This window comes from Vombatus ursinus, unplaced genomic scaffold (assembly GCF_900497805.2).
Source record: "Vombatus ursinus unplaced genomic scaffold, bare-nosed wombat genome assembly UNPS02012970.1, whole genome shotgun sequence".
In the NCBI taxonomy this organism is placed as follows: domain Eukaryota; kingdom Metazoa; phylum Chordata; class Mammalia; order Diprotodontia; family Vombatidae; genus Vombatus; species Vombatus ursinus.
The window spans coordinates 1,549-73,637 of record NW_020952748.1 but is presented as its reverse complement, the minus strand read 5'-3'; the positions used below and the strand labels follow the sequence as shown (position 1 = coordinate 73,637).

General features: G+C 40.8%; 1 protein-coding gene across 1 annotated transcript; it reads right to left on the bottom strand.

The window, feature by feature from the left end:
- Positions 1-26,810: 26,810 nt before the first annotated feature.
- LOC114040343 (peptidyl-prolyl cis-trans isomerase-like 1) lies at positions 26,811-47,289 on the bottom strand. Its single transcript, XM_027858419.1, has 4 exons — positions 47,114-47,289; positions 36,524-36,678; positions 27,983-28,051; positions 26,811-27,395 (listed from the first exon to the last, which is right to left on the bottom strand). The coding sequence occupies exons 1-4, from the start codon at positions 47,167-47,169 to the stop codon at positions 27,175-27,177; spliced, it is 501 nt and encodes a 166-aa protein (XP_027714220.1). The 5' UTR covers positions 47,170-47,289; the 3' UTR covers positions 26,811-27,174.
- Between the last annotated feature and the right edge of the window lie 24,800 nt (positions 47,290-72,089).

Here is a 72,089-nt window from a genome sequence, read left to right as displayed (position 1 = left end):
CGTTCCAACCTGCATAAGTAGAGGGAGTTTCCTCATTGGGGATTTCCGTATGCTAATGAAATCACTGATCTATTAAAAAAAAAAAAAAGTCCCAGGCAGTGGGTTGGGGAGTGAAGAAAGTGAGGAAGGCTAATTTACCGACAAATCGGCTCTCGTTCTAAAGGAACTCATGTTGTAATGGACAGTAAGCTCCATGTTCCATACTGGTATGTTAGTGGTAGGTGTGACAGGGGTCTATTCCTTCTCTTTTCTACCAATCAATCAATAAACATTTAATAAACACCTATTATGTGCCAGGCACTGTGCCAAGTGCTGGGGATGAAAAGCAGGAGCTGACCCAAAGGGATAGTAAGCAGGGAAAAATTGTGCACTAATTTACTCAGTGGAAAAGACAGATGTGCCATGCTTGAGCCTGGTAAGACCCAATTGGGTGTGGCTAAAGAGGACCATTGAGGCATAGAATATATTGGGTATCAGGGATACAACAATGGAAAATGTACAAAGAAAGTATGGAATTCATCCCCTTTGTTTTGTTGATGAGGAAACTGAGGTCTAGATGAAGAAAAATGACTTGCTCAAGGTCATCTAGATTATTGAAGATTGAGTTAGGACTAGGTTCTAGTCTTGAGAAAAACATCGTGGTGCAGTGGGTGGAGAGCTGCACTTGGAGTCAGGAAGACCTGGGCTTAAATCCAGCCTCTGATGTTTCTTAGCTCTGTGACCCTGAGCAAGAAACTTCACCTCATCTGAGTCTCAGTTTTCTCATCTGTAAAATGAGAGAGTTGGACCATGTGGCCTTTAAGGTCCCTTTCAGCTCCGAATCTATGACCCCATGCATCTTGACTCCAATTCCAGTGCTGCATCTCTAGATAAGCTGCGGATTCCTTTGGCCAGCACCAGTGGGATGGTCAATAAAAGTAGCGTCAGCCATCAGGCTCTATCCCTTCTATCTACAACATCTCTTGTGTCTCACCCTTCCTCCTCCTCACTACTCCGGCTGCCGCCACCCTAGTTCAGGGGTGTGTAGGGTGCTTGGGGAGGATGAGCACCTCTGGCACGAGGGCTGCAGAGCCCTTTTCGGGGCTGCTCACCCACCTTTGGTGTCCACCTATTACCCAACTGTCACCTGTGGTTCCAAGATGCTGTAGCATGCGCAGCAGCCACGCCCTGGTAAAATGGTCTTGGCAGACGGGCTACACCAGGTTGAGGGTAACTGACGGGCCTCAAACCCGTCAGGGGTTGTCAAGGAAATGTCTACCCCAAGCAAGTGAAGACTCCTCCACAATGGAATGGTCAGATGAGAACAATTTGTTCCAGCTGCCATGAAGGCTGGTGGAACAGGTGCTGTGGAGCACTTAGAGCTTGGTCAGGCATCAAAGATGTCAAGATCATCCACTGTATCCCGGGCCATCACCAGTTATTTTGTCCTATCGCTAGACTTCGATGACTCTGGAAGAGAGAAACTGATGACTTTGTGCAACTCTGCCTCACTTCAATCCAATTCACTTGCAAGTTAAGACATCATCCATCAGGGGGCAGCTAGGTGGCACGGTGGATAGAGCACCGGCCCTGAAGTCAGGAGGACCTGAGTTCAAATCTAGCCTCAGACCGAACACTTGACACTTACTAGCTGTGTGACCCTGGGCAAGTCACTTAACCCCAATTGCCTTAAAAAAAAAAAAGAGAGACATCATCCATCGCATTGTGGTGTCATCGGTCCTTTTTGAAAATGAAGGACAAACAACAACAGTTCAGGCTGCCATTACCTATCTTACTGTAATGACCTTCTACCATGGTGAGCCCATCTCCAGCATCTCAAATCCATCTTACATCTGCCCTTGGTTGGGATCATGTCATTCCCCTGCTCCTAAAACCCTTCAGAAGCTACCTTTTGCTTACTGAATAGAAGACAAACCCTTCAGCTAGATATTTGAAGCTTTCCAAAATCTAACCCCAACTTTCTTTTCCAGTTTTATGTCATTCTCCTTCCCTTCATTCTCACTCCATGTTTCCATCAGAATGGAACCCTAACCATTTCCCAAAATTTGGAGAAGGCTATTTGGTGGTTGTTGCTTTTATTGTATTAGCATTTTTCTTCTTTTTATTCATTTTTTATTTTGGTTGGTTTTAATTTTCTTATGTAGTTTGTTTATTTCTTTAGTGTTTTTATTTGGTTTTTGGAAACTGGCTTTGTTCAGATGTCTCACTCTGGCATCTTGAGTGGAAGACTATTACTTACCCTCTCCGTCCCGAGTAACTGTACCTGGTATGTATCCCATGCCTAGAATGGACCCCTCTTTTGTTTCACACTGCTAAAATAATTCCCTTCCTTCAAGGACCAGCTCAACTGACAACTCCAATGGGATACTCTGGAAAGTATGCTAGATTTTTAAGTCTAGAGAACTTGGATGCAAAACCGGGCTCTTTCATTTTTTCCCTGTGTGCCTTTAGGCAAGTGATTTAACCTCCATTTCCCCATCTATAAAATGAAGAAGTAGGACTAGTGGTCTCTCAGTTCCCTTCTAGGTCTTTACAGATTCATGTTCCTAGGATTCTCTTCCATGAAGCCTTCCCTGATTCCTCCAGCCAAAAGTAATTCCTCCTTCCTTGAATCCCTCTGTTTGACCTCTTCCATGCAATGGAAATGGGACCAAAGGTGGTGACCTCTTCTGTTACTATCTTCAGGCTTTGATTATACTCACAGACTTTCTGGCTGTTCCACTAACAAGACATTCCATCTCTCTGCCCTGGGCATTTTCTCTGGCTATCTCCCTTGCCTGGAATATTCTCTACCTACAGACTTCCCTGGCTTCTTTCAAGTCCCATCTAAAAATCCCACCTTCCACAATCCCCTTCCCAAACCCTCTTAATCCTAGTTGCTTCCCTCCTTTAATTATTTCTTATTTATCCTGTAAATAGCTTGCTTTGCACATCTTTGTTTGTTTGTTTTCTCCTTCATGAGACTATAATCTCTTTGAGCGAAGGACTATCTTTTGCCACTTTTTGTATCCCCAGCACTTAGCACAATTCTAGGCATATAGGGACAGCTGGGGGCACAGTGGATAGAGTGCTGGGCCGGAAGTCAGGAAGATTCCTCTTTCTGAGTTCAAATCCAGCTTCATACACTTACTGGTTCTGTGGCCCTGGGCAAGTTACTCCCCTCTTTGCCTCAGTTTCTTCCTCTGTAAAATGAGCTGGAGAAGGAAATGGCACAGCATTCCAATATCTTTGCCAAGAAAACCCCCTAAAAATGGGGTCATGATGAGTCCTACCTGGCTGAAACAACTGAACAACAAGAGCACATAGTAGGTGTTTAATAAATGTCTATTGATTAATTGATTGATTGATATGTATTCTATTTATCTGTGTTACCTTTCATTCTCCCACTCCCAGTCCACTGTAAGCTCTTTGAGGCCAAGGACTGGGTCATTCTTTTCCTATTTGTATCCCTAGCACTGTACCTTGCATATACGTATATTGCATACCCACATATATGTATGTATGCATGCATGTAAATATAAACACGCTGTATGATTTCATCAGTGTAGGGAGCTCCAGTGAAGAGCCCCCTCTGTCTAGGGAACAACACCTATCCAGTTACATATATAGTCTGAGAGATGTGCCTGGGAGCTTACGTGACTTTCTGGGATCACACAGCCAGCACATGTCAGAGTCTAGACTTGAACTCAGGTCTTCCTGACCTGGAGGCCAACTCTCTATCCATGGTACTTTGCATATAGTAGCTGGGTAATAAGTGTCTGATGAGTTTAGTTTATTCTACAAACTGATGAAACCTGCTCTCTCCTGATAACACCCCTGCCCACCCTCTGCAGGTTCTTAGCCCCCCTCCAAAACAGGGTCCATGAACACAATGTCCCTGCAGCAGCTTCTGGGAGAGCCCATCTCAGAGCCACAGAATTCTGGAGCCCAGAGAACAGTATTCAGCAATAGGGAGGTCAGGCGTTCGCCCTCTCCCCCCCAAGACAGATGGTTGCCTAACTATTTTCAAAGATCCTCAGGGATGCAAAGCATAGTCTGTACCACACAATTTAGCACTTAATTATATCCTGTCTTGTATTGTCTGCTATCGTTTTCACTTGTGTTCATCTTGTCTCCCCAACGAGATTAGAATCATAGAGCACCAAAGCTGGAGGGAAAGGGGGAGATGGATCATTTAGCCCAGCATTCACATTTTGCAGATGAGGAAACCAAGGCCCAGAGACTTGTTTCAAGTGGTTGGTGGGAGAGCCAGGACTAGAATCCAGGTCTCTTGGCTGCCGGTACAATGCTCCTTTTGCTATACCAAACTGACTTGAAAATGAACTTCTTGGGGCAGCTAGGTGACGCAGCAGATAGAGCTCTGGCTTTGGAGTCAGGAGGACCTGAGTTCAAATCTGGTCTCAGACCAGATATTTGACACTTACTAGCTGTGTGACCCTGGGCAAGTCACTTAACCCCAATTGCCTCATCAAAATAAAAAAAAAAAGAAGAAGAAGAAAGAAAATGAACTTCTTAAGGGCCAGGGACCTTTCTCTTTTTTCCCACAGTGCTGACCACTAGTAAGGGTACATCTATACTTTCATGGATCTATGGATCTCATCGATGTGGATGGTCCCTTCACTGCTGCAGATCACAACCCATCCACACTCGGGTTTTCATCACACTGAGAGATCTTGTGGCATAGCCACAAGGGTTGTGGAATTGGAATCAGGAAGACAGGGTTGGAAACTTTCATTGGGCGATTTACTAGTCATGTGATCCTGGGCAAATCACTGAATCTCCCTAGGCCTCAGTTTCTTCATCCATAAAATGGAGATTAAAAACAGCCCCTACCTCAATAGGTTGTTCAGAAGATGAAATGAGATAGTACATCAAGCATTTTGCAAAGTAATAATACAATAATAACAATAACAATACCTAGCATTTATATAGCATCTAGTATGTGTCAGGCACAGTGCTAAGCACTTAACATATGTTATATCATTTGATTATCACAAAAATCCTTGGAGATAGGTGCTATTATTATCCCCATTTTACAGTTGAGGAAACTGAGGCAAACAGGTTAAATGACTTTCCCAAGGTCACACAGCTAGTAAGTATTTGAGGTCACATTTGAAGTCAGGTCTTCCTGACTCCTCACCCAGTGCTCTCTCCATTCTTTGCACGTCCATAAAATGGTTATTATTAGTATTTTTATCCTCCGTGACTCTTGTCCAGCTCCTTTCATAAATCTTTCATTGGAGGCCCATCCCCTCTGACATTAAGGACATGTGCAACAACTGATTGATTAAGATTCTACCTCTTTTTATTGGTAGTTCTTGCATTCAGTTACTTTGGATCAGGAAATTTACCCTCAGTTACAAGGGAACCATCTATTTCAATTTAAACCCATTCTTTCTTTTTTTTTTTCTTTTTGGCTAGGCAATGGGGTTAAGTGACTTGCCCAGGGTCACACAGCTAGTAAGTGTTATGTGTCTGAGGCCAGATTTGAACTCAGGTCCTCCTGAGTCCAGGGCTGGTGCTCTATCCACTGTGCCACCTAGCTACCCCAAGTCCATTCTTTCTTGTTTTGGCCACTGGTACAATGGTATAAGCTCTGGGTTTGGAGTCAAGAGGAACTTAGTTCAAAATCTAGCTCTGTCACTTAACACTCTGTGTGACCTTGGACAAGTCACTGCCTTCTCTGTGCTAAGATCAGGGGTGGGGAACCTTTGGCCTCAAGGCCACATGTGGCCCTCTAGGTCCTCAAGTGCATCCAAAGGATTCAGTCAAAGGGCCGTACTTGAGGACCCAGAGGGCCGCATGTGGCCTCGAGGCTGCAGGTTCCCCATTCCTAGTTTAGGTGATCTCTGAGGTCTCTTCCAACTTTACAAGCCCATCCTACAAAAGCAACTCTTTTGAAGGCAGCCCATTTCCAGCTCCAGACCCGGTCTTTTTTCTGCCATGCCATATTGCCAATGTCATCCCCCTATCATTCCAACACACACACACACACACACACTTCCAGTACCAGATATTTTTATATTTACCACTTTATAGTATATTTTGAAATTTGATGGGGTAAATCACAGAATCAGAGCTGGAATAAGCCTCTGAGGCCATCTGCTCCAGCCTCCTCATTTTATAGATGAAGAAACTGAGATTCATAAAAGTAAAGAATGTCTCCATGGCGGGAATTTGATCCCAGGTCCTCTGATTCCAGGGTGCCATCCTGATGCCTATGGGTTTGTAGGTCACCTTAGCCCCTCCATTACTCCCTCCTCCCCCTGGCCCAACAAACTCTCCGCTTGGCCTTAAGCTCCACCAGCTTTGATGCCACTGGTGCCACTGGGCTTGGCAGAAGAGAACGAGGTTGGCAGGTGAGAAGCCTGGGGAATGGGCAAGAGGGATACTCTTTCCTATGTGAGGCTGTTTCACTGTATAATTCCATGCCGTCTCATTCCCTTCCACCCCTCATCTGCTGCTTCCTTCCTTGGGTGGGCTGTCAGGTACCTAGATCTCTCTTTTTCTTCCTCACCCCACTTCTTCCCTCAGGCAATGGCTTGTGCTCCCTCGGAGACTTAAAGATCTTTCTGAACTGTCTTATCACTCCCTCTACACCTACCCCCAGCTTCCCCCAGATTCTCTGTCATTCCTGCTACTCGACATCTCCCCTTCCCTGCAGTCAACGTTGTGGGAGGCCTGCAACTCCACCAAGCATGGATGATTGTTTTAAAACCAAAATTCATTTTCATGCCAAGTCACATTTGCCAGCGCGCCTCTGCCCCTACCAAGTCTCCCCTTCCCAAACCTCATGCCCTTCCCAACCCTGCAACTCGAATGTGAGTGAAATGCCACCAGCATCAGTTTCTAAATGAAAACAACTCCCTAGCACATTGCCCCTGGTGGTACTTATTCTCCTTACATCTTTATTTCTCCCTGCTGCCATGATTACCTGGGGTTTTCATTAACTCTAGGGCTGCTATGCAGTGAACAGTTCATTAGAAACACTTCTCATGCTTTCTTCTACACTCTGGCTTGGGAAAGTTGGTCATGACTTAACAGAGCACATTAATTCCCTGGTAATCTGTTCATTCTTTCCATTAAAGGATGCTGCTTGTGGGGAGGGGACAGGTTTGGAGCTGGGGGAAGAAGGGAGGGGCAGAGGTAGGGCTCTTGGAGCTTTTGCCAACAAATCTCCTGACCGCCATGGCCTGGGAGACAGAAGACAGAGCTGCTTCAGCTCATCTCCAGCTCTGAATCACAGGATGTCAGAGGTAGGAAGCAAGGGACCTTAGAGATGATCTCTAAGAAGTAGCAGCTGAAAGTGTCTAGCGGCCGGGGTTCAAATTCTGACTCTCTCACTTATTATCTGTGTGACCCAGGGAAATTTATTTAACCTCTCTAGGCCTCAGTCTCCCCATCTATAAAATGAAGAGATTGAATGGGATGGCTTCAGACATGCCTTTCCAATTTAGAGTTGTGATCCTCTAGCCCCCTCACTTTACAGATAGGGAAACTGATAACTGAATAGGAAAAAATATTTGCCCAGAGCCACATAATTATTAAGTGGTAAAGTTTGGGCTCAAACCTAGGTCTTCTCAAACCCATGCTAAAACCCTGAACTTCAGGTTCAGGGATCTTTACACTGTGATACCCTGGGGCAGAATCAATTTTTTTCCCCTCTTGTTTTCCCCCATATTTAACGTAGGGCTAATTAGTAATCCTCTTATGCCCCTACTCACAGAGATAGATTGATGAGAAAATTAAAGAATGTGACTTCAAACATTAGAACTAGCAGAGACTTTAAAGGTCTTCAATTCCATTATCCCTCATTCTTCTATAGAGGAAACTGAAGGACAGAAAGGTGAAATTACCTGCCCAGGGGAAACAGGCAGCCAGTGAGGGAAAGATGAAGCCTTAGAAAGCATTTTGCTGATGCCCAAGGCAGCATTTTCTAGGCAAGGGGAAGGGAAAGGCCAGGAAAGGAGAAGAGAGAGAGAAGAGGAGAGGAGAGGGGAGAGATAGGGGACAAGAGGGGAGGGGAGGGGAGGGGACAGAAGAGGAGAGGGGAGGAGAGGGGAAGAAAGAAGGGAAGAAAAGAAGGAAGGAAAGGAGGAAGGAAAGAAAGAAGGGAAAGGGAAGAAGGGAGGGAGGGAAAGAAAGAAGGGAGGAAGGAAGGAAAGAAGGAAGGAAGGGAGGGAAAGAAGGGAATGAGGGAGGGAAAGAAGGAAGGGAAAAAGGAAGGAAGGAGGGAGGGAGGGAAAGAAGGAAGGAAGGAAAGGAAGGGAAGGGAGAGAAGGAGGGAGGGAGGAAAGAAGGAAGGAGCAAGGAAGGGAGGGAAAGAAGGAGGGAAGAAAAGAAGGGAGGGAGGGAAGAAAAACAGCAATTTAGTCAAATCCTTCCTCAGTCAGTTTTGGGCTCAGAGTATTTTTCTTTCATTTTCTTTTAAACAGCAGCACAATTTTTTCCAAAGGTGAAATCCAAAAGGCAGGCTTTTCTTTTATAAACATTGGCTAAGAGACAAATGTAAAACCCTGCATTTTTTCTCCTTTGGGAGCTTTCCAAATCTGGTGAACACAGAATGGTCATCCTCTTCTCCTCTCTTTCCTCCCCTCCTCCTCCTCCTCAGTTTAATAATAAGAAAGCAGAATCATTCCTTCTCCTTTCTCTCCCACAGACCTTTCCAAGGAGAACATTTTCGCAGGTATGTTAAACAGCAGCTTCTAATAGAGCCCTGGCAAGATCCTCCTAGGAAAGCAGGCTCTTTCTCTGAGATCTACTAGGTGGTGAAGCTAAAACATCTATGACCCACTGATGAGTAGGCTCTCTCTCTCCCTTCTACCAGGACTCAGCAACCAGCAGGTCGAGAAGGAAGCTGCCTTGGTCCTCTTTTGGGCAATGAATGGTTCTGAGCCAGAAAGTTGAGCATGATGGAGGGCACTGAGCAAAGGTTACCTCTCTGCCTTTCTCCTTACCTTCAGCTTCACCGCTATCAATCAATGAGTCAAGAAGCATTCATTCATTCATTCATTAGGTACTTGCTGCATGGCCAGGTGAGGGCAGCTAGGTGGCGCAGTGGATAGAGCGCCAGGCCTAGCGTCAGGAAGACCAGAGTTCAAATCTGTCCTCAGACACTTACTAGCTGTGTGACCCTGGGCAAGTCACTTAACCACGTTTGCCTCAGTTTCCTTATCTGTAAAATGAGCTGGAGAAGGAAATGGCAAAGTGCTCCAGCATCTCTGCTAAGAAAACCCCAAATGAGGGCATGAAGAGTTGGATATGACTGAACAACAAGGCACACACAGTGCACTGGGCATACAAAGAAAAAGCAAAAACAGCTCCTGTCCTCAAGGAGCTAACATTCTAATGAGGAAGATGACATACACATAATTCAAGATACTACGATGGAGCGGCTATTTGCCCAAATGTCAAAAGAGAATTATAGAATGATGGAACTAAAAGGATGAGAGATGTGATCATGGAGATTATAAGATCATGGACCTAGAGCTCGAAAGGGCCTTAAACACCTAAACTCCTAGACCAATCCCAGACAGCTGGGTGGCACAGTCAATAGAGCACTGGGCCTAGAGTCCGGGAGACCTGAGTTCAAATCTGGCCTGGGAATTCCCTTGTTTGCTTCAGTTTCCTCATCTGTAAAATGAGCTGGAGAAGGAAATGGTAAACCACTCTCATATCTCTGCCAAGAAAACCCCAGATGGGGTCACGAAAAGTCAAATATGACTGAAAACAAATGAACAAAAACAAGAAACCAACCCCACCATTTTATAGATGAGGAAACCCAGACTGGGCCCAAGGCCATACAGGTAGTAAGGGATTCACAGGATCATAGATCATAGAGCTAGAGTTGAAATGAAACCAAAAGCCCAACCCCCTCATTTTACAGTTTTATAGTTGAGGAAACTGAGTCCCAAAGAGGGACTTGCCCAAGGTCAGGATTCAAACACCAAGTTCAGCATTCTTCCCACTGTCTCCCAAACCCTCATGCTCTCGTTCTACGTCCCAGTCATCTAATTCAATGCTTCCCCTTTTTTTGTTGTTGTTCAGTCACTTTTCAGTCACATCCAACTCTTTGTGACCCTATTTGGGGTTTTCCTTGGCAGAGATACGGGAGTGGTTTGCCATTTCCTTCTCCGGCTCATTTTACAAATGAGGAAACTGAGGCAAGCAGGGTAAAGTGACTTGCTCAAGGACATGCAGCTAATAAGTATCTGAGGCCAAATTTGAACTCGGGTCTTCCTGACTCCAGGACCAGTGTTCTATCCACTGTGCCACCTAGCTGTATGGGATTAGTTTAAGGCCCCTTCCAGCTCTAGATTTATGATCCTATAATCTCTATGATCATATTTATGAACCCTTTAACTCCATCATTCTATAATTCTAATATTGGGCAAATAGCATCTCCATCCTAGTATCTTGAATTTAGGTGACTTGCCTAGTTAGGAAGCGTTTGAGGCCAGATTTGAACTCAGGTCTTCCTGACTCCATGCCTGGCACTCATTCCACTGCACCACGAAGCTGCTGATCCCCCCTGCCTCCACCTTTTTTTTTTTTTTTACAGAAGAGGAAATCAAAGCCCAGGAAGGAAAAGTGACTTGTCTACTCAAGTGTAGTAAGTAGGAGAGTGCTACTCAAACTGAGGTCTCAACTCTAAATTCAGTACTAGGATGCCTCTCACTGCTAGGTGGGAATGATCAGTCCACATATGAAGAGGCCCTGGATACTTTGATGCTGTGATAACTATGAGCCCCTACACACCTCAGAGATGACATGGGTGGAGAATCCAGATTGGAGAAGCAAGATCTTTCCAGGGCAAGGGAAAAGAAGGCAGCTGCCTCGGGTATGCTATTTCCAGGGTGTTCGGTTCCACTTGGCCAAAGTATAGGACACCTTAAGCCAGGGGTGGGGACCCTGTGACCTCGAAGTCACATATGGCCTTCTAGGTCCTTGGGTGAGGCCTTTTCACAGAGTCCCTTGTTTTACCCAACAAATCCTTTTATTAAGAAGATTTGTTCTGTGAAGTTTGGATTCAAAGGGCCACACTTGAGGACCTAGAGGGCCACATGTGGCCTTGAGGCTGCAGTTTTCCCATTCTTGACTTAAGCTATCCCTTACTTTGCAACCTGTTTCCTTTCTTAAGAGAAAATGTCCTCTTAGCATGGTTTCATAAGCATCAATGAAATGCAGATAAAGAACTGGAAGGTAAGTTAGACGGTAAGTGTCTATCATTGGATGGTAAGCTCCTTGAGGACAGGAACTGTCTTTAGCTTCTTTTTGTATCCCCAGCACTTAGCATAGTGCCTATAAGAGCTTAATAAATGTTTATTGATAGATTGATTGATTTTATATCAAAAGACATCTTATAGTACTACCCCTGACACAGATTGTTTGATTTTGAATAAATAAATCCCTCTACTTTTCCAGGTCTCAGTTTCCCCAATCTATAAAATGATAACAATCTCTGAAGTGTAAAGGCCCAGTTCTGACACTGGATGATCCTATGGTTTCTGGATGGTTATTGTACAAAGTCACTAAGCTTTGAGCTAATGCTATGCACTGAATAGGGGTAGCTAGGTGGCTCAGTGGATAGAGCGCTGGGCCTGGAGTCAGGAAGATCTGAGTTCAAATCAGGGGCCTCAGAAATTTATAAGCTATGTGACTCTGGGTAGGTCACTTAACCCTGTTTGCCTCAGTTTCCTCACATGTAAAATGAGCTGGAGAAGGAAATGGCAAACCACTCCAGTGTCCTTGCCAAGAAAACCCCAAATGGAGTCATGAAGCATCAGACATGACTGAAAAGTACTATGCATCTAATAGGTATTCAGTGAATATTTATTAAATGAGCTAATCCTACTAGATTGTAAATTCGTATATCAAATGACAATAGTATTTGTTTAAAAAAAGAAAAGGAAAGAAAAGAAAAGCACTTAGCACAGTGCCTGAAAATTAGTAGGCACTATGTAAATGCTTATTCTCCTATAAGGAGAAACATAACCATAACTAGCAAAATTGTCCCTTGGGGCAAAAAACAGTTGGACGGGTAAGCCAGAAGCAGGTGGGGCCTCAAAGAACATCAAAATAATAGGTGTAAGTCATCTTGGGAGAGGCAGCAATCTGACCTCCACTGCCCCAGGGATTGGGGGAAAAGGCAGATTTAGATAGAGGAGCAGTGATGGGACCATTGTGGGGTTGGATGTGCCGGGGGTCCTATACCTCACAGGCCAGTGAAGGACCATGATGTGAAGAACAGGGCTGTAGATGATCCAGAGACTAATTGCGCTCTCACTCCATGCAAGCCCCTGAGGTGAAGCTCCATTCATCCCGTGCTAGTCAGTTGTAGCTCTGAGCAAAGGATCATATCTTATTGATCTTAGTACTCCAGGAGGGCCTGGCACATTGTGTTGCAGAGAATTAAGACTTTCAAAATGTTTGTTGACTGTATGAAATCGATTCTAAACCACACCATGTGCAGCCACGGCTCATTTCCAGATAGGGCTATACAATTACTTTCTTGTGAGGGAGGGAGTGTAAAAATCATTATCCCCATTTGAAAGATGAGGAAACTGAAACTGAGACAAACATCCTCAGTCACATTCAAGGGTAAGTCACAGAGCCAGGATTTGAACCAACCCAGAATTCCTGAATCCTTTCTATCACTCCACAGTATAAAACCTCTCAGCCCCGTGGGTTTGGGTCCCTATACTGATGTACAACATATAAACAACGGTCTTATCCTCAGGGACCAGCCAAACTCAGGGCTTCAGAATGAGCAGATCTCAATGCAGAGTAAAAAAAAAAAAAAAAAAAAAAAAAAAATGTGTTTTCTATGTTTGTCCATGGGGTTTTCTTGGCAAAGATACTGGAATGGTTTGCCACTTCCTTTTCCAGCTCATTTTCCAGATGAGGAAACTGAGGCAAAGAGGGTAAAGGTTTAACTTGCCTAGGATGACATCATATAGCTAGTAAGTGTCTAAGGTCAAATTTGAACTCAGATCTTCCTGACTCTGGCCAGGCCTGGTGCTCTATTGGCTGCACCACCTAGCTGTCCACTAAGCTGGATACCTGGTTCCTAGTCACTGAACAGCTGTTGTCTTTCTAAATCCATAAGGGCTGGTAGGCACTATTTAGTAAATCCTGTTGGGCAGTGGAAGACTTCTAGACCTCGGTGCACAAATCTTTCCAAAGAACAGGAGAATCTCAGGTGTGTCCTTGTAGTGGCCCCTAGTGGGAAGATTCCACATAGCATGCCAACTGGAAATGAACCGGCAAATAAAGAAAGCTTCTCTGAAAGTGCCCAGATTCATAGAAGCATAACACTGGAAGGGACCTTAGAGATCATTTTCTCCAGTCCATACCTAAGCAGGATTTTCTGCTTCCTACAACGCCCCCACGAAAGTTTAAGACCTCTACTCAAAGAGCTTGAGAGATGGGGAATCTCTCTTCCTTGTTAGGCTGCCCAGTCCATTTTTGAAGAGCTCAAAGGGATCCACCAGTCAGTCAAAAGACATTTATTAAGTGCTCGCTATGGGCCAGGCACTGTGCCAAACCCTGGGATTACAAAAAGGGGCAAAAGACAGCTCCTGTCCTTGGGGAGCTCACAATCTAATGGGAGAGACAACAAGGTTCAGCCAAGATACGTACAAGGTGGAGATAACCAGTAGAGGGAAGGTCCTAGCATTCAGGGGGATCAGGAAAGGCGGCCTGCAGAACGTGGGGTTTTAGCTGGGATTTAACAGGGAAGCCAAGTGGTGCAGATGAGGAACAATAGAGTTCTAAGCATGAGGGACGAATGAAAACATGGAGTGTCTTGTGCTAGGAATAGCAAGGAGTGGAGTAAGGTCAGGGCTGTGCTGGAACCAACTCTAATTTTTTTTTTTTTTCTGGCAAGGCAATGGGGTTAAGTGACTTGCCCAGAGCCACACAGCTAGTGAATGTCATATGTCTGATGCCAAATTTGAACTCAGGTCCTCCTGACTCCAGCACCAGTGCTCTATCCACAGAGCCACCTAGCTGCCCTTCTAATTTTCAATATGAGCATTTGTACCCCAAATATCAGCAATTGCTATACATCAGGGCTAGATATTTTTGTTTTATTGTCTAGGCTTAAGAGAGTCTAATGTAGATTAAACTTAAAGGTGTGTGCATACATCTCCTTCCCCTCACCACCACCCACAGCCCCATTGTTAAATATATACCAGCACACCTCTATAAGCATTTTGCTCTGTAAATACTTATTGTCGTTGTTTGTCTTTTGTTTTCGAAGAGGACAGTGACATCAGGAAGGTGACGCCATGATGTGCAAGTGAATTGGATTTAAGTGAACGAGGGCTGTGCAAGGTCACCAGCTTCACTTTCTCCTCCAGAGCCATCTGGGTCCAGTGGCCAGATATAGATCAGGATGACTGGAGATGTCATCTGTAAACACTGCTTGAGCTCAGTAGGAGTGCAATAGAAAGTACAGGAAATGAAGTTATCGCCAGACTGGTGACTGTAGGCTAACAATAATAATAATAACTGGTATTTATATAGCACTTTAAGGTTTGCAAAGTATTTTATATCCATTATTTTATTTTAGCCTCACAATGCCTCTGAGTAAGGTGTAAGAAGACTGGAAAGATGAGTGCAGAGGTAGAGGTTATGAAGGTTTTTGAATGGAGTGCATGGGGTGTTCAGGGAGGACTGGCACCTCTGGTGTGAGGGCTGGCTGAGCCCTTTTCAGGGCTGCTCATCCACCTGGCACCCAGCTCTCACCTGTGGCTCCAAGAAGCTGTACCATGTGCAGCAGCAGCAGCCACGCCCTGGTAAAACCATCTTGGCAGACTGAGGGTAACTGATGGGCCTCAAACCCATCAGTGAGTGATGGGGAAGGGGGTTGGAGTCTTTCCCAAGCGTGTGAAGACTTCCCCCAGAGGAATGGGCAGATAAGAACAATTTGTTCCACTTTGAAGATGGCTGAAGCAGGCACTGTGGAGCCCTTAGAGACTGGTCAGACATAGAAAACACCAAGGTCATTCACTGCATCCCAGGCCATCCCTAGCTGTCCTGATTTTTATCTTGCCGCTGGACTTTGATGACTCTGAAAGACAGAATAAGGCCGATAACTTTGTGCAACTGCCTCACTTAAATCCAATTCACACACAAGTCAAGACATCACCCATGATGTTATTGGTCCTCTTTGAAAATGAAGGATAATATGGGGCAGCCAGGTGGTGCAGTGGATAGAGCTCCAGCCCTGGAGTCAGGAGGGCCTGAGTTCAAATGTGACCTTAGACACATAACACTCACTAGCTGTGTGACTCTGAGCAAGTCACTTAACCCCAATTGCCTCACCAAAAAAAAAAAAAAAAGAAAGAAAGAGAAAAAGAAAATGAAAGACAAATAACAACAACAACAACGTAGGGCTTTCAATGCCAAGCCCTGTGATCAGTATCCAAGCCACAGCAGTTTCCACATCCCTCTTAGAAAGTGGAACAAAGTTGTTCTTTACCTTACTCAGTGCCCAGGCACTTAGTGTATGTTAAAACAATGAGTGATTGACTACATTGGTTTGGATATAGGCTTCTTTCTGTCTCCCACGCTCATCTCTACCGAAATCCAGTTTGTACAAAACTGAAAGGCAGTGTATTATTTTTATGTGAGTACCTTTTCATTCTCCTTCTTAGGAGGGAAGTCTATGTTTGGGCCAATTAAGTATCCACAAAGGTTAATTCTTAATATTGCTTGGTTCCCCAGGCAACCCCTTCGCTTCAATCCAAACACCAATTCCAACACTCCAAAAAAAAGCACAGCTGATCCAACTGGACCCAAAGGGACCTGACACTAATAGTCACTTCTGCCTCCCAGGTGCGGGTACTAGTTTGGCCCCAAGGTGCCCATCAGTCTATTCTCATCTGCCTCAGCATTCTGTATTTGACCTATCCTCTTCAAGAGGAAAGGGATGCTTTGGGAGGCAATGAGCCATGGAGATAAATCCTACTGTGTGCTCTGTATTGGGGGGGAAGTGTCTGAGTCCATTTCATACACAGTCCTATATTCCCCTCACACTGGCCACAAGAAGACATTGACTAGGGACAGCTAGGTGCAGAGTGAACAAAGCACCAGCCCTGGAGTCAGGAGGACCTGAGTTCAAACCCAGTCTCAGACCAGACACTTGACACTAGCTGTGTGACCCTGGGCAAGTCACTTAACCCCAATTGCCTTGTCAAACAAACAAAAAGAAGACATCTCCCCAGAAGAAACAAATGGTAATGAATAGGTTAACGGGAAAATGCAATTTGGAGCCTGTACTAGAAGGCATGAGATCAAGGTTAAAGTCTTACACTCTCCTGCAGGATCAAACACCACTTATGAGCTATGTGACATTAGGAAGTAAGAAGACAAGCATTTATTAAATGCCTTACTAGGTGCCTGGTGCTTTGCAAATATTGTCTCATTTGATCCTCACAACCACCTCTGGAAGGTGGGAGCTACTATTATCCCCATTTACAATTGAGGAAACTGAGGTAGATAAAGGTTAAGTGACTTGCCCAGGGTTATACTGGTACTAAGCAACTGAGGGTGAACTTGAAATCAGATCTTCCTGACTCCAGACCCAGGGCTCTACCTACTGTGCCACCTAGTATGTCTTAGGAAAGTAACTTCTCCAAACTTTAGCTGTCTGCTCTGCAGAAGATTAAAAAAACAGAAAGCATATCTTGAAACCCATGGACAGAGTGGTCCGTGGGGTCCCAAAGAGTCAAAAAAACAAAAACAAAAAAGCATATGGAGTCTGAATGCAGATGGAAGCCTACTATTTGCTCTCCTTTTCTTTTGTTGTTTTGTTTTGTTTCTTCTTTCTCGTGGTTCCTCCCATTAGTTCTAATTGTTCTTTACATCATGACTAATGGGAAATATTTTAATATGAATGAATAAGTAGAGTCTATATCAGACTGCAGGCCATCTTGGGGGGGGGGGGAGAAAATTTAAAACTCAAAATCTTATGGAAGTGAATGTTGGAAACTAAAAATAAATTTAAAAAAAAAAAGCCTATCTTGATAATGCTAGTATTTTCCCAATAATCCAATACAATCACAAATCATGGGATTTCAGAAGAATCAATTGGTGACCTCAGTCTTACTGTGAGGGTAAGAAGGCTGCAGTGTGCAGTATTACCTATTACACAGTATTATAATTGTAATACACCATATTACAATGTACAGTATCAAAAGTGTTTTAAAATACATCATCAAGGCCAAAAATGACCAGAAAAGGAAGTGGACAATTTATCATGTGTTGTTCTGGTATCCTAAGAACATTAAGAGAATCAGAAGGCAATATCCAGCATTTTAAGTGGGGCTCCACTATAGAGAATTTATGGAAAGACATGGACACCAAATGTCAATGTTGAGGAATGCAACTCAACCAGTGGATGGAGATGCCACATGAGATGAAATCATGGATCTACTTAAGCAATCCACTAGGGACCATGGGCTAGACCAGGTCATAAGAAGGTCGGTCCCTCCTAGCTTTTAAGATTTTTACAAGGAGGGGCAGCTAGGTGGGGTGGTGGATACAGCACCGGCCCTAAAGTCAGGAGGACCCGAGTTCAAATCCGGCCTCAGACCAAATACTTGACATTAGCTGTGTGACCCTGGGCAAGTCACTTAACCCCAAATACCTAAAAATAAAATAAATTTTAAAAAAGGATTCTTACAAGGAAATTGGTACAGCTTGAGAAACTCACAGTCATGCAGATGCTGTCTCCACTTCTTTGCAGGTGGCAGTCAAAACCCAAACACCAACCCAAGTGGTAAAGCCTAGCACCGAGCAAAGAGGGTCAGAAGCTCCTTCTTCTTACAGCTGCTTCAGGGTTGGGGTGGGGAAAGAAGAGATACCACATAGGCTCTGGTCCTTCAGGGCAATGAGGCTAGAAAATCAAGTCCCAGCTCCCTAAAAAACCAGTGAGAACATGAGATCCCTTTATTCCAGGGAAACAGAGTAGACCTAACTCTCAGGTCAAGAGGTTCTCACCAGAGCTGAACTCATAATCTGAGACAGGTTCTGTGTTCCTGTGCTAGAAAATGAGAGCCCTAAAGGTATTTACTATAAAAAAGACATCCACATAGGCATGGGGAGCATGAGACAGAGCACTAAGAGGAGGGGGTGCCTCCCTTACCTGATGTTTAGGTTTCTAATCCTAGCAGTTTCCCAAACCAGCCTGGGCCCCAGTTCCACTTCACCTGAGCTTCCCAAGCCTACACAAGATCAGCTTCAGTTTGAAAGTCTTGAGGGGCCATTAAATAATGATAACTGACTCACAGCATTTTTTTTAAAGTTTTTATTGATATCTTTTGTTTATATTGCCTAAATTTCCCCCCGTAGCCCCCCCATTCCCCCTTCCCAGAAACCAATCTTTTAAAGCAAGAGCTCTTAACTCAGATTTCAGGGGGATCCAAAAACTTGAAGGTCACAGGGCAGGGTAGAATTACATCTTTATTTTTACTAACCTCTAACTGTAACTTAGCATTTACTTTAATTATGAATTTTTAAAAATTATTCTGAAGACTCTACATATGCCCAAAGTGGTCCATGACACAAAGAATCTCTGCCTTATATAGCAAAGAATTTAAAGAAAAAGGAAACTAAATTCTGCAAATGGATCAATAAATTGAAAAGATCACACATTACATGCAATGTTCCATGCCTGGGAACCCTCTATCTCCACAAAGGAGTAGGGAGAGGGGAAGGAGATCTTCTCTTTTCTTTGAGGCCAAACTTGTTCTTTGTCATTCTGCAACATTCACTTTCAATTGTTTTGTGGTGTTGGTTTTCCATTTACATGGTTGCAGTCATTGTGTATCTCATTTTCTTAACTCTGCTTACTTCCACTTTACATCTGTTCATGTAAGTCTTCCCATGATTCTCTGTATTCATTTCTTACAGCAGTTTTATTGTATGTATGTATTCTACTGTATAAATGCAATATTCTATTACATTCATGTACCACAATGTTTAGCCATTCCCCAATGTGACCCATAGCACTTTAAAGCACTTTATATACCATACGAAGCTCTCAAAACCCTTATAAAATAGGGACTTCAAGGTATTTGTTTCTTTTTACAGTTAAAGAAACTGAGGCTCAGAGAAGGAATTGATTTGCCCATAGTAACAAAGCTAGTTGGTCACAATGAAAATCTGACCATCTGGAAGGATGTCCCCTCCTGGAATCAAGGTGCTACAGTATCTGGCTGTTTTGGCCCAGTCTTGTGGAGCTAGCCAAAGCATGACCTGGCAGAAAAGAGGAAGGGGGAGGGGGAATAAACATTTACATAGCACCTACTATGTGCTCGGCACTGCATTAAGCAATTTACAAATCTCATTTCATCCTCACAACCTTTCAAGGGAGGTGCTATAAAAAAAAAAAAATATATATATATATATATATACACATACATATATATACACACATACATACACACACACGTACACATATATATATGATCCCCATTTTACAGTTGAGGAGGCTAAGGCAAACAGAGGTTAAGTGACTTGTCTAGAGTCAGACAGCTAGTAAGTATCTGAGGATCTGAACTCAGGTCTTCCTGAATTCTAGGCCTTCAGGCTCAGAGCTCTATCCACTGCACCACCTTGCACTTGAATTCAACTCAGAGGACTCGAATTCTAGACTACTTTCCTCCATTCTGTATGACCTTTGGCAAGGAAATTCCCTCTCTGGATCTGTTTTCTCACCTGTAAAATGGTACATTTAGACCAGTTGATCTCTGAGGTACTTTCCAGTTCTAAAATTATGAGTCCAGGGGCAGCTAGGTGGCACTATGGATAGAGTACCAACCCTGGAGTCAGGGGGACCTGAGTTCAAATCCGGTCTCAGACCAGACACTTGATACTTACTAGCTGTGTGACCCTGGGAAAGTCACTTAACCCCAATTGCCTCATATTTTTAAAAAAAAAAAAAAAGGAAAGGAAAAAAAAGAAAATTATCAGTCCTATGAATCCATACTCCTTGTAGCAAACACAACCTCACCTACAGCTAGATATCTGTGAAATCTTATACAAGCATCAGTGCTGAGCCATGAACTCAGGCAGGAGAGGACAGAGTACAACTTAGGGGTTAGAGGCTAATTAAGACTCTTCGCACGGCACTACCAATTCATTTTCCTTTCTCACACTTCTGTTCTCTTGTGTAAAAATGAAGGCCATCCCAGCTCTAAATCTCTAGCAGTGACTTGTTGGAGGGGTTGGGGGAGGACGGGAACACTAATATACTATGGGTGGAGCCATGATCAGTCCAACTACTCTGGGAGGGAATTTTGCACCAAACCCAAAAAGTTACTAAACTGTGATGGCATTACTAGACACACATCCCTAAACAGATCAAAGAAAGGCGAGAAGGACCTCCATAAACAAAAATATTTGTAGCAGCCCTTCTTGTGGTAGTAAACAACCGGAGAAAGAGTAGATGACCATCAGTTAGAGAATGGTTGAATGGCACATGAATGTAGATAGGATAGGGCCTGAACCTGTGATTTCCTTTCTCCAGGGAGGAAATTCCCTCTACCAATGCATCTTCTCCGAAATTTGTAATCTCAGAGTTGCCTGGAGAGACCGTGGGGCTTGCTCAGGGTCACAGAGGCAATGTCACAGGTGGGATTTGAACCCAGGTCTTTCTATCCATTACTACCCTGCCTTTGGCTATGTGAATATAATGGAATATTATTGTGCTCTAACAAATGACAAAAGGTATAGTTTTCATAGAAACCTGGGGAGCCTCGTGTGAACTAATGCAGAATGAATTTGAGTAGAACCAAGAAAACAATTTATACGATAACTACGATAATGTAAAGAAAAACAATTTTGAAAGACTCAGTAACTCTCCTCAGTGCAATATCCAATCATGACTGCCAACAGAAGACTGACTGATGAAGCATGCTTCCCAACACTTGGCAAAGGAGTGATGGAGCAGAGGTGCAGAATGAGACATTTTCAGAAACCGCTAATCTGTTAATTTGTTTTGCTTGGTGCTATTTATTTGTTACAAGGGAGGATTTCTATTTTTGACTAGAAGAGCTGGAGGTGGAGGGTGATGAGGAGTTGCAGTAATAGGGATGCCAAGAAAAAAATGGAGTCAAACCTAGCTTTAAAAAAAAAATAGAGAGGGGAGAAAAGAAGGAAATTCAGAAAGAGACAGACAACAAGCAGGGCAGGTTTGGTACTATCACATTAGATTTAATATACACTTTAAAAAAAACTGTACATAACAGTTCACCGTTTCATATACCATCTTCTTTTTCTAGTCTTTGCATACTGAAATGTTTGTTGCTTGTTATATTCATAATAGAAATAAAAAATGACGAACCTATCATCTTAGATGTGTTTTTTGGGGAAAAACAATACCCCAATTGGAGGGAGCTCTGTATTTACAGTGCTTTGGAAGCAGTGGATGCTGTTGCATAAACACGTTTTCCATTTCTCTCCTTTCTCCAGAAGCCAGTGAAAGTGAGGCCAAGACCACTTTGGGAGTGCACCTGAGGTGCACGAATGTAATGGAATGTTGCTGCACCCTAAGTAATTATGAATATGAAGAATACAGAAACGCCCGGAGAGACATACAAAGTGATGAAAAGTGAAGCAGTCCAGGGGAAACAATATACACAATGTCCACAACAACGAAATGGGAAACAACAAAAACAGCAAAATACCCAAACTGAACACTAGTGGATAGAGTTCTGTACCCGGAGTCAGGAAGACCTGAGTCCAAAGCCAGCTTCAGATACGTAATAGCTATGTGACCTAGGGAAAGTCATTTAATCTCAGTTTCCTCATCTGTAAAATGGGAATGATGACAATAATGCACCCATCTCCAAGGGTTCTCATGAGCATCAGATGAAATAATAATTGTGAAAAGCTCTTAGCACAGTGCCTGGCACATAATAAATGCTACATAAATGTTAGATATTATCATTAATTATACTATTTAACATGAATTATAATAATCAAGCTTTTTCCTAAAGAAATGATAGAATATATCTCCCTCCCTTCTTTATAGAGGTGAAAGACTATGAGTAGAGAACAGGTTTTGCTAAATTGCTTCTTCCTCTTTCTTATTTTTATTTGTTATAGGAGATGGTTCCCTGGGCATGGGATAGGAGAGAGATATGTGTGGAAATAAAAATGTTAAAACAAAAGATGTAAATGAAAATTTTTTAAAAGCGAAGCTAAGAGAATGACCATCTTGGTTGCTTGGATGGTCTCCAAAGTTTGGATGAAATGATCGTTCTACCTGTGAAAACAGTTGGGCAGAACTTTCAGGTTTGCGATACATTTTGCTCATAAATGTGGGAGGGCAATAGTATGCATATGCTGCCTTACAGACAAGGAAACTAACTCAGGAAAAGGAAGTGACTTGACCAGTCATAGAGCTTGGATCAGGGCTGGGATGAAAACTAACTCCAGGCAACCTGGGTTCTAGTTACAGTTCTGCTACTAACTCTCGGTTTGCCCATTAATAAGGTAATTCTCTGGAGGCATTGAGGAGGTTAAACTAAATAATCTTTAAATTCACTTCTTGTGCTAAAAAAGTCTACTGATGTTAAGGTCATAACATAAAAATAAAGCATGCTAAGCCCTTCAGAGTTTAGATGACCAAAGACTGTTGGCTACCTAAATCTAAGACTAGAGCTCAGGGCCCAACTGTGCCTAAAAATGGTGTGACGGGGAACAGGGATCCTCAGCCTTTTCTTGATGAGGAATCTCTTTTAATTTCTGCAAAGTTTTATGATCTTCACTGGGGGCTAGATGTCAGAAGCAGCAGAGTTCATTGGGAAAGTCCTGCTTCTGACTCGAAGTCAGAAAACCTGGCGTCACAACATTAAAGATGTGAAAGGGACCTCACAGGTCAACTTGCCCAAGCTCTCTCATTTCACCGATAAGGAAACTGAGGCCCAGCGAAGCTGTGATTTGCCTAAGGCTGCACAAGTTACAAAGGCACTTACTAGCTAGCCAAGGGTCTCAAAGGCCACACAGGTTTCAGAAACACTTACGAGCTAGTCACTTCCTCTCTCCAGGCCTCAACACTCATTGCTGCTAAAATAAGGAGGTAAGACTAGGCGATTTCTAAGGTCAATTCCAGCTTTGATAATCTACGATTCTAAGCTGCTGAAGATGAGAGGGATGTGGGTAGAGCACAGATGGAATGCAGCTTTTGGATGCGAAGCCTTCCCCTCACTCCTCAGAATCATGAGAAAGAGGACATTACATGACATGGCAACAGTTGGCTTAAAGAACCCCAAAAGGCTAAGAGATCCATTGGTAGATAATAATCCACTGTTTGGGGAACCCCTGGAGGAGTGTGGAAGCAAGGCAAAACTGTAGCGAGGAAGTGCAGGTGAGCTCTGAACCCTGCCTGCCTATATGCCACAATTTACCACAGTTCCCATAACCTTTCTTTTCTTTTTTTTTTTTTGGAGGCAATCAGGGTTAAGCGACTCGACCAGGGTCACACAGCTAGTGTCTGAGGCTGGATTTGAACTCTGGTCCTCCTGACTCCAAAACTGGTACTCTATCCACTGTACCACCTAGCTGTCCCCTCCCATAACTTTTCTACCATTTCTACTGGTCCATCACACCCCAATCTATGTAGTGCGTCACCCCACCCCACCCTACCCCCTGCCCTCATACTCCGCTGGGAGAAGCCGTCTTCACAGTAACAAAGAGGTACTTTAAAAATTATACAGGTTGTCCCTCAACCTAAAATTCTAACCCTGTGCCCCAGACACCTTGAATTTCCTTGTCTCATTTAATGAGATGGCAGAAGGAAGAACAAACCAGAAGTCAAGAGACCTGAGTTATAGCCCTGACTCTACCACAGACTTCCTTAAGAAAGTCATTTCCAAACTCTGGGTCTATTTTATCAAGTGTGAAAGAAGGAAGAGGGGTAGGTAAGGGGGAGAAGGAAAAGGGTATGACTATATCTCTAAGATCACTTCAGCTCTTACACATGTTTTTAAAAGGTATTGATGTATTCTGTTTTTTGCATCAGTCATTTCTGGATATATGCTCCCCCCCCCCCCCCCCCCCACCCTGTAACAAAGAAAAACCGATTAACCGAAAAACAACCATACAGTGACTGCATCTGATGGTGTGGGCTCCCAGCTCTCAGTAAAGAGAGGGGAGGACTTCGTTATGCTTTGTTATCTATTCTCCAGGATGATTAATTTTGGTTTGGCTTTTTTTTTTAAATTACTCAGAGTTTGGCTTCCTTTTTTTAGCTCTTAACACTCTTGGGAGGGAAGGAGCACAGAATAGTGGGAAGAGCTCAGGGACGGAGCCAGAGGACCCAGTTTTATTAGTTCCTGGTACCAACACTACCTGTATGACCACGATCAAATAACATCTCCTCTCTGAGCCTATCTCCTCATCTGCTAAATGGGAAGAGGAACCCAATACCGCTCTCAGAAGGATGTTTGGGGGGTGAGGGGAGGGGGTGGCAAAGTGCTCTCTCAATCTCACTCAAAGTGCTGCAGAAATTCCCGTTCAGCCTGATCCTTACTCATCTCAAACACACCTACTCAAAGCTCTCCAGTGTGCATCCTGCTCCCACGTTTAAGCCTCCAATTGAGCCCATTCACAGCTCAGCACTTCAAGGATTTTTTTAAAATGATGTTATTTGGAAAGCAAAGCATCTACTGGGAGTAACAAAAGAAGATTAAAAGATGCAGTCTTGCCTTTGCGGAGCTTAAGGCAAGAGGGGAAAACTTTACAAGCACACCACCACTCTCATCCATACAAGGTGAAAATGTGCAGCGGCAGATTGCCTGTGAGCTAAATGAATAGCTCAGGTCCCTCAGCTGAGTCCATCTCACCCAATCTAAATTTAATACCCCCTCACAGACAAATACCAACAGATATTGCTCACATTCTCTTTCCTCAGGTCTGCCTTCTGTTCTAAATATGAGCCATTCTTGAGTGGAACAGCTCTGGAATACTTTTATTGTTGTTATCATTATTATTATTATTATTATGGAAGTTCTGTATTTCTGCTATTGCTCACCAGAGATTCATAAACCTAAAACAATGCAAAATCTCAAAGATATGAACTTTTACAGTAATTTGAGATGCTTACTACTGTTAAGATGATGAACAATAGACTGCCTTAGGATATTACAAATGAGAATGCACAGAGCAACCATCTCTATTTTTTGTGCTGTTTTCCATGTAATATAATATTAACTCCACCTCCCACTCCCAACCCCCATAAAAGAAGAAGCACATTCTAAAAGCTAAGTATAGAAAGGTTTTGGTTTAAAGTACTCAAGGTGAGGGGCAGCTAGGTGGTGCAGTGGATAGAGCACTGGCCCTGAAGTCAAGAGGACCTGAGTTCAAATCCAGCCTCCGACCAAACACTTGACACTTACTAGCTGTGTGACCCTGGGCAAGTCACTTAAACCCAATTGCCTAAAAAGGAAAAAAAAAAAGATGATGCAACTAGACCAAATCACAAAAGTGATTTGAAATGTTTCAAAAGAAAAAAATAAAGATCTTAGAAGGTGGTCACTTGGACTCATGTATGACCACTTCTACTTACTAGTTTGGGGCAGCTAGGTGGCACAGTGGATACAGCACTGGCCCTGAAGTCAGGAGGACCTGAGTTCAAATCCAGCCTCAGACCAAACACTTGACATTTACTAGTTGTGTGACCCTGGACAAGTCACTTAACCCCAAATGCCTTAAAAAAAAATAAAGTAGTCAAGGTGATGACGGCTTTCACCTCTGTACAACTGCTTTTAGAAGAGAATTTATAATTTAGAGAAATGTGGGAAGACTTATTTGAATTGTGAAGTCAGCAGAACCAAGAAAACAACATATACAATGACTATAATGATGTAAATGAAAAGAATACAGGTCAACTGAGTGTTGCATAATTATCACAACAAGGGGCAGCTAGGTGGGGCAATGGATAGAGCACCAGCCCTGCAGTCAGAAGGGCCTGAGTTCAAATACGGCCTCAGATCAATCACTTAACACTTTACTAGCTGTGTGACCCTGGGCAAGTCACTTAACCCCAATTGCCTAAAAAAAAAAAAAAAAAAGAGAGAAGAATAATTAGCATAACCAAACCTGGCCTCAAAGAGACGACAAATGCACTTCTCTTCCCTTCACAGAGATGGAGGCACTCAGTGGTGTGAAACATCAAATGTCCTGTCAGATGATTGATGGGTTGGTTAGTTTTGATGAACTGTTTTTCTTCTTGCTTTTTTACTCTTGGTTACAAGGGATTGCTCTCGGGGGTGAGGGAAAAAACATTCAGAAATGAAGGTGATATAAAAATAAACAAGAGAGGAGAATCCATAGTCTATCATTAAGTCCACTGAAGATCTCATTTCCTTGCTGGAAAATGGGGAGTTAAACACATTTTTTTTTCCTTAAATGAAATTCATTTCAAAATTAATCACATATAAACCTTCTCACCTAACAGTATCTTAGAAATCTGTTTTCTCTATTGGAAGTATTTTCCATTTGGCAAAAATTCAGTATGATTTCATTTGGAGTGTCTGAATATTAGAAACAATATTGTTTATGCCCGAGATTTCAAAATCTATATGTATGTATAGAAAGGGTTTGAACACAAATATGCATATGTGTTGATAGATATGTAATAACCATAGATTCCTCTGCACTCACGTGTACACACACACACACACACACACACACACACACAAATAAGTTTACAAATTCTGTTGCTATTAGTCACCAAAGCCAAGGAGTAGGACTCCTTGGGAAAAGATCAGGTTTAGAATGAATAAGTCTACATGTACCAATATCTCCTGATTCTATTTAATTTTTTCCCAGATGGATCAGAAGAAAAAATGCAGGAGAGAACAGTCAATTGCAAAAACAAGTATATGTACAATGTTTTGACATTTATGTCCTAGGAGAAGGAAAGAAGAATGTTAATTAAAATGCACTTTCATCTCTAATCCATCTGAGACAAGGCTTATTCTGCAGGACGAAACAAACTACAAGGCCAAGCCCAATGAGGACTCAAGAGCAAATAGATGAGAGTGTAGAGGTCACTTTGTTCTGATGTCCACAGGTCACCTAGGGACTGGCCAGCTAAGAAATCTCCACTGAAACTCAGTGGGACTGGCCAAGGATGTATCTGCCCAGACTCCACTTTTATCCAGATGGGTAAGCCTTGATAATCTTCACGTCATCAACAGGACGGTCCTGAGCATTCGTCTCCACCATACCCACTCGATTCACCATCCCTATACCCTGACACACACGGCCAAAAATGGTATGCTTCCCATCAAGCCACTGGGTTGGGGCCAAGGTGACAAAGAACTGGCTGCCATTGGTGTCTGGCCCTGCATTGGCCATTGCAAGAATTCCAGCCCCTAAAAGAGAGAAAAGGAGAAAGAAAAAGCAGCAATGAACATCAGAGCTTCACAATGCAACTATTAAAGATTCCAGAAGTCATCGTTTTAATTCTGGTCTTCATTACATCTTGCTTAGACTCTCTTCAACCTTCTTCTACCTGCAAAATCCCCAGTTTTATTGGGCTATCTTAGACTACCTCCCTTCTTTCTCTTCTGGGTCCCCAATCCAAATCCATTCTTAGATGAGTAAGTACTTCTCAGGCAAATACATTCAAATTTCCTTTCATCAGACCTTCTGTCTTCTCTCAGGATAACTGACATATTACCCAGACTCCCCTCCTCACCACCCTACTTTAGCAAATCCTCTCTTATTCAACAAGTAGTTAGAGACCAAAACACCTCAGATCAGCTCTTCACATTACTCAGCAGGTCACAAGGAGATGCCTTTTCTCACATCTGCCATTTTCCTTTTGTGGCACCAGGGCTGAGCAGCTACCAGGCACCATGCTAATCTCCCAGTCACCTAGAGTGCCATCCAAAGGAAGAGCTTTTTAAATTTTGAAATCCTCTTCCCTGCCCGTGCTCTCTGGTCAGATTATACACACCTGTGAATTTCAACTCGGGGTGAAGTTCATCTTCAAACTGTTTACCATAGATAGATGCACCACCTCTGCCTGCCCAAGAAGAGAACAAATGAATTAACTGCACAACCTCACAATAGGAAAGGGACAATCTAAGGTCAGAGGACTTTCACTAGAAAGGAAAGGAGAAGTTAATGAGCAGTCCAAGCTTCTCCTCATAACTCCCCTAGACTTATTTAAAATTAAATTTTTAATTAAAATTTAAAATTAAGTCCAGTAAGGAAAAGAACCAAATACCATTGTAACACATACAAATCAGACTGCCACGGTGGATTCACTGAATATCATTTCTTGTTATTGAACACCATTATTAATGGCCTAGATGGTGGAATAAAAGGGAGCCTCATCACAGAGGGTTCAAGCCAAAGGAAAAACAGGCACAGAAGCACGCAGCCACAAAGAAGATAAGAATTAGTGTGACCTTCGGGGTGAAGTGGTAAGAATCAAATAAAATGAGGTTCAGGAGGCAGCATGTTTTGGGAAAGAAACAAGTTCACACAAGACAGCTAACAATATCAGCTAACATGACCACTGAAAAACCCTACTACTCCCATTTAGAGGTGAGGGAAACCAAATGTAGGGTGCAAGGTTGAGAAGATAAGGAAAGGTAAACTCTGAAAGCTCACTGCAACAAATGTTTGTACAAAAACCAATTACCAACAAAGCCAACGGTAAGATTTTACCTAATATAACTCTAGCCTAACATGGCTAAAATAGAAATAAATACCCTATCAAGTCAATCAGCCAGAAACATGTGTTGTGTGCTTATTGTGTTATAGAGCCTCACTGTTGTTCGGCCACTTCAGTCACGTCCGATTCTTTGGGACCCTATTTGAGGTTTTCTTCCTTCTCCAGCTCAATTTACAGATGAGGAAACTGAGGCAAACAGGGTTAAATGACTTGATCAGGGTCACACAATATCTGATATCTGAGGCCAGATCTGAATTCACAAAGAGCGAACTCCTGAATTTGAATTCCTGACTCTCTATCTATTATAATACCTGGCACTCTATCTATTGTACCACCTAGCTGCCCATATAGCCTCACACAAGGTCCTTCAGGGAGACATAATCTGTTGGTACTGTGCTTTCCCTAAAAAAGTCTGTGAAAGATGGAAGTGGAAAGGGGAAGGATCTTCTTTCTCCCTAGTCCCAGGCCACCCACAATCCATTAAGGCTTCAAAGAACCTTCTGTGGAAACAAGTGTTTCATAGTGCTTTTCTTTCTTTATTGACATCTTTTTAAAAAATATCACCTACATTTTTCAAAATGACCTCTCCCAATCCCAAAGAGCTAAGTGACAAAGCCTGACAAAAGAGCTCAGCAAAACTAACCACACATCAACCAAACTGACAGAAGATATATGGTTCCCCCACCCATAGTCCTCCTACCTCCACAGAGAAAGGGAGTGGGTGGGAAGAAGTGCATATTCACAGCTCCGCCAAGCCAACTTCGGTCGTTATCATTTCACAGTATTCACTTTGTTTGTTTTGTATTTCTTCTCAAAGAAACATTCTAACACCTAGTGTGTTGGACTTGGAGTCAGGAAGATCTCAATTCTAGTCTTATTTCTGATACTTCTTTTTAAGAGATTTTTTTAAAATTTATTTAAATATTTATTTTTAGTTTTCAACATTCACTTCCACAAGATTTTGAGTTCCAAACTTTTCCCCCATCTCGTCCCTCCCCCACCCCAAGACGGCATGCATTCTGAATACCCCTTCCCCTGATCTGCCCTCCCTTCTATCACCACCACCCCCTTCTCTTATCCCCTTCCCCTTCTATTTTCCTATAGGGCAGGATAGATTTCTATACCCCATTGCCTGTATATCTTATTTCCCAGTTGCATGTAAAAACTATTTTTAACATTTGGTTTGGATTTTTTGCTTTTTGGTAAGGCAATTGGGGTTAAGTGACTTGCCCAGGGTCACACAACTAGTAAGTGTCAACTAACATTTGTTTTTAAAACTTTGGGTTCCAAATTTTCTCCCTTCCTCCCTCCCCACCCACCCTCATTGAAAAGGCAAGCAACTCAATACAGGTTATACATGTATAGTCATGCAAAACACTTCCATAGTAGTCATGTGGTAAAAAACTAACTATATTTCCCTTTATCCTATCCTACCCCCTGTTTATTCTATTCTCTCATTTAACCCTGTCCCTCCTCAGAAGAGTTTGCACCTAATTACTCCCTCCCCTAATCTGCCCTCCCTTCTATCATTCCCCCCCCCCCCTCTCTCTTTCCCCCCTATTTTCCTGCAGGGTAAGATAGATTTGCTCTTCTCTCTTAATCCTCCTGCCAATGCCCCTTCCACTCTTCTGACTGCTAACGGACTGACCCCCTCCCCAACCCCACCTCTGTGGGAGGGAACCCAGAATCCCCTCTTCTCTTCTTCCCAAGGACAGCCCATTCTACGTCTACTACAGCCAGCATCATCAGAGGCCCTTTCTTTGAGCTTATTTCTCTTTCCTTTCCTCCCTTTCTCCACATACTCAAGACCACAACAGTCTATTTCTAGGGTTTATTTGCATAGGAAAAGTATATATACAAATTCAGAAATAATACACCAAGTTAAAAATTTTACATAAAAGACACTCCTCCAAGTTCCAGACTAGGTATCCCTCACCAAAGTTCTCCCAGCCTGGCCCTCTTGATTTCCCTCTGAACTAGGCATGGGACCATGAACTGACTCCCTCTTCCTGTTCCCAGATTAAGACATGGCATCTTCTTTCCTAGTCCTAATGTGCCTAAGCTGAGTCCAGAGAGCCCAGCAATTTGGGTTTTTTAATCCATTCTTCCAGTCCCATTAAGAAGCCTCCTCGCGGGCTTGGATGGCAAGCTTTGGACACTCCATAGTACTCATAGTACTATGATACCGATAGATGACTAGCTATCCTTGACCATGACACCAAGGGGCAAAGAAACACAAACAGGTGTTTCAGATAGTTCACCCTCAAAGTTCAGAACAGTCACCCCTATTCTTTACACAGCTCATTCACTTTCAAAGTTTCAACTACTGTCTCTACTTCCACAACTCTGAAATTTGTATCTCTAGGCTAGTTTGAAGGTGTCAGCTTTCCCATAGCACAGCTCACCTTAAGTGGTAAGTTGGGGGGTACAGTAGCACATAACTGAAATTACCCTCACTATCTTTTTTTTCAAACCAGCTCCACAACCCCACCTCCCTATTTTCCTATATCCCACTAGCATTTTCTCAGTCCCTCAGGTTCAAGTTTCATTTAGCCTTTAAGTTTTTTTCTCTCCTATACTCCCCATACACAACTAGTCACTGGTCCTTTCTATTCTTTCTTCACAAGCAACTTGTCTCTTTGCCTCCATCCTCAGTGCTACCCCCGCAGCAAGGAGAGAGCTAGGCTCTCCTAGCTAGCTCCCCTGCCTCAAGTTTCTCCCTCTTACTGCCCATCCCCAATTCACTACACACAACACTGCCAAATTAATCTTCTAAAACACCTCTTTTATCACACCACTCCTTTGACCCAGAACCTACAATAGCCTCCCAGCTTGAATCCAAAATCCTTAGTCTGGAAGTCAAAGGCCTCTATTAACTGCTTCAACGTTATCTTACACACACACACACACACGCGCACACACACACACACACACACACACACACACACACACACACCATATGCTCCAGTCGCGCAAATGTTCCCCATGCATACCATGGTCCGTTCCGTCTCTGGGTCTTTGCTCCTGCTCTTACCCTGGCCTCCTTTTAACCCAAATTTTATTTCTTCAGTTCACAACTCATCTACTCTGTGAAGTCTCCTTCACAAGCTAAACCCCTAACATAACCTTTCCCTTACCATAAACTCCTTCAGCTCTCCTCTAAATAGAATTTATGCCATAATACTGGATATTTCTTTAGTAGGTCTCAGCTCCTCAGCTAGATTTTAAACTCCTTAAAGGCAGGAACCACTGCATCTATTTCTTTGGAATACCCTAGAGGACTGACCATAGTGTGACCATAGCTCACACTGCTATAGCATTTTAAGGTTTATAAACATCTTTCAACATAACCTTGTGAGGTTGGAAGTTTGGCCCAGAGGTGAAGTGACTTGCCTTTGGTCAAACAATAACTAGGTGTCAATGCTAGTCCAAATTTCTTGATTTCTAGTCTCATGTTCTTTCTACTACAACATGGTGCTTCAGTACTTAATTATATCCATTCAACAAACAAATTCATGGATGAACAACTTGTAAAAAGAAGACTGGATGGATGGAAGGTTTTGACAACAAAAAGGACTGACATCTTAAAAATTACCTGCATACAAGTGGCTACTGAAATCATTCAACACTCTGTGAAGGAATAAGTATAGAGAAGAGAGTAAAGGGGCAGCTAGGTAGTGCAGTGGATAGAGCTTCAGGCCTGAGTCAGGAGGACCTGATTTCAAATCTGGCCTCACATACTTACTAGCTGTGTGACCCTGAGCAAGTCACTTAACCCCAATTGGAAAAAAAAAAAAGAGAGAGAGAGAGAGTAAAGATTCCAGGACTAAGCCTTAAAGAATGTAAATGGGAAAGGGACAGAATGAAATGGAGATAAATCAATGGAACCAGAAAAGAAGCATTCAGAAAGATAGAAGACTTCCAGTTTATCCTCATTACAAATAATGCTTGCTGATAGTTTTAGATAATGATTAGTAAGATTAGGTGTGAAATAAGGAAGCCCACTGTCAACAAAATTATTCATTATTGTAATGGAAATCCTAGCCAACAGCAAAAAGAAAAAGAAACAGAAGGAATCAGAATGGGCAATGAGGTAATAAAACTATCTCTTTTTGCACATGATATGATATACTTGGAAAATCCCAAAGACTCAACTAAAAAGTCAGGTGAAACAATTAATAATTTTAGCAAAGTAGCAGGATATAAAGTAAATCCACATAAATCATCAGAATTCCCATATATCACAAACAAAACTCTGCAAGATGAGACAGTAAAAAAAAAACCATTAAAAATAACTCTAGACCAGCACTTCTTAAACTGTGGGTCTGGGGTCTCGATTCATAGTTTAAGAAGGACTGAGGGGGTCAAGAGCGAAAAAAGTTGAAGAAGCCCTAATCTAGACAGTATAAAATACCTGGGAGTATACCTTCAAAACAAATCCAGGAACTACATAAACAAAATTATAAAAAAAGTTTTTTCATACAAACAAAATCAGATTTTTGGAGAAACATTAATTGTTCACAGGTAGGTAGTGTTAAGATAATTTAAAAATGACAATTTTAATCAAACTAATTTATATATTCAATGCCATCTCAATTAAATTACCCCCAAAAATTTTTTTACTGAATTAAGAAAAAAATAGAATTCATTTGGAAAAACAAAAAGTCAAGAAAATCAAAAGAAATAATGCAGGAAAAAAAGTAAAGGAAGGAGGCTTAGCAGTATCAGATCTTAAACTATATTATAAGGCAGTAATTATCAAAAGTATCTGGTACTGGCTAAGAAATATAAAGGTATATATATATATATATATATATACACATACATATCAATAGAATAGAGTAGATATACAATTTACAGCAGCAAATAAACACAATAACCTTGTATTTGACAATTGTAAAGACTTAAGATTTTGGGATAAGAATTCATTATGTTTTGGGGCAGCAAGGTGGTACAGTAGATAAAGCTCCAGCCTTAGAGGAAGGAGGACCTGAGTACAAATTCGACCTCAGACATTTGCCCCTTACTAGCTGTGTGACCCTGGGCAAGTCACTTAACCCTGATTACCTCACCAAAAACAAAAAACAAACAAACAAACAAAAAAACCAAACAAACAAGAAGTCATTATTTGGTAAAAATTGTTGAGAAAACTATAAAGTAATATGGCAGAAACTGGACATAGACCAATATCTTATATGATTTACCAATATAAGATCAAAATAGATATATGACCTAGATATAAAGAGAGATTTTACAAGAAAATTAGAAGAACATGGAACATATTACTTATCATACTTATAGATAGGCAAACAATTTATGAACAAACAAGAGATAGAGAACAAAGTTAGGTGTAAAATGGTTAATTTCAATTATATTAAATTAAAAAGCTCCTGTACAAATAAAACAAACGTAGTCAAGATCAGAAGTAAAGCAGAAAATTAGGGGGAAATTTCATACACAGTTTATGAGATAAAGGTCTCATATCGCAAATATATAAAAAACTTTGTCAAATCTATAAGAATACAAGTTGTTCCCCAATTGACAAATGGTCAAAGGATATGAACAGGCAATTTTCCAATGAAGAAATCAAAACAACATGCAGGCATATGAAAAAATGCTCTAAATCATTATTGATTAGAGAAATGTAAATTAAAACAACCTTGAAATATCATTTTATACCTACCAGGTTGCCTAAAATGATCAAAGGGGAAAGTGACAAATGTTGGCAGGGATGTGGAAAAATTGGGACACTAATTCATTGCTGATGGAATTGTGAACTGATCCAACCATTTTGGAGAGCAATATGGAATCATACCCAAAGAGTTATTAAACTACCTATACCTTTTGACCCAGCAATATCACTACTTGGTCTGTTTCCAAAGATGATTAGGGAAAAAGTAAAAGAACCTACATGTTCTAAAATACAGTAGCCCTCTTGTGGTGGCAAAGAACTAAAAACTGCAGGGAGGCCCATCAATTGGGGAATGGCTGAACAAATTGTGGAAAATGATTATAATAGATGATAATAGCACTACTGTGCTATAAGAAATGATGAGCTCAATGATTTTAGAAAAACACAGAAAGACTTGCACGAAATAATAAACACCAAAATGAGTAAAACCAAGAGAACATTGTATACAGTAATATCAATACTGTTTTAAGAACTACTTTGAGAAAATAAGTTATTTTGACTATTATAAATATCCAAACGAACTACTATGGATATATGAAGATGCTATCTGCATCCAGAGAAATAACTGATAAATAGAAGTGAACAATTTTACATATACATATATATATATATACACACACACACACCTATTTGTGTCTAATGACACATCTAATGACATAGCATCTAATGACACATCTCTAGGGGGGGGGGGGGGGGAAGGAAAGAAAAAAGAAATTAGCATCATAATTTTATTGTATATTTGAACAGAATAGCAATTTGTATATAGTAGATTTGCAGTTTCGTGTGCAATCATCTTTTTTAATTGTACTATGTTATAAAAATGCTTTTTTTATTCCATAAATTAAAAATAAAAAAATAAAAATTTTAAAAAGAAAGACAGATTTGAAAAAGAACAGCCACGAACCTTAATGAAGGAGAGAATTTAAAGGAAGAAAGGGTAGGTCAATAAAGAGAAATTCAAAAACGTATAAAAACTGAGAAAAGATGATTGGTTTTAGCTAAAGAAAGCCACCACTGGCCTCTGAGAAAATAGTTCTGGTAGAATGGTGAGCAGACTAGTCAGGGAAGAGGTGGCAGGGTAGTACAAGCTAAGGTCACAGAGCTACAAAGGGTAAATGAAAAATGAGACAGTAAGGTATAAAAGAAAAATCTCCTACAAAAGGAAGGCAAATATATTTAAAAACCAAAGATCAAGAACAAGAAGGAGGGGAAAAGTAAAGATACTCAAGAGGGAAGGGATGAAGAGGGAACCAAGGCTTTCATGTCAAGCTGACCTGGGCTAGAAGCCATAATTCCTCACCACTGCCACCAACAAAGGGCTCCATATATTTCCAAGCCTCTCCTCCAAAAATTTCAATAGACTACACTGAACAGAACTAAGAGCAAGCCAAATAAGTTGCCACCTGGGTCAAAACAAAGGAGGGCATAATAAGGAACACTTTAACTTTCTTCTTATTAATGCACATACTTTTAGTGCCAGAAAATTCTACTACCCACAGCACTTAGGTATTTATTTTGTGACAATTCATATGTGTTATAGTGAATGCTGAAAGCTTCTAGTAGTCAGCAGCACATGAAAACTTATCTAGGGGGTCAGCTGGGTGGCACAGTGGATACAGCACCGGCGCTGCAGTCAGGAGGACTTGAGTTCAAATCCGGTCTCAGACCAAACACTTGACACTTACTAGCTACGTGAACCTGGGCAAGTCACTTAACCCCAATTGCCTTTAAAAAAAAAAAAAAGAAAGAAAGAAAGTAAGAAAGAAAGAAAACTTATCTAGGGCATACAAATGCCTGCTTGACTGTGGTCATGAAAATGTTTTTGTTTTTGGTTAGGTGGAGTATCTCATATGAGTCTGTTGTAATATTTTAAGTCTTTAGAGGACATACTACTACTTTTAGTCACAGCACTACTGGTGATTTTTCTTTCTTCTTCCCATTTGTTATGAGGACTACACCAAGAAAGTATATACAGTTCTCAAGTCAGATGAGTCAGCTATGGCTCTAGAGTAATTCTAAGGCACATATAGTATGGAGAGATCAGCCCCAGAAACAAAAAAACCTTTAAGGACCCGGAATAACAAACTGTTGCCTCCATGTAATATGATTAGTTTTGGCCATACCTGTTCCTGTAGGATCACCACCTTGGACCATGAAGTCTTTTATGATCCTATGAAATTTGGTGCCATTGTAGTAACCACGTCGAGCCAACTCTGCAAAGTTCTTACAGGTCTTGGGGGCATGTTTCCAATATAGCTCCAGCACAACGGTCCCCATGCTACAAGACGGAAGGATAGCAAGAGTTAAGATTACATTTCCAACAATTTGACGGTGGCTCAGATTCATATCTAGCATGTTGACAAAGCATGGGGAAAGTTGCTATTGGATCTCATGCTTGGCAAAAGAGTGGTTTCAATTCCCACTAACATAAAAAAAGCATACCTCACTTTGGTAAAGCAAACAGGCAAAATACCAAATAAGAGGAGATTCACAATTCTGATATATACACACAAACAAACATAAGATTTCCTCTCCAAAGATTCAGGAGAATGTGTATACATGTTTACTTTTGTGCATGTATATGGGCACATACATGTTTATGTGCACATAATTATACACACATAACGATAATCCAAGTAATTAAACTACTCAATTAACTGCATTTTCTTCCTGTACTCAATTCATAAGAGTGATGAGTAAAGGCTTTACACAGAGAGTTGGATTTGTACATTTTGAAAGATGAGCAGAATTCAGGTAAGAGGGTGGCCCAGAAGAGAAGGTTATGGATTTTCTCTCTTTTTTTATTTTTATATGAGGCAACTGGGGTTAACTGACTTGCCCAGGTTCACACAACTAGTAAGTATCAAGTGTGTGGTCTGAGATTGGATTTGAACTCAGGTCTTCCTGACTCCAGGGATGGTGCTATATCCACTGTGCCACTTAGCTGCCCCCCTCCCTTATTTTTTTAGTACTTTTTTTTTCAGGGTTATGGATTCTCAAAGGCCATACCAGTAGAGTCCAAGCTCTGGCAGGTTCAACCAAACCAAAAATTTTTCAAGTATGGTTCTAGTGGCAGACTGAAGACCCAACTCCATTACGTAGAGAGCATCACAGGTAGCCTGGCCATGAGACGATGAATTCTTTGGTCAAGGTGGCCCATTAGAAAAAGAAGAATACTGAATAGCCTTCAATCCTTTACTGCCTATCCTGTTTCTACAGGGATGACAGCAAAGTGGTAGAAAAGGGGTCAAAGGTACTAAGAACCACAGTTTCTAGACCACTGATAAACATCAATTTAACTGCTGACACTCTAAATGTAAAGTGCCTGTCCAGTAACCAAATGTACATATGACTGAACAACACAGATATCAAAGCTTGTGCCAGACACGAAAGGAGGAGAAAGAAATTGCAGATAAATGAAAGGATAGTTTAAGGGCTCCTAGGAGAGGCAAAATAAAAGGACAGAGTCGGTTGTATCATACTTCCAAAGGCAACAAGTACCTTCATTTCATAGAATATATAGTCCTCTCATCTTGCAGTGCTTATGATGAACACATGCAAAACAAGAAAAGAAAAGGGACAGAGACACCACCACCAAGGTGACTGAAATTTATGCAATGACATCTGCTGCGCAGGATGAAGGGACAGAGAAAAATGCTCAAGAGCCCAACAAGAGCTTCCAACACAAGGCAATACATATTTTAATGCTCGGTGACTTGAATGTAAAGATAGCCATAGGCATGACAACTAAAAATACGTTGGAAAACAAAGATTCGTGATTAAGAAATTAGAGAAGTCAAAGGCTTACAGACTACTCAAATGTATCAAGCCTATGTGACATGAAAAAGTGAACTGGAAATCACTAGTCTTGTACCTGCCTCACTCTCACCCTCACCACCACCACCACCACCACCACCATCACAAATTAGTATATCTCTACAGAAAAACATTATAGCAAAGGTCAAAATCAATATCAAATTATAAGAAATTTCCAAAATGAGAAGACACTCTGTGCAATCCTGAAAACTGATTGATTCAGATAAGTTGTTGATGCCTGTGAACTGAAGCTACTGATGAATGGAAGTGTGTATTTCATTGGATCACAGATTTAGAGCTAGATGGGATGTCCTGAAGTCATCTTGTTCAATTGGACTAGAGCCTAGAGAGAAAAAGAAATCAACTGCTCTATTAACATTGCCTACAAAAGTTTAAATAACGTAAAGCAATCAGCACAGTGATGAGGAAAAAAGAGCTCAGAAACCATTTCAGTCAGCAAATGCTTGGTCTTCTTGCCAAGTGGAGAGATAACGATAACCAAGGGCAACACCACTACAGATTCATTTGCAAAACCTGACAGAGGGGTACAATGTTAAATCATAAGCAGTACTGCCTCACAAAAAGTGAAGAGTGTAGAAGGGAAAATGAGTCTACAGAAAACTTGATGTGAGACTCAACTAGGTTATTTCACCCCAAGTACATTTCAAGATGAAAGTGAAGACAACAGACAAAAAACTTTCTATTACAAATGACGTAAATGATCATTAATGATTGAACCATCACATTTGGACTCATAACTTCAGTTCCAAATGCGTTATATGAGGAAGCAGAAGTCCACACAAATGCCTTTCTCCATCATCACAGGTCCCTAGAAGGTAGAGGCCTGAAACAATATTTATGGTAGCAAAATTTCACTTCCAGATCTCCTAATCCTAGTGCTTGAGTCACCATCTCCTGAGGCAAAAATCTCTCCTTTTCTTGATATCTTGCCCCATCCTTTCATCCTCATCCCTTCAATGTCTTCTGGGTCTCTCATCCACTGCTCGATTTTTAACAAACTCCACTTTCTTGTGCTTGCAGAATCCAGCTCTCCCCAGAAGACACTGAATACCTGGCCAAATTCTCCAGTGATGGCTGCTCAAAGAGCTGGCATACTCCTTGCTCCCCAATGTCACTTCCAGACCAATACCATTATTCAGGATTTTCTCATCCTTTGAGATTTACTCCATTCATCTCTATCATCTAGTCTAAATCCTCACTGTTGTGTTCTACTGACCTCCGATTCACTCTCCCTTCCTTCTAAATGAGTCCAGTCTCTAGCTCATACTCTCTCTCTCCAATCCAAACCCTGTTTTCATATTGGGAACTTCAATTCACACAATGATAACCTTTCAAAACCCACTAGTTTCCAAGTTCATTAACTTCAACATTCATACCTAAAGCCTCACTTTTCCCCAGCCACCAAAATGGAGAATCATACCTATGACTTCATCATTACCTATGACTGTGTTGCTTCCATGATTCAGAATTTCATAAATTCCCATCTCTGATGATAATCTGTCCTTCCCTCTTTCCCTCTGCCTGACTCCTCCTAAACCTATTCTTCATTCTCACCACACCCTTTGATACCTTCATCCCTGCCTGTTCTCTCAGTCTAGCATTCCCTGCTATGGCCTCATTTTCTTCTCTTCGCAGTCTTCACCCTAAAGCTGACCAGTTCAACTCTACTCCCATGCCCTTGCCTTTTCCTATTGCTAATCACACTTAGGCAATCCCCAATCCTTGCAACTTTTCCATACCCACTCTTCAGCTCCTGAATACTCCAGCATGCCAAATGAGACCACTACAAATTCAGGCTAACAAATCTCAACTGGGTCTTCACTGCTGCCCAACAAAACAAATTCTTCCTGGACTGAATCTCAATCCCAATCCACTCAGTAGCTATTCTGAAACCTTTTCATCTTTCCTCAAGCTCCCAATGTCTTTGCCAATCCTCATGTCTTTGAGTCCTATTTTACAGACCAAAAAAGAGGCCATCCACAGTTAGATTCCTCTTCTCCCTTACTGCATACCTCAAATCCCTCTATATCTTTACCTATGCTTTCCCTCCTTTAGACCTATTTCTGAGGAAGATGTAGCTCTTTTCCCTACCAACCCTACCAACACCAACCCTTCTACCTATGCCCTGAAGCCCAGAGAGCCCAAAAGACAAATCTTTTTTTATCTTCAATCTCTATCTACTGGGTTTTCCTCCCATATTTCTACAGAGATTTATATTTGATTTACATATGAAATTCTCCCTTTTACTGCCAGACTCCCTAAAAAAAAAAAACTACACCTCATGCCCCCTGTCCCCACTTCAGTTTGGTCCCCAGCGGGTAGCTCTTTTCCATTCACAGAGGTTGTTGTTTGTCCTTCATTCTGGAAAAGAACCAAGACAACAGGAAGGTGATGCCAAGACCTGTAAGACTACTCTTTCTCAGTTTCCTTTGTTGATAATCACCATTCATGTGCCATACCAAACTACCAAAAAAATTATTTTATAGAGCTAGAAAAAATAATAACAAAATTCATCTGGAAGAACAAAAGGTCCAGAATACCAAGGTAATTAATGAAAAGAAATGCAAGGGGAAGGTGGCCTAGTCGTTTCAGATCTAAAACTATATTATAAAGCAGCAAACATCAAAACTACTTGGTACTGGCTAAGAAATAGAGCAGTGGATCAGTGGAATAGGTCAGGTACGTAAGACACAATAGTCAAGGACTATAGTAATCTACTGTTTGATAAACTCAAAGACTCCAGCTCCCAGGATAAAAACTCACTATTTGACAAAAACTGCTAAGAAAACTGGAAAACAGTATGGCAGAAACTAGGCATACATAGATCAACATCTTATACTGTATACTAAGATAAGGTCAAATGGGTACATGATTTAGACATAAAGGGTAATACTATGAGCAAATTAGGAGAGCAAGGAATAGTTTACCTGTCAGATCTATGGAGAATGGAAGAATTTATGACCAAACAAGAGATAAAGAACATCATGAAATGCAAAATGGATAATTTTGATTACATTAAATTGAAAAGTTTTCTGCACAAAGCCAATGCAACCCTAGATTAGAAGGAATACGGAAAGCTTGGGAAACAATTTTTACGGTGTGTCTCTAATAAAGGCCTCATTTCTAAAATACACTGAGAAGTGAGTCAAATTTATAATACAAGTCATCCCCCAATTGATAAAGCCATCTATAGTCATATGAAAAAATGCTCTAAATCACTATTGATTAGAGAAATGCAAATTAAAACAACTCTGAGGTTATCACATCACACCTATCAGATTGGCCAACATGACAAAACAGGAAAATGGTAAATGTTGGAGAAGATGTGGGAAAACTGGAACACTAATGCATTGTTGGTGGAGTTGTACACTAATCAATTTGGAACTATGCCTAAAGGGCTATAAAACTGTGCATACCCTTTGATCCACCAATACCACTTTTAGGTCTGTATCCCAAAGAGATCATAAAAAGGAGAAAAAGACCCACATGTACAAAAATATTTATGGAACCTTTTTTTGTGGTGGCAAAGAACTGGAAATTGAGAGGATGCCCATCAATTGGGGAATGGCTGAGCAAGTTGTGGTATATGAATGTGATGGAATACTATTGTGCTATAAGAAATGATAAACAGGCTGACTTCAGAAAAACCTGGAAAGACTTGTATGGTCTGATGCTGAGTAAAGTGAGCAGAACCAAGAGAACGTTGTACACAATAACAGCCACGCTGTGTGATGACTAATATTGATAAACTTAACCCTCTCTGGCAATACAAGGATCTAAGACATCTCCAGAGGCCTTGTGATGGAAAATGCTATCCACACCCAAAGAAAGAACCATGGAAGCTGAATTGTTATTTTTTTCTCTTCTGTTGAGTTTTTTTTCTGATGGTTCCTCCTATTGGTTTTAATTTCTACTTACAACATCACTAATGTGAAAATACGTTTAATATGAATGTAAATGTATAGCCTATATCAGACTGTGCGTTGTCTTGGGGAGGGGGGTGGGAAGGAAGGGGGAGAAAAATTTTAAACTCAAAAGCATATGGAAGTGATTATTGATAAATTAAAATAAATTAATAAAAATAAAATTAAAAAAAAAAGAAATGATGAGCAGGCAGATTTCAGAAAAACTACAAAAGACTCATGATGGAAAGTGCCATCCATGTTCAGAAAAAGAATTATGGAATATGAATGCAGATGGAAGCATACTACTTGCTCTCTCTTTTTTTTTTTTTTGTTTCTTCTTTCTCATGGTTTCTCCCATTGGTTCTAATTCTTCTTTACAACATGACTAATGTGAAAATATGTTTAATATAAAAAAAAAAGAAATGATGAGCAGGCGGGTTTCAGTAAAACCTCAAAAGATTTACTTGAACTGATACTAAATGATGGACTTAGCTCTTCTCAGCAATGCAAGCATCTAAGACAGCTCCAAAAGACTAAAGATAGAAAGTGCTATCCACATCCAGAGAAAGAATTATGCAGTCTGAATGCAGACCGAAACATATTATTTTCTCTCTCTTTTCTTTGTTTTTTCTTCTTGTGGTTTTTTCCTTTGGTTCAGATTCTTCTTTACAATGTGACTAATGTGGAAATACGTTTAAAAAGAAAATCACCATTCATTTCCCAGGCTTTTAGTGTAGGTATTCAGCAGGCTCAGTCCTGGGTCTTCTTATCTCAACCCACAGCCATAGAGATTATAAGTTCCCAGAAACAAATATCATCTCTACATAGATAATACCTAAATCTACATATCAGCCTCTAATCTCATTCACTTTCAACCTATAACTAGAAGTCTCTACCAGGATGTCCAGTTGTTATTGTTATTCAGTGGTATTTCAGTGGTGTTCAATTCTTTTGTCCAACCTTCATTTAGGGTTTTCTTGGCAGAGATATTGGAGTGGTTTGCCATTTCCTTCTCCAGCTCATTTTACAGATGAGGAAACTAAGGCAAACAGGGTTAAGTGACTTGCCCAGGGTCACACAGCTAGTAAGTGTCTGAGAATGGACTTAAACTCAGGAAGATGAAAATTCCTGACTCCAGGCCCAGCACTCTATCTATTGTACCTAGCTGCCCAGGAAGTGCAACATAGCCAAATGAAACTCATCATTTTCTCGCCAAAACCTGCTCCTCTTCCAAACTTTTCTATTTTTATTGGGGGTGCTACTACCATCCCAACCACTAATTGGTAAATCTTGGAGTCATTTATATTTGACACAGACTCTGGAAGCAGAGCACCTGAGTTCAAGTCTATATCAAGTGCCTATATCACTTAACCTCTCTGTGCCTCAGTTTCCTCATTTGTAAAAGAAGATTGGACTAGATGACCACTGAGGTCTCTTCCAGCTCTAACTCTGTAGTCCTATGATCCTTTCCCTCACCCCTCATATCAATCAGTTTCTAAGTCCTGCTGATTCTGCCTCCACAACGTCTTTCACATCTATCTCTCATCTCTCTTACAACCTTCAGGCCCTCCCTTATCACCTAGCTTCCTGAGGGTATGCCCTGTTTCCAGTCTCTCCCTTCTTCAATCTATCCTACACAAACAAGGCTGCTACAAGTATCTTCCTAAAATATAAGACTGACCATGTCACTTCCCTGCTCAAAAACTCCTGGGGTTCCCTTAAAGCCATCTATAATCATATGAAAAATTGCTCTAAATCTCTATTGATTAGAGAAATGCAAATCAAAATAACTCTGAGGTACCACATCACACCTATCAGATTGGCTAACATGACAAAACAAGAAAATGATAAATGTTGGAGAAGATGTGGGAAAATTACAACACTAATGCATTACTGGTGGAGTTGTGAACTGATCCACCATTCCTGAGACCAATATAAACAAAATAGAATCTATTTACCTTGGCATTTAATATCCTTCATACTACAGATTCCAACTTACTTTCCTGAACTTATTTCAAATTATTCTTTCTCAAACATTCTAAGTGCCAACAAAACTGGCCTACCTGCTGTCTCTCAAACTTAATGCTGTATCTCCTGTTTTCAAACAAACCATCCCCTATGCCTGGAACACCCTCCCTCTTCATCTCTACCTCTCAGAATCCTTGTCAACATTCAGGACTCAACCCAGCTGCCAACTCCTTCCCCTTCCTCAATTTTCCTTGTATTTTTTTGTGTACATGTTGTATCTCCCAGTAGATGCTCCTTAAAGGCAGGAACCTCACAGTGTCTTCTACACATAAGACATAAAAAATGCGTATGGTACACCGAACTGGACATTTCACTACAGAGGAAGACAAGAATAAGCAGCTGGACTAGACCAAGCACACACAAAGAAATCTGGGCTGGAAACAATATAACTTTGGAAGCACTGAAGGAGAAATTCAAGATACTTGGACATATGAAATTAGATATCTAGGTGTTTTTAAAAGGGGGAAATATGCTGCACGATGGAAATTGCAATGTTACAAAAAAAAAAAGACACCGAAAAGGGCATCAATAACAAAAATCCATATGCCTACTTCATCATCTCTCCAAATGACATACACAAGGCTAAGAAAGTATTTTTGATTAAAAGATGAGCTGGAAACTACCAGACTTCAACAAACTATTTTCTTTTCTCTTTTAAAGACACTGGTTCTATCCAACTCACCCAATTAGTGCAGGAGCAACTAATGGGCTCAGTCCTACTCTGTTCAGCATGGTAACTTTCATCTGCTCCGTTTCCAACCTGGGCCAGTTTATCCCATCTTAGGCAATCTTGTTCACAGGAGTTCACTATATTAATGCTGAACTTAGTTTGGACACCCAACTGACTTAGCCCACTGCAGCTCACAACTCCTGAACTCAAGGGACCTACCATTCTTAGACTTCTCAATAACAGAAATTACATTTTCTACATCAGATCATACTTTCACAGCTACACAACGAATAGAAAAGTAGAGAGAAGACGAGTGTCCACAGTCTAACTGCTGATTATTTTTTTCACAAGTTTTATACAGTAGAGCAAAATGCTGCTTCTAAGACTCTCCTTCAACAAGAGGTTTCTCATACATCAACTGAGATCATGAATAGAAGTGGTATGCAATGGAAAAAGTGGTGTGTCTGGAGACAGAGAACCTGAGCACAAATCATAGTCCTGCCATACCCTACCTGTATTACTCTGGGTAATTCACTTAACCACTCTGGGCATCTCATCTATAAAATAAGGGAGTTAAACTAGATTACTTCTAACATTTTTTCCAACTCCAAATTTCTATGATCATATGATAAAATTTCTATAGATATAACCACAGACTTTGTATAACAAGTATAAAATAGTGAAACATCTGCCAAAGGGGGTTTGCCACTGCCGCGAGGAATATCCTAAGTGATCCAAATGAAAGACATTCCTTATAGATGGCAAGGTCTTCCAGAAGCTCCACTTTAAGAGTGACATCATGTTCATAGTTTCATACTAGAGAGATTCCTCAAACAGAATAAACATTTCAAAGCAATCTACCTAACAATCCATAGAAGAAAAAAATAAATGAAGACTGCCTGTTGTCTAAACCAGAGACGTCAAACTCCTAATGTTAATTTTTGGTTTTCTATGTCAATATGCAGCTAGACCTTGTTCTGAGTTTGACACCATCAGTCTAAACTGTGTCATAAAATTGGATATACAGTTTTTAGAGTTAGTACACCATCAGTACATTTATCTCAGATAGGCATTGCAAACGGACACTAAGCTGGGTCCAGAATCAAACAGAAAGAAGAAAATGAGCTAGATTGTATTTGGAGAAATTGTGCAGTGCTTCCAAGGGGAGCATTTACTCCCTGAGGCAAAAACTCATCTTTTTAATAGTAATAGTCTTCTGGTGATACAATACAGCTGCTGATCATAGCACACCACGATCTCCAAAGAATCAAAATTGGGGGAAACCTAAAGGATATTGTAAAGACATATGACAAACAGAAATAGGCTGCAGCATATTACCAATAAAGAAGAGATGTAAAAGACATCCTGCAGGAATTATATAACTGGTAAAGGCGGTGGGCCTGTAACACTGGGAAAGCAAGGGGACAGCCCATGTGCTCCACTGGTACCCACAAAATGTCAAACGACCTACGAAGAAGTCTCCCCTATGCTAGAAATAATTCTCTTTGTAAGATTTACAGCACACAAACAAGAATCGTACAGAATGAAGTGTGGACCGCACATGGATTGCAATTCCTGCCCCCCTCCCCAGGAAGTCTCCACAAAGAGGACAGCAGATGCATTTACAGAATATGAGGCTTATTTACACTGCTAATGTGGCTTCCACCCTCAGATCCTCATAAACTAGCACAGTCAGTAAGGACGTTAGAGATGAGCTAGTTCAATCCTCCCATTTTACAAAGGAATCTACCCTTTTGTAAAAAAAAAAAAAATTACATGACTAATCCATTTAGTGGCAAAGCCACAAGTTATTAGTCTAGCCTCTCGACCTCGTCTTGCTTTTTCCACATTTCTTAAGAGGCTTTCTATATACAAGGTGTTGTGCTTTCCTTTGAATGACTGTCGTTATCCTGAGGCTGAAAAATCCCACTCTGACAAGCCCCTGCAGGGCCTCTTGAGGTGACAACAGGGCGGCTGCGCACGGCGGTGCTCCCCACACTGCCTCCTGTAAGGCGGGGCCAGACTTTGGACGGCCTTAAATGCCACCTTGAGAGGTCGGACTTTTACTCCGGGGGCAGTGAGAGTCACTGAAGGTTTTTAGGCAAGGGGATGACCTGATTTTTACGGCCTTCAGTACCCCTAGCGTGGCCTCGGAGGCGGGTGGTGGCTGCCGGGAGCGCAGAGCCCATAATGCCTGGGAGAGGCCAGTCCGACCTCCCCCGGCCTCCTCCTGCTCTCGTGACACACACGCACACACACACACAGAGTCTCACCTGGTCTCCAGAAAGACGTTAGGGGGCTGCCAGGAATCTGGCGGCACTGCAGCCATGGTAAAGCCCGCTTAGCCTCTGCTTCCGGCACAGGGTCTACGGGGGACTCGCCGCCAAAGAGCACACTTCCGGTTTCCACAGCGAGAGCACCGGGTACCGGAGAGGAACAGGCGGAGTCCTGTGTAAACTATGCTTGTTACCAAGGTCCCGGAATGCTACCCTACTCTTTTTAGTGCTCTGATTGGTTCAAGTGTGCGTGGGAGGTGGAACCTTTCAGGAAATTTGTGCGTCTATTAGTTGCTTTTCCTCATCACTCAGTCGTTCTGTCCAATGATTCAACAGCTCTCCTTTCTCCTCCCCCTCCCACCTTCTCCTCCCTCATTCCCCCTCCCGCCCCGCACTCAAGGAGTGGCAGGCTGACAAAGAAATCCTGGGGGTCTTTTTCTGCCATTTTCGTCCCCTGCTTTCTATTCTCCTTTTCTTTTCATTCTGTGAGCTTCTCCAGGGCAGCTCCCCTGCTTTTAATCTAGGACATAGTAAATGTTCAATAAATGTTTGTTTAGCTAAACTGAGTAAAAGTCAGAGGAAGGAAAAAAGAAGGGAAGGAAAAGATGGGGAAAGAAAGAGAAGGGGAAGGGAAGAAAAAGGAGGAACAAGGGAAAGGACGGGCGAGTCAAGGAGAGGAGAGAGAAGAGAAGTAAGATGACGGGAGGGAAATAAACAAGGATGAGCGCAGGGAAGAGAACGGGAAGTGGGGAAAAGCAAGAGACTGGAAGAGATAAGGGGGTGAGGAGAGGGAGAAAGAAAGATGAGGACAGGGAAGAGGAGGAGAGGAAAGCAGAAAAGAAGGTAAGGAGAGAGAAGGAGAAGAGAGTCGAGATGATTGGTGTGAAAAGGAAGAGAGTCAAGGAAAAGGGCAAAAAGAGAGAACTGAAGGCATAAAGGTAAAAGAAAAGATGAGAAAAAGCAGCCCCAAGGGGGTGGCGTGTTGGAGTCCAGACTGAGAGGAAAAGGTTTTGGAAGGGATAAGGAATTATTTTAGGCAAGTAGAAAGAACAAAGGTAGAGAAATGTTGGTTATGGGAAGAGAGAAGAGAGAAGAGAGAGAAAGGCTAACCCTTCATTCTCTGCAAGCCAGTTAAAGTGAAGGCAGGGATCTTGTGGAGATAGATTTCGCTCGCCATGTTCCTGGACCACGCAGTTATTTATAAAGCTGACAGAATGCTCAACTCCTCCCTGCCTTGTCCAAATGCTCTGTGCAACAGAGCAAACAAGACATAAGCCTACATTTTCACATATAACAGGTAGAAGAAAGAAAACTTGAAAAAGAAAAAAAAATGTGGAAATAGAAACTGCTCTGGATGGGGAAGAGTGTGGATAATGTTATATTGCTGAAAATATAAGAAAAGTCTTTCTGGGTCAGACCTTCAGATCTTCTAGCCCAGTACTGTTTGATGGATACTAAGGCAATGACAGAAAAGCAATAATTCTCCTCAATCTCAAAAATCAGGGGCAGCTAGGTGATTCAGTGGCTAGAGCACTGGCCCTGGATTCAGAGAACGTGAGTTCTAATCCAGCCTCAGACACTAGCTGTGGGACCCTGAGCAAGTCACTTAACCCCATTGCCTAAAAAAGAACAGTCAGCAGGCATTTATTAAGTGACTACAGTGTGCAGGTACTGTGCTAATAATCCCTGGGGGTGCAAAAAAAGGCAAAAATTCCCTGTTCTCAAGGAGCTCACACTCTAATGGTGGAAACATGTAAATATCTAGATATAGGCATGATATGTCAGTATATAAATCAAGGGACATATGTCAAAATCTTAGTTTTCTCTTTGTAGCAAGTATTCTCTAGTCTCACTCTCCCAGAGGGTTCTAGTGATACCCTGATGGGATGGGGTATCTTCTTTAATGCCATTAGCTGAAGACCTCATTTGGTTGTGTTCACCTTTCTGTTAGTTACCAATGACTGTTAGTTCCCATATTCCACTTAACCAATTAACATCAATTAGTTTTTACAAAAGGATATTTACTTCAAAGACATACACAGAAGTACAAACATTTACCCCCAGCACTCTCTCATATATTACCTCTGTCTCTGGGGAGAGGGGGTTCAAACTTAACCTTTTCTTCATAGCATAGGATTTTACATTCAAATTCAGCATTAGTATCAGATGAGTCCTAGTCTCAGCTTCCACTGGGCTGGGTCCCAAAGATTGACCATCACTCCTTGGAACAACAACAATGCTAGTTAGCTACAAAACCAGCATGAGCTAGACTGCTGGATTCCCAGATTCACTGAGTTCAGGTGGCTCACCTTCATCCCATATAACAAAGAATTTTTTTAAAGAAAAAAAATTAGCAAAACTAATCAATACAGTGTCATGTTCCCCCCACTCTCATTGCAGAGACATATGGTCTACGGATGTGGAACATTTTCAGATTTCTTCAGATATTTTCAGAAGCAGGGGAAGTATGAATCAAGCTGACTCAAGCTGAATCAACTTGTCCATGCTTTAATTCACGTTGCATATCCTTCCCCTGCTATGAAGTTAACCTCCTTTGGTTAAATATTAGATTATGAGTGTCTGGTTTTGTTCCAATCTTAAAACTAAACTACCATGAGGCTGGCCTGAATTAAGTTTGCTAAATGTCACACTGCCTCTCAAATGTGAGAATGAATGTGAAAGATATGGAGGATTTGACTCCAAGGTTTTAAGCTTGGATGACTGAATGATACTGCCATCAACAGAAATAGAAATGTAGAGTAGGGGAAGGTTTGGGGAGAAAGATAGTGAGTTCAATTTTGGACAACTTGATTTTGAACTGCTGGTAGGACATCCATGTGGAGGTATTTAGCAGTGAGTCCAAGGGTATTGTACTCTAGGTCTTGGCTAGAGATGTAGATGTAACGAAGGTGTCCCATTGAATTTTAGAAAAATTGAAATTTGGAGGGAGTACAAAACAGACATTGAAATGGGGGAGTGTTTCTGAATTTTACCTATCAAATCCAGCAGGAAGAGATAGAGAAATTGCATTCAAAATAACTACAGAATATATAAAATACTTGGGAGTCTATTTACCAAGATACATAGGATCTATATGAATGCAACTACCAAACACTCTTTATGGACATGACTGGGCTTAAATAATTGTGGAACCATTAATTGCTCATGAGTAAGCCATGTTGCTATAATATGAAAAACAATGCTAAGTTGATTTACTTATTCAGTTCTACACCATTCAAACTAACAAGTGATTATTTTATAGAGCTAGAAAAAATAATAAAATTCATCTAGAAGAACAAAAGGTCAATAATCTCGGGGGGCGGGGAATAAAAGAAGTGAATCTAGCAGTACCAAACCTTAAACTATACTGTAAAGCAGTAATTATCAAAGTGATTTGGTATGAGTTAAAAATAGAGTGATCAATCAGTGGGACCAATTAGGTATACAATACACAGAAACAAACAAACAGTAGTCTGGTAAGTAGTCTGGTAGTCTGGTGTCTGGTAAACCCAAAGATTCTGGCTATTGGAGTAAGAACTTTTCCTTTTTTTTTTTGTGAGGTAATTGGGGTGAAGTGACTTGCCGAAAGTCACACAACTAGTGAGTGTTATGTGTCTGAGGGAGGATTTGGACTTAGGTCTTCCTGGCTCCAGGGCCAGTGCTCTATCCACTGTGCCACCTAGCTGCCCCTAGAGTAAAAACTTTTCAAAAACTGCTGGGAAAAATGGAAAGCAGTCTGACAGAAAGTATTTATATGACAGTATCTCACATTGTATACCAAGTTCCAAATGGATATTATAATAGAAATAAAGGGTGACAGTATACACAAATGAGAGGAGCAAGGAAGAAATTTACCTTTCACATCTATGAAGAAAAGAAGAATTCATGACCAAGTAAGGATTAGAGAGGAACATAGAAGATAAAGTGAGCAATTTTGATTATATAAAATTAAAAAGGTTTTGCCCAAACAAAATCCATGTAGGTGAGACTAGAAGGGAAGCAGGTAATGGAGGGGGGAATGGAGGGGGGAATCTTTGAAGCAAGTTTCTCCAATAAAAGACTTATATCCAAAATGTATAAGGAACTGATTTAAATTTATACAAACTAGAGCCATTCCCCAACAGAAGAAGAATGCAAACAAACGGTTTTCAAAGGAAAAAAATCCAAATGATTAACAATCATATGAAAAATGCTCCATATCATTGCTATTTAGAGAAATGCAAATTAAAGCAGCTCTGAGGTTCCATCTCACACTATCAGACTGGCAAAGACACAAAAAAGAAAAATAACAATTGTTGAAGGTGCTATGGGGAAATGGGCACACTAATGCACTATTAGTAGAGCTGTGAATTGGTCCAGCCATCTCAACAGTTTGGAATTATGCTCAAAAGTCACTAATATGTGGATACCCTTTGACCCAGCAATACCACTATTAGACCTATTCTCCAAAATGAGAAAAGAAAAAAGAAAAGTAGATATGTGCACAAAAACATTTGCAGCAGCCCTTTTTGTGATGGGTCCAAGTGTGGGAAACTAAAGAGTGTTCAAATTGATTATCTGAAATAAAAAGGAAACTGAGGACAAAGTTGCCACCTATGATTTAATTTGCAAAGCTAGGATTTGCATATCAAACCAAGTCACTTGGTTCCTCAGAGGTCGGAGACAAGGGGTGATTTACAGAGAAGGTTTTTATAACAAAAAAAGAGGAATTGGAAAAATTACAGAAACTTGTTTTGAACATAATTCTATTGGACAAGGAAGGTCACCTGACTAGTTAGCTTCTCCCAGACTTTCTTAATCCTATGCCAGACGTCTTTTCCTCCAGGTCATATCTTTTGTAACCAGAAAGTGTACTGGGCAGGAGGAACTTGTGGTCAGTGGTTAGCAGTCACCTCCCCATCATCTTTGGTCCATTACTCAACTTAAACTCTAACTCAAGAAATAAAGGCAGCTCAACCTAACCTCTGGCTAACCTTTCCCCAGCTGCCAGAAAGGAGAATTTAGCCTCTGGTCAGCCCAACTTTCTGCTAGAAAGGGGGACTTAGCCTTTGGTCACTCCCCTTTCTGTTACAAAGAAAAACCCTATCATCTTATGATTATTTTATTCTTCTAAATTATCGGCTACTAAATGATAAAGCCTTCTCAATCGATCTATTCACTAAATCTATAGGTAACCTAGACTTAAGAGACTATCTATGTTAGTCTGGCTTAGTAGGACCAGCTCTTTCTAAAGAAGGGAGGCTAATCTTATAATCGAACTAAAAAGAAATCAAAGTAATAGCTGATTTCTTTTTTAATAGGTGACCATATATTGAGGAATAGCTTAAAATTTTATGGTATGTAATGGAATGTATGTATGTAATAGAATATTATTGCACTCTGATAAATGATGAAGTGGACTATTTCAGAGTAACCTAAGAAAATTTGTATGAACTGATCCAGAGTGAAGTGAGCAGACCAGAAGAACAATTTATACAATAACAACATTATAAAGAAAAACAACTTTGAAAGATTCTGATCAATGCAAAGATCAACCACAATTCCCAAGGGCTGATGAGAAGGCATGCTACCTACCTCTTGGCTGAAAGGTCATGTATTCAAGATCTATAATAAGACATAAATTTTCATACATAGCCAATGTATCAGTCAATCAACTAGCATTTATGAAGTGCCTCTTACATGCTGACCAATGTACTAAGCAATGAGGATACAAACAAAGTAAAACAAACAAACAAACAAACAAAAAACAAGCTCACAGTTTAATAGGAAAGACAACATGCAAACAACTATGTACAAACAATTGAGGGCAATATTGGAGGGAAGACACTAAGATTAAGGAGGAGTGAAAAGGGCTTCTTGCAGCAGGTGGAACTTTAGCTAAACTTTGAAGAAAGCCAGGGAAACTAGGAATCAGAGAGAAAAATGGAGAGAGTTCCAGCCATTCGGGGACAGCCAGTGAAAATGCTCAGAGTCAGGACATGGAGTGTCTTGTGGAAGAAACAGCAAGAAAGTCAGTGTCATGTTTGATTAGTTTTGCTTGATTATGCATTTTTGTTATAAATGCTTTGTTTTCTTTTTTTCTAATAGGGAGGTGGAATAGAATAGGAATGGGGGGAGAAAGAAAGAGAGAGAGAGAGTCATAAAGACATATTTTTAGAAAATGAAGAAAAGCAGGAGAGCTTTAAAAGCTACCTGTTGAACTTATATATAAAAACAAAGATATGGTACACATAATAAAGAATGTTATATATGGAAATTTTTATTTTTATCTTGCTTTTGTTGAGCTTGAATAAAAATTAAGGGGGGAATGTAAAGAAGAAGCCCTTTAAGAAGATAAAGGAAACACTTCACACCTTAGAAAAGACCTGATGCTTGAATTGCTTAACTAAATATGAAAAGGCCAGCACGGACAATGAAATTGCCAGAGATTGCCTCTATACCGTTGCCTCTAGTAAGACCCCAACATGAATCTGGGAATGTAACTGGCAGATCGCTGTAAGTAAAAGTGGGTTACCTCACTGAAGAAAGTCACCTCAGAACCAGGAAGAATTATCTAGCAGGAGAAACTGAAATGCTTTGTTAACTACCGCTCTTGCTATGTCTTGCTTTTTCTAAAAAGCTTTTTGAGTTTACTGGCTGATTGTTCGGGAGAAATACATGAGTTGGGGCTTGTGAGCTACAGTTATCCTAAGACCTTTGAGAGTAGTAGCAGCTATCACCCCTGGGTATCCAACCCAGTGGTGTGCTAGATTCAGCTTGAACTAGCTCAGGAGAGCCGATTGTCCAATTTTCTCTATGAGCACTGACACTGGGGAAATCAACAAATGCTACAAATTCAGGGCTTGATTTGTTGTTTTGTTGCTAGTCTAGATTTTAAGAAATGTTAAGAAATTTATTAATAATTAAGATTAAACTTTACAAGTGTCATGCCTACATTGTTTTTCTGGAGAGCTGGTTGTTAAATGTTTAAGCACCCCCCCAGATCCAAACTGCCAATACTAGTATGAGTTGGGGCAGTGAGCCCATAAGGGGAACTAAACATATTTGGTTTTGTCTTTATTTTCTTTATCTATTTTAATATATCTTTTTATCATAAATTCAACTGTCTTCCCCCCCCCACCATGAACATTCCCATATACACATTCCCATATGTAAGAAAAAAAGAATTGCATATGATACTCTGAATCTACCATAAACAGCTTGTTTTTTAAGCATACATCAACTTTAACATGGAAGTATCAACAAACACTACCCTTGTCTGAACCTCCTTCTACTTTCATCAGTGTTTTTAATGTATTATATTGATGCTCTTTTCTTTTTCTACATCACTATCACTATTCCTATCCACCAAAAACCCCTCTGTTGTAACAAATAGGTATAGTCAAGCATAAGCGTAATTCCTACCTATCCTTTAAAACCTGTTTGAATTCCATCTCTCCCAGGAAACTTTCCATTGTCCTTACTGTTGTTTTGTAATTCTCTAATGCATTTCACATTGTACTAAAATGTTGTGTGAAAATACATTTCATTCTGTACCTACAGTCCTTCACCACTCTTCCAAGAGATAGAAAGTATGTTTCTTCATTCATCTGCTGGAGTTGCATTGACCAGTGTTTTTAAGTCTTTCAAAGTTGTTACAATGTTATAGTCAATTGATAAATTGTATAATTTGTTATCTTAATTCTGCTTACTTCATGAGGATATACAATGGTGAGTCATCTACATAGAAATGATAATCAAGACCATGAGAATAGAAACAAAGAGAGTGTGGAGAGATAAAAGGATCTAAGACAGAGCTTTTGAGGATACCTAGTTTTAAAGAATAAGGGCACCTAGATGGTATGGTGGATACAGCACTGGGCTTGGAATCAGAAAGACTCATCTTCATGAGTTCAAATATAACCTCAGACACTAAGTAGCTGTGTGATCCTAGGCAAGTCACTTAACCTTGTTTGCTTCAGTTTCCTCATCAATAAAATGACCTGGAGAAGGAAATGGTAAACCACTATTCCAGTATCTTTTCTAAGAAAACCCCAAAGGAGGTAATGAAGAGTGGAACATGACAGAACAACAAAAACTTTTAAAGCTTGAGAAGAAAACTATAGCCCAGAGAAGGAGAGGTTAGATAGGTAGAAGAGAACTAGGAAAGAGCAGTACTACAAAAGCTAAGGAAGGAAAGATTATACAGAAGGGCGGGTGGTCAACAGTATCAAATACTGCAGAAAAGCCAACGAAGATAAAGACTTAGAAAAGGCATTGGATTTAGCAATTAAGGGGCCATTATTGACCTTGAAAAGAGTAGTTTCAGTTGGACAAAGGTGACAGACACTAGATAGAAAAGCATTGATTAGTAGTGCAAATAAAGGCCATGTTCTGTTAACTACTCTTTTTAGAATTTTAACAGTGACCAGTAGAAGAAAAGTAATCTGATTTAGTGGGTAATAAGGTCAAGGGAACTTTTACTTTAAGATCTCAAGAACCAGAGGCAGAGGATCATGTTTGCAGGGCTGTATCAATGCACCCCTGCAAGGACCAAAGACTCTCTGGATCTCTAGGGCAAAAAGATAGAAAAAGACTTTAGCATGACATAAAGACTCACTTTCACAGGCCTAGCAGAGGTGGGGCAGCCTTTCTATCCACAACAGTCCTCTGAGCCAACCAGTTCATCCCCAATCACTGAGACTCAATCGCTCATCCTCGATGAGATACAACTTGATCGACAAGTGTCATTTGGGGACATCCACACCCTCCATACGGAAGTCACAAACACTCACCAACTTCTAAACCCATCAAGTAACTCTTCTGATCAACCCCCTACATGAGGCTAATGAACTAGGAGGCCAATGTGTTTGAGGAGATGTCAGATATGAAGGCAGGGGTGGGTGAAGACAGGAAGATTTTGAGTCAAGTACAAACTCCTTGAGAAAGGCTAAGTAAATAATGACAACAAGCATTTGAATAGGACAATATATGTGAAAGGAATGAATTTTAAAGGAAGAGACATTACTGGATGTCTTCCAGTGAAATCTAGCTGGCTTTTTGTCATGGATGTTGTTGAGACGATTTCTTTCTGATATGTTATAGACTAGATAACTTCTGAGATTCTTTCCAAATCTGAGATTCTAGGATTCTAATACAGGCTTTTTATACCTAAATTATAGCAGTAACTTCCTTGCAGGTCTTCCTGCCTCTATTTTTTTCCTCTTCTATCCCATCCTTCATATTACTTTCCCCCTCAAAGTCTTTATTATGCATAATTATGCCATTCCTCTGCTCAGAAATGTTCAGAAGCTCCCTACTGTAACCTACCACAAGTAAAGTTCAAACTTTGATTGGCAATCATGACTCACCACAATCTATCCTACCTTTCCAGTTTTACATAATGCTACCTCTCTATACACTTTGTGCTCTACCAAACTGGAAAACTATCTGTGCTCCAAATTGCATTCTCACTGTGTCTTTGCCAGCAATGCTTCCTATCCTTGGAATGCCCTCCCTCCCCTTCTTAGGGATTCTGCTGAATTCCTTTAAAACCTGTTTGAATTCCATCTCTCCCAGGAAACTTTCCATTGTCCCTCCTGTTGTTTTTCAACTCTCTAATGCATTTCACATTTTGTCTTATAACTATATAGGGGAGGCAGGAAAGTTAGGATACCCCTATAACCAATTTACTTTCCTCCCTAGGAAAGCTGATGAAATCACAGAAGGGGCAGGTAACAAAGAAAATGTTATATGAAGAAATTCTTTCTTAATGGAATTGGAATGGCAGCTTGCCATTAGCTGGCCACATATTAGAAACAACCCTGCTGGACTTAAAAAAAAAAAAAAGATACACTCCCTAAAAAGAGTGAATGGAGGCAGCTCCAAGGAGTATGACCCCTGCCAACAGAGATGAAAGCCAGCTGTGAAAGAAAAGAATTAGCCTTGGTATTCAGTAGTTGAACTACAGAAAGGAACAGTCCCAGGGAGCTCAGTTGAATGATATCCTGGCCTAATGGAGAACAGCATGAGGACACCATGAAAAAAGAAAGGACACTGGAACCCTACGCACTAGAGGAATGAGTTGCCTTGGTCATGCACTCCCTATATGTGAACCGTACCATGTGTGTATTTTAGATATATTCCTATTCTTCCCTCTGACAAAATGCATAGTTACAGTAAAATATACCCACTTTCATAAGGGAGTGTTGTGTCACTAATATTCTTACGATGCCATTTTAGTAAATGTCTTTGCTTTGAGCAAGCGGTATCTACTGGGCAACTATTAAAAGTAAGGGCACTGGTAGGGGCTTATGAGCTATAGCCTAGGACCCACAGAATACTTCAAACTTTGGACCTCAGATTAACCAAATTACAAGCTAGCCCTATGCTAGCCTTTGAGAATATAAGTAAAAAGAATGAAATAATCCCTCCTTGCAAGGATTTTACATTTTAATGAGGGAGATACAAAGTACATATAAAATATATATATCGTATAGACATAAAGTTAACAAATACAAATACATACCAAATAGTTGAATACAAGGTAATTTGGAAAGGAGTAACCATCAGGTGTTTGGGGTGGGGGGGATCAGGAAAGGTTTCATGAAGAAGGAAAAGAGAGTCTCTTTGAGGTGGAAAGAAGGAGGTGGTACATTCCAAACATATAGGGTAACCCATGCGAAAACATGGAGACCTGGGAGATTCCATGTCCTGTGTGAGGCTCCATCATGGAGTATAGGGGAGTGATATTGGAAAGGTAGGTTGGAACCAGGCTGTGAAGGGCTTTGAAAGAGAAACAAAGGAGTTTATATTTTATCCTAGAGTGAATAGGAAGCCACTGAAATTCACCACCTAGAGGAGCCACATAGTCAAGATGCATTTAAGGAAATTATTTTGGCAGTATTGTGTGAGATGGATGGGAGTGGGGAGAGACTTGAGGCAGTGAGATCAACCAGAGGGTGTTGCAGTAATGCAGGTAAGAGACTGAACTAAGGTGCTTCTGTTATGTGAGCAGAGAGAAGGGTTCAGATGTGAGAAATGTTGTGAAAGTAGTGAGAAATGTGAAAGCAAAAAGGCAAACTGGGCAACTGATTGGATACGTGAGGAGAGGGAGAGTGAAGAGTCCAGGATAACACCAGGATTATGAACCTGGGAGACAGGAAGAATGGTGGCACTTTTCACAGAAATAGGAGAGGGAGAAGTTTAGGAGGAAAAGATAATGGTTTGATTTTTGACAAGTTGGGTTTAAGATGCTTCTCAGACATCCAATTTGAAATGTCTAACAGGCAATTGGTGTTGCCTGACTGATGCTCAGGGGAAAGACTGGGGCTATATACATATAGACCTGGGAGTCATCTGTATAGATGATAATTACACCCTCGGTAGCTAATAGATTACCCAGAGTGTGTAGAAAGAGTAGAAAAGATGGGTTAGCACAGAACCTTGGGAATACCTATAGTTAGAAAGCATAATATAAGTGATAAGAAAATAAAGGAAACTAAAGTAAGAAGCAAACCAGGAGAAAGTATCACAAAAACCCAGAGTGAAGAGAAAGTATTCAAGACAAGAGAGTGTTCAACAATGTCAAATGCACTTGGAGGCAGAGAATTTGGACTAAGAAGAGACCATAAGATTTGGCTCTCTAGAAGGGGATGAAAGGAAGGAAATATAAATGAGATTAAAAATAATAAAATTATGTTTAATTTTTTAATTAAATTTAATTTAATTTTAAAAATTCTTTAAATCATTGGCGACTGTGGTGATATGTGGTTTTAGTTAAGTGATGAGGTGGGACATGCTTTGCAAAGAGCTGAGGAGTAAGAGGAGAGGAGGTGGAGGTGGCTAGCTTTTTCTAGGAGTTTGGGTGAAAAAAGGAAAAGAAATAGGAAGAGGAAGAGGAAGGCAGAGTCTAGTGTTTTTTGCTTTGTTTTGTTTTTAAATAGGGAAGACTTGGAAATGTTTATAGGAAGTAGGAAAGGAACCAGTTGGTCATATGTTGAAGATATGAGATCTGCTGGGGACTAAAGGGAACAAGAAGAAGAGCCACCTCTTACTGAGAGACTGGAGAAAAGCTGAAAGTAGGAGATGATTTCAAGGTACCTTAGGGGATGTCTAATTCAACCCCCTAATTTTACAGATTAGAAAATTGGGACAAAGGTCAGGTAAATGATTTATCCAAGGTCATCCAGACTGTTGGAGGAAGAATTTTAATCCAAGTCCCCTGTTCCGGAGAAAGTGCTCTTTTTTTTTTCTCTTTCATACTACCTCTATTGCCCTTCTTTTATGTAATGGGCCTCTCTGCTTGTTGCAATCCATTTCTCCATTCAGAGAAATGACTCAGGTGCCACCTCCCTCAGGAAGCCTTCTTTGATCTTCCCAGCTAGAAGTAAAGCCTCCATCTTCAAACTTTCCTATAGACTTTGTCTAGAGCTCTTTTTTACCCCTGTGATCACATTCTACCTTATGTCATACTTATGTCTTATTTCCCTCTTACTCTGTATTATTTGTCTTAATATTTTCCTTTAGATATGGCTTATTTCCCTTTAAGATTGGTTGTAAACTCTCTAGGAAATAAGATATACAGGCAATGGGTATAGAAATCTATCCTGCCCTACAGGAAAATAGAAAGGGGAGGAGATAAGAGAAGGAAGGGTGATAGAAGGGAGGGCAGATCTGGGAAGGGGTATTCAAAATGCATGCCATCTTGGGGTGGGAGGAAGGGAGAGATGGGGAGAAAATTTGGAACTCAAAATCTTGTGGAAGTGAATGTTGAAAACCAAAAATAAATAAATTTTTAAAAGAAGATTGATTGTAAACTCTCTGAGATCAAGGAACAATATGCTTTTTCATCTTTGTGTCTTTGAGGCCTAACCCAGCCCCTTGGAATGCACTTAATCAGTGAAATCAATAAGTATTTATTAAGTATCTATTATGTGATAAGTTCTAAATTAATTTAGGTAGCATATTAAGATTTCCAAAGTACTTTACAAATATTATTTCATTAGATCCTCACAATAGCCCTGGGAAGGGGGAACTATTATTATCCTTTTTTTTCTTTTTTACAAATGAAGAAACTGAGGCAGACAAGTTAAGTAATATGCTCAGGTCACACTGCTAGTAAATGTATGAGGCTGGATTTGAACTCAGTATCCCACACTTTCCCTTCCCAGAGAGCCATCTTGCATAACAAACAGCATTTTTTTAATTTAAAAAAGTGAAGAAAAAAATCAGCATAACTAATCAATCCACCAAAAAAGTCTTAAACTATGTGCAATGTACAACACTTGGGGACTCTCCCTTCTGCTTCTCATATCTCTTCTTTCAATCAATGCTTGCCCTTTACAATTTTTCAACATTCACTTTTGATTTGTGTGTGTAGTTCTTTCCCTTAACATTGTTGTAGTCATTATGTAAATTGTCTCCTTGGTTCTGTTTACTTCACTCTGCATCAGTTCATGTACATCTTTCATTGCTTCTCTGTATTCATCACATTCATCATTTCTTAGAGCCTATAAAACATTCCATCACATTCACATACCACAATTTGTTTAACCATTCCCCAACCTATAGGTGACTACTTTGCTTTCAGTTCTTTGCTATCACAAAAAGTGCTGCTGCAAATACTCTGGCGCATACAGAGCCCTTCTTCTCATAGCCTCCTTGGCATGTATGTAAGTCCAGTAATAGAATCTTTGGATCAAAGGTTATGAACATTCTAACATAACTCCAAATTGCTTTTCAAAATGATTGTACTAATGCACAGCTCCACCAATAATGTATCAGCGCATCTCTCTTCGAACAACCCCTCCAACACTCAATATTCCCATAGTCATCTTTAGGGTTTTTTTGCCAATTTGCAGAGCATGACGGGAAACTCAGGGTCGTTTTTTTTTTCATTTGCATTTCTCTTATTATTAGTGGTTTAGGGCATTCTTTCTTATGCTTGTTAACCCTCTAATTCTTCTTTTGAGAACTGCTTTCACCCTCAGACCAATTATTGGGGAATGGTCTTGGGTGGATTTTAATCTCATTGTTGGAAGTGCTCCTGCCCATACTCTCACGAGGGTCACCCCCTCCTACGCCCCTACCTAAGGGGGAGGTGATAGAAGAGGGGAGGGTGGGCACTCGCGCACGCGCAGTTCTCGAAAAAAACCCGCAGGGCGGGTCGTTAACGCAAGAAGCCATTTTTCCTTTCGGTGAATGTGCGGGCGGTTGGCGGCTGGCGAAGGAGGGAGAGTTCGCAGAAAGGGAGAGCCGGGGGGGGATGGTGGCTGAGTCCCGGTCGCGCGACCGGAAGCCTAGCAGAAGCCGGAAACTACTGGGGGGGCGGGCCTCCCAGCCGAGCGGCCCGGGCGATCTCTCCAGGCTCCCGCCGTCCCCCGAGGCAGGAGGCAGCCCCGGGGGCGCGGGGTGAAGCGGGGCTCTGCATGTAAGTGAGACCGCCGGGGGCGGGGCCTGCGCTGTGCCGGAGGTGGGGGATGGGGCAGGAGAGGGCTGCAGCGGGCAGTAACGAGGGAGGATGGGAGAGAGAAAGGGGCGAGGGGGATGGGGGGAGGAAAGAGGCCGCTCCCCGTCCCCTAGTGTGCCCCCCCTCCCGCGGCCTCATTCTGACCCAGCCCAGCCCGCCCCTCCCCCTCTCCTTCCCCTTCCAACGGCTGCCCCTCCCCCCTGCTGTCAGCCTCGCCTCCCCTCCCCCATCTTATAACTGCTTCGCTTCCCTTTATCACCCCCCATCTATTCCCTCGACCCCCGACAGCCCCTCCCCGCCCTTCTGACGGCCTTTCCCAGTACCCTTGCCCCTCCCCCTTTTTTCCTCCCCGCTGTCATTTGCTTCCTCGGAAGGGGCTCTTCCTCCACCATCCCCTTTTTTCCCTCTGCAGTGGAGAGCAAAAGTGTAGCATCCAGAGCTAGGACAAAGCAGATCCATGGGTGATTGTGATGAAGTCTACCTTTTATTATGTTCTCAGGATTACCTGGGGTTTTGTCCCTTGGTTTCCTTTGGCAGTTGTTTAAATTCATTTTCCCGTGATTGTTATAAAATGGCAGTTCTGACCCATGTGTTGTTAATGTGGACTTGTGTATGTTATCCAGAAGATGTATCTGATTTCAGCAGGGAGTTTTATTTACAAGATAAAACTTGCAAATACCTTTTTAGGCCATGACAATAACTGCCAAATATGTTGTGGTATTTACGAAGTGTTGCATGTTGTCAAATTTGTTTTGTTATTGCCAGAAAGTGAAAAAGGAGAATGGGTTATTTTTTCCAAATTGTTGTTTCAATGTGAAATGAGACCCTAGTACTCAGAGATATATGTATATTTTGTAAATGCCATTAGTCTGTAGTCACCTCTTACAGACCCAAAGCCAGTCATTCGGTAAACATTTATTAAGGGCCTACTATGTGCCAGGCCCTGAGCTAAGTGCTTGGGTTACAAAGAAAAGATAAAAGATAGCCCCTAGTCCATATGGGGGAGACACCATCTAAACAACTATATATGAACAAGCTGTATACAGAAATAATCAACAGAAAGAAGGCACTAGAATTAAGAGGGTTTGGGAAAGATTTCCTAAGGTCGGATTTTATTTGGCACTTGAAGGAAGCCAGGGAGGTAGAGATGAGGAGGGAGAGCATTCTGGGCATGAGGGATAGCCGTGAAAATGTCTGCAGTCAGGCAGTGAAGTGTGTTGTTGGGGAAACAGCACAGAGGCATGTCAGTTGAATCCCAGGGCACGTAAGGGGTGGTATAAAGTGTAGGAAGACTGGAAAGGTTGGGGAGGGGAGTGCAGGTTATGAAGGCCTCCTTCACCAAACAGAGGTTTTTATATTTTATCCTAAATGGATATCTAGGATAAAATGTCCTAGGGAGACAATGGAGCTTATTGAGCAGGAAGGTGACATCATCAGACCTGCGCTTTAGGAAGATCACTTTGACAGTAGTGCAGAGTATTGATCAAAGTGGAGAGACTTTGTAGCAAGCAGACCCACCAGCAGGCTGTTGGAATAGTCCAGGCTTGAGATAGGAGGACCTGCACCAGATTGGTGGCTGTGTCAAAGGAGAGGAGGGGGACATATTCCAGAGATGTCGGGAAGGTAAAAATCTATGTTGCCTTGGCAACAGATTGGATATGGGGGGAGGGGGAGTTAGAGAAGGAGGAGTCAAGAATGACACCTAGGTTGTGAACCTGAGTGATTGAGAAGATATGGTGCTCTCCACAGTAACAGAGATGTTTGGAAAATAGGGGGCGGGGATGAAGGGGGAGATGGATTTCGGGGGAAAGGATAATGAGTTCAGTTTTGGAAACATTGAGTTAAAGATCCATCCATTTCAAGCTATTTAGTTCAAAATGTCTGGTAGACAATGTAAGACAGGAAGTCAGCAGAGAAGTTAGGGTCGAATAAGTAGATTTTATAATCGTCAGCATAGAGATGATAATTGACTTCATGGGAGCTTTTAAGATCACCAAGTGAAATAATAGGGGGGAAGAAGAGAGGAAGGCCCAAGAAAGGGCCTTGGGGGACACCCACAGTTAGCAGGTGGTGCACGGATAAAGATCCAACAAACGAGCCTGAGGAGGAGAAGTTAATATTTACTAGTTCCCAGGTTAAAATTGGAAGACTGTACTGTAGGCAATGCTTACTTAAACAGAAAATCAATCACTAAAATTAACTTGAGTATAACCTTTGAGTATAAGGGCCCAGCCCTTATGAGCAGGCATCATTCTGCAGAGAAAGGCCAGAGTGTACTCAATGTATGAATTTGAATTTTCACAGTCAACTAATCTCCCTTCCTTAATCTGCAGAATTCGGGGATTCCTGGCGGCAATGCCATTTTAAGACTAGGAGGCACAGTTTCTTATAACCCCATAGACTCTCAGAATAGCATTTCTCTGATTATAAACAGCTTTGATATTCTATTTCCCTTTAAGGGCAACACTGATTACTTAAAATTAGACTGGGAAAAGAATTAGAACAGGTATAATACTAGCCATTAGCTGGGTTGTGAATTCCTGGGGAAACTTTCCATTTATTTCTTTCAGGCCTTAGTTTTATATGCTTCGATTAGGGAGAGGGAGAGGGACTGGGCCTTTGCTCTCATTGGTATAGGGAACTCTTGGATGAGGAAACTTTCCTTTGCAAGTCTGCACCTCTCCTTCCAATTATAGTCTTAGAGAGTTACCTAGATCACTGAGAAGTTAAGTGACTTGTCTAGGATCCCACAGCCAGTATGTGTCAGAGGTAGAATGTGGACAAAGGTCTTCCTGGCCTTCAGGCCAGTTCTATCTGTGCCTTACCACACTACCTCTCATTTACTGTGTTACTATAATTATTCTATAGGTTTTATTGGGGAGAGGTTGAAAAGGAGGCCAGTGAACTTAAGTGATTTGGAAATAGATAAAATAAAAGCTACTGTGGACGTAAATAAAGTTAGAAAGGTTAATTAAGGTGGCTTGGATAGTCATAAAAAAGCTTAGTCAAATTAACTGAAATTTTGGGCATGAGTCTTGTATTTTCAAGATGTACGGCATATATGATCTGAAGTTACAGGTATCCGTGAGCATATATATCATAAGATTTAGAGCCGCAACAGATCTTAGAGATAATCTAGGCCAGGGGTTCTTAACCTTTTTTGAGTCGTGGCCCCTTTTGGCAGTCTAGTGAAGCCTATAGGCCCCTCAGAATAATGTTTTTAAATACATGAAATAAAATACATGAGATCCCAAAGAAAACCAATTATATTAAACACAATTTTCAAAATATTTAAAAAACAAGTTCCTGGACTTGTTAGACTCCCCAATCTAGTCCAACCCCCTCATTTTACAGATAAGGTAACTGAGGTCTGCTGGGGTTAAGTAACTTGTTTGAGGTCATATTCTTAATAAGGAGAGCTAAAATTTAAGTCTAGGTCCTCTGGCTCCAAATCCAGTACTCTTTCTACTACATTATATTTTGTTACCTATGATTGCATTATTTTTATTTTTATTTCATGGAAAAATTACTGTCAAATGTGTCATGTAAAAGTCTTATCAGAATTGTTTTCCTTTTAAGTGTGATATCACAGGATCGTGTATTTCTAACTGCAAGGTGCTTTGGTGGTCATCTATTCCAATCCCTTCATTTTGTTGCTGAGAAGACTGAGCTCCAGCGAGGTGCCTTTCCTAAGGTCTCCTACTTAGTCAGTAGCAGAGCTAGGATTTGAACCTAGATCCTCTAATTCGGAATTCCAGTCCTCTTTTATACCATACTTGCCTCTGAACACAGTGAATGTGATATTGGTGGTAGGATGGTAAAGCCTTACTTCATTAAGATTTTAGGTAATGATTTTTTTTTTTGGATGAACTGTGATTTCATTGGTATTTGGATTTCTAGGAAAGGAACTTCTGTACCAATGCAGAGCCTATACCTGTTTTGTAATTGCTAGTCTTGAGAGAGTTGCCTGGAGCACTGAAGGTGTGATGCTTGTTCAGCATCCCAGTCTGTATATGGCAGAGGACTTGAGCTCAGGTCTTCCTGATTCTAAGTCTGGCTTTCTAATCCTTAGTAAGGCTGCCTGTAATTAGTATCTTCAATAGAAGAATTACAATTAAAGATGCTATCTCAAGGTTATAAAAGATCTTAAATGGCAGAAGGAAAACTTGTATTTGCTATATTCATAGAATAACAGTAGCTCATATTTCTAAGGGGCTTAAATATTTACAAAGCATTTTTCCTCACCACTTGCCTATGAGAGAGGCAGAAAAAATATAATCCCCATTTTACCGAGGAATATAATGTTAAATGACTTGTGCAGGGTGATACATCCCAGACCAGGGATGAAATCTTTCCCGACTTCCATTGAGAGTACCCTTTCTTCTGCATAATAGTACCTCTTTAGCTCACACAAGGATTGAAATGGACCTTAGACATTATCTAGTACAACTGTTTCCTAAACCAAGAATCTTCTTTATTCTTCCCAACAAATGTTGGAGTACAGAGCCTCTGTGAAGTAGAGTCCACTTGAACACCTCCGACAACATGGTACATTATGACTCCATTTCTAGTCAGTGTGTTAATCTTTATATTAAGCTGAAATCTGTCATCCTATTTATGTCCTAGTTCTGCCTTCAGTAATCTTACAGAATAAGTCTATAAATCTTTTTTCCCATATGGTAACCTTTCAGATATTTAAAAACATTGATCACGTCTGCTTTTAGTCTTCTCTCTCGTATGACAGAATCTTGAGTCCCTTCACCAACTTGATTGTCCTCTTCTGAACATAGTTCAGTGTATCATTGTTGCTTAATTTGGTGCCCAGAACTAAACATAATACTTTGTTGTAGGCTATCACAGAATACAGGACAATGATCTCCCTTGTTCTGGATACTGTGCACTGGATAAATACTACCTTGTGTTAAAGCAGTCCAAGATTAAATTTAATTCAGTGTTGTCAGTTTGCCATCAGTATCTCTACAAAGTTATTGATAAAATTGGTGATCAGAACAGGTATGAGTAGAAACCACTTCCAGGTTAACTTGAATCCGTTGTAATAAAATATTTTTCAATCAGACAGTTCTAAATCTGCTTTCTATCTTCATTGTACTATCCTCTAGCTTATATTTCTCCATCCTGTCCACAAGATTATAATAAGAAACTTTGTGAGATAACTTTGTGAAAATTTAGATATGCCATATCTACGACATTTCCTTTACTCTAGTAGCCTTCTAAAGGAATAGAGATTGGAAAGAGGCAGCTGGGTGGCTCAGTGGATAGAGCTCCTGCCTTGGAGTCAAGAGGACCTGAGTTCAAGTGTGCCCTCACACAATTGATACTTACTATCAATATGATCCTGGGCAAGTCACTTAACCCCAATTGCCTCACAAAAAAAAAAAAATAGAGATTGGACCTCTGATTTAATTGGTTTAGGGAACTCATGGGTGAGAAAACTCATTCTGCCATTGTAGATCAGAATCTTTTCCCTAACTTAAGAGTATTTGAGATTTGCCTAGAGCCCTGAGTGACTAAGTTTATTTGTCCAGGGTCACACAATTGTTATGTGTCAGAGGTAGAACTGGAACCCAGGTTTTTGTGGCTTTAGGGACTATTCTCTATGTCAAAATACCTCTAGTAGGTTAGTAATTTTGTCTAAAAAGAAAAAAAGGTTAGCTTTCTGTAACTTATTCTTAATGAATCTATGTTGAACCCTTATGATTCCCCATTTTAATGTTTATAAGCCATCCAAAATAATCTGTTCTAGAACTTGCCTGGAATCAGGCAAGCTTATTGGCCTAGAATTTGTTGAATTCGTTTTCTTGCCCTTTTTGAAAATTGGAACAGTGTTCTCTAGTCTTCTGACATCTCTCCTGTACTTCATGATTCTGTACAGGCAATGGACATTTTAGAATGTTTGTTATGTACAGAGACCAAAACTTTTTGCAGTAGGAGACATCTTTCTTTTCATGAAAATTAGTGGGAAAAGGGGTTTAATTTTGTTTGAATAAGTCTATTCCATTAAAGGAAGGATATCCTTATATCTATTCCCTCATCTCTCTAAAACCTTTTTGAAAATAACCTACACTTGGGGCAGCTAGATGTCTCAGTAGATAGAGCTCTGGCCTTGAAGTCAGGAGGACCTGAGTTCAAATCCAGCCTTAGACTCTTGAAACTGACTAGTTGTGTGACCTTGGGCAAGTCACTTAACCCCAATTGCCTCACCAAAAAAAAAAAAAAAAAAAAAGAAGAAGAAGAAGAAGAAGAAAATAACCTACACTTGCTTCAAGGATATCCTTGAAGGTTTTCAAGCAGCTGTAGACTTCTGCAAACAATATTCTACAACACGGGCAGCTAGGTGTCCCAGTGGGTAGAGCACTGGCCCTGGAGTCAGGAGGACCTGAGCTCAAATTCGACCTCAGACACATGACACTCACTAGCTGTGTGACTCTGGACAAGTCACTTAATCCCAGATGCCTCACAGAACAAAAAAAAACCCAACCCAATATTCTATAACACATCTTTTCAGTTACTCGATTGGCTGAAAATGATACAGAATACAAGATTGTACTGCACATATTGTTGGTTGACAGTATAACATCATTTGATTCTATAGAGCAAAATACCCGCCTTCAACAAGATGTCTTCCACGCACATGTCAATATCATAAGATTTCTTGAAAATTGTAGCAACAGAATTGACCAGGCCCCGGAACCCTTCCCTTCCTTTGACTGGAGAGAATGGAGGATGCATATTGGAGAGTCCCTCCCAGATCTTCCACCGCTTAATGATGGTGCCTGGGGAATTCTCAACATTTCCCACCCAGCTTCTTTCTCGGATTTCTCCATTACCAGAAACTTACCATTCGGCAAAATGAAATCACCTCTGAAACTCATCTCCTCAGATAATTTCCCGCCCCATTTGCATGACTTCATTATGCCCTTGTTCTGGGTCACTTCCCCTTTCCCTTCAGCTTCTTTTCATGTGTTGTGTCTGCTATTAGATTGTGAGCTCCTTGGGAGAAGGGGACTTTGTATTGAAAGCACTTATTAACGTTGCCTGGCACATTTTTGTTGTTCAGTCATTTCAGTTGTGTCCCACTTTTTGTGACCCCCTTTGGGGTTTTCTTGAGAAAGATATTCTCCCTTGTTTGACTTGAGTTTTCTTGCTTTATCTTTACCTTTGTTTACTTTGTTGTTATCATATATATTGTTCTTTGGCTTTGCTCTCTATCTTTCCATGTTTCTCCTAATTCTTCAAGTTCATTGTATTTTATAGCACAGTAAATGTTCCTCTATATTGATATACCATATTCAGTCATTCCTCATCCATTGGGCGTATGTATATTTTTCTAGATTTTTATTAGCATAAATAATGTTACCATGAATATTTGTGTACCTTTGTGCCTTTTCTTGGACTTTTTTCAGGACTTTGCACCAAGAGCCATGATGGAAAGCGGAGAGGGGGATGACTTCCTCCTTTTTGTGCCTCACCACCTGTTGGCTCATGGGGTTGAAGGAGAAGGCAGGCCCCAGTATAGGACAAGGGAGTAGGCCCACAGGATGAGCAGGAGTGGGGCCACAGGATGGGCAGGAGTGGGTAGGGTGTGATGTATAATTGACAGCACCTATGGTCAGACAGTTCTGGGAGCCACCTTTCCTTCTTAAACCCTTGCCCTTCTCCCCACCCCCCCCCAATGCTGCTGCTGCCCCTGCTGCCCCCTTCCTCCCTTAACTAAAACAAAACTCTTTTTGCCCCAGGAGAAAAAAATCCTCTGTTTCTGTGTTCCATAGCTAGTCATTCCAGAACTGGAGTCAGAGCCCAATTTTCTGGGTTCTCAGTCCAATGCATTTTCTAAGTATAATATTAAAGTTTATGGTGAGGCCAGATGGCACATTAAACGTGTGTATATATACATACACACACATATGTATACATATACATATATGGAAACAATACCACATGTCTCTTGTGGGCTGGAGGGAATGCCTATGGCTATGTAGTTATGATTCTGGATGTATTATTATTAAAAACTATTGTAGATCGTTAATTTTTTCTTAATTTTTTGTTGATTTTCAGTATTTGATGTCTCCTAACATTTATAATTTAAACTTCTTTCCTCTCAAATAAATAGTTTTTAAGCTGTAAACAGGTACTTAAATGCATTAGGGAATTTAAAAGTGTTCTTTTAAATTGTGAATAATCAGTCCCTAGCTTATCAGTGTTGGGAATTGAGATTATATGGATTATATTTATAGATTTCATTTTAAATTAAAGAATACTGTCCATTTCTGAATTTGGGAATGAAAACTAGAGGTGTGGTTTGGTTATCAGACCTGTGCCATAACCTTTTTGCCCTAACTTTAAATAAATAATCAATTCCTATAACTTCAAAAAGTTTGAAGTGGGGCCTTCTCTCTTAGTGTATTCTCTCTTTTGCTTGTCTTCCCTCCATGGCAAAATTCCCTAAACTTCTAAGTTGCCTGTTACATAGCTTATTACCCTCAAAAGCCACATGCAGTTATTTGTGAGCTCTCAACTTTCATAAAGCACATGGAAAAAATGCTCTAAGGGAAGGTTACTAAGTACCTCACCTATTAAGCCTCTTATTTGCTACTACCAAACTGGAAATATTCTACCTTAGAGGTTGTAACAACTTGGTAATAAAGTACATTCATATAAATTTCCTATTTTAAGTTAGTACAAAGTATTTCTGGATGAAAATTATATAAACATGAAGCATTTTCTTGGGTAGTTTATTAAGTAGTATCTGTTAGGAGCCTCTCATCCTATGTCTTGGCATAAAACCCACAAAATGAAGGGAGAATAATAGCCCTCTTTCCCCCACCTCCTTTTCTTCTTCCCTTCCAAATAAAGGCTATTTCAGCTTAACAAATCATGTATTCAGATAGAACAAAAAGGTATTAGAAATGATGTAACCCAAAATGTCTATTATTTGCAGACTGTTAAACACAAAACAAAATATGACTTTTACCTTTAATAAGACAGTAATGACCTGTTTATTTCTGGGAACCCCTGTCTCAACTTACTTTTTGTGTGCTTAACAAAGTTTTGTTGTGGTTATTGTCATCTTGATTTGTAAGGTTGTCATTATACTTATTCTTTTGGTTCTGTTTCTCTACATCATTTCATATAGTTCTTTCCATATGACTTTGAGTTCTTCGTATTATTTTTGTGAGATAATAGTTTACACTGCATTCATATGTTTTCTGCCATAACTTGTGCAACCATTTTCCAAGTATTAAAACACATAATTTATACAGTTTTGCATTTGGGATCATGGTTAATGTGAAAACCTTTTTCAGTCAAAGAAGGGAAAACTTCATTGTTTTAGATGATTGTATTGCAATATAAAAACAGTGTCATACTAACTGTACTTATGTATATGTACATACATATGTAACTGTACTAACAGTCCAGATTTTTTGCCTCTTATTCTGCTGTGAAATGATATTTTAAAATTGCTGCCTTGTGAAGTCAGGTGAAATCAGTTTACTAGAAATGTCACATCTATGATCTTTAAGCTTTTTAAAAATGTTATTGTGGACATACACATCAAATGAACTGAGCTTTTCTTTTTCATATATGTTGTAGAATAGGAGTGGAAAGCATATGAAACTGAGAATCTCCTACATAAATCTTGCTTTTCTTAATTATGATAAATAGAATAAGTTCAACAAGTAATTTTCAAAGCTACCCTGCTTGTTTGTGATGCCTTCTGTTCTTATTTTTTGGAGAAGGGGGAATCCTGTCCCTAAGCAGCCCCTTCTTATTCCTCTGCACCTTCTCTCCTTTAACTTAGAAAAGTACAAAGTGCCCTCTTCTGGTTAGAAGTCATGTTTGCAGAAAAGCATGAGGAACGTAAGCTGGAAATGCTGGCCAAGAGTTTAATAGCCCTCTTTCAGTGTATGTCTGAATACAGTGTTTTAGTCAATCTTCCCTTTAATATTAACAATCACTTTTTCTTCTGTTACTGGAAGAAACATGTGACATGGTTAGAAACAAATACTTGGTACATGGAACTGTCTTGTGACAATTCTTTACCATGTAGGATTTGTTATTTTGTAGAACTACTATGACTTCTCTTAGACTTTTAAATCTTATTGATCCCCCCAAAAAATAAAAAGAAAAATCTTATGGATCCCTCAATATGGAGCTAAGTAATCATACCAGTTGATCAAATAGCACTCTCCATATTAATTAGTTTACATTTGATTAGAGTAGATTAATAGAGCTGGAAGAAAACTTAGAAGTCATCTAGTCTTAACCATTTTTTTTTACGTAGACTAGAACACAAGAGTGGTTAAGGGATTTTCCTAAGATCACATACTAATGGCAAAGCTGAACTAAGTCTCCCAGATTAGTCCATTGCTCTTTCTACTGTATCATATATTGAACTGATGGAGTCTCTATCTTGGCAGAGATCTTTTCCTATAATGGTTACTTTTTGGTATTTTCCTTAAGAGAAGACATGTTATTTTGGTTTTTGGTGTGTTCTGTAGAAAG

What these genes read in the sequence shown, in the direction of transcription:
- LOC114040343 (XM_027858419.1), bottom strand. Translation starts at nt 47,169, where the DNA reads ATGGCTGCAGTGCCGCCAGATTCCTGGCAGCCCCCTAACGTCTTTCTG. An exon ending in AACGTCTTTCTGGAGACCAG is followed by an intron (nt 36,679 to 47,113) that starts GTGAGACTCTGT and finishes TCCGTCTTGTAG; the next exon opens with CATGGGGACCGTTGTGCTGG. An exon ending in CCCCGAGTTGAAATTCACAG is followed by an intron (nt 27,396 to 27,982) that starts GTGTGTATAATC and finishes TCTCTCTTTTAG; the next exon opens with GGGCTGGAATTCTTGCAATG.